Below are 69,430 nucleotides of genomic sequence, written 5' to 3'. Positions count from 1 at the left end.
GAACTATTCCTTTAATAAGATGACAACGTGTGTGGTAATGTAAACACATGAAACAGCTTTCCTTTATCAGTGTTTGGTCATAAACGGTGTGAGAATAAAGCGATCTACATGACCTCAATTTGCATTGCATGTGAACACTTTTACCGGCGTTCTTCAACGTTTGAAATCAAAAGCAGAGAATAACTAGATTATTTGAAATCTCATGTAAACACTAGTTTTTTACTTTGTATGATTTTCTTTAATTAAGCTGATTATTAGGAGTTCTCAGCGTATTGGTGTGCATGGAAACAGGCTCAATGTATCAGTTAGTAAATTTGTTGTGTATGATCCATGCACATTGGGTTATGATCATATGAGCACAGTAGACTACAGTGGAAGAGTTCATTGAATTGATCTATTACTGATGCTATGTATGCATCAGACCGAGATATGAAAAGATGTGGAATTATAGAGAGCACTATAAATTCTACCTTGAATATCTAAAGTTATGTCTCCCAAAATCAGAAGATGTGTCCTTGGAGATTATGGATTGGACACAAGTGTTTTCTGAGTAGAGGTTTGAGGTCCCTGTGAAGCTCTTTGATGACACTTTCAAAGCCCTTTCCAGCTTTAATAAATATTCCTGCCACATACTTGCAGTGTATAATCTAGGCCACATGGAGAGGAAAAAGGTATAACATCAACGGAAACAATGTTTTGTTTGACTGTGTTTGGTTAGTATAGATAATGTAATCAGAAAAGGCAAATTATCAAACTGTTCTGTCATATGAGGACCCTTTCTCATAAATTACAATGGTGTCTTAAAGGGATAGTTCACCCACAAATGAAATTCTGTAATAATTTACTCATCCTCATGATGTTCCAAACTTACTTGAGTCCATGGATCACAAAAGATGTTAGGAGGCAGAACATTTGAAAATGTTAGCCTCAGTCACCATTCACTTTCATTGCATTTTTTTTCCATACAATGAAAGTGAATGGTCACTAAAACGTAACATTCTTTCAAACATCTTTTGTGTTTCATGGAAAAAAGAAAGTAATTCAGGTTCGAAACAATATATGGGTAAATGATGACAGAATTGTAATTTTTGTGTCAGTTATCCCTTTAATAGCGTGAATACCTTCTTCAGACATTTTATAAACAGACAGTGCTGGGTTGTTATGGACTACATGTGTTCTGAATTACATAATCAGATTACAAAATAAAGTACTTGTAATGACATTTTATTTGTTGTTTGATTTAATAAGTGTAAATTGGTACTTAATGAATATAATTAAATTATCATCAATACATGCAATAAGTCATCCTGAAATAATCCAAAAATAATCAAAGATTAGATCACCTAATAATTGTAATCTAATTATGTTACTGATTACAATTTTAGTTTACATTTCAGAAGTAATCTACCCAACACTGATAATGAATGTCTTTTCTAAAGGCACATTTTTTTTTTGTAAAATACAATGTAAAAAAAAAATTTATAGACTACTATATATATATATATATACAATTGACGTCCACATGACGTCCACATACAATATACAATTATGTAATACATGTGCAATATTACAGTTTGTCTCATCTTTTTGCTCTCTTTTAACAGGCATCTTGTCAACCACTGGAAATGGCTATGTCATATACATGACAGCCAAACGGAAGAGCAAGTTAAAGCCGGCAGAATTTATGACACTGAATCTAGCTATATTCGACTTTGGCATATCAGGTGAGCTCGTGAGTTTAATGTCCTCATGAAATAAGCATGCCATTAAAGCATCTGTCAGTTGTGCTCATTCAAGTTCTATTAAAATTAATTCATATTTGTAAAATGTAATAACCAGAATACAAGTGAGATTAGGTACAGTGACAGGGAAAAGTATGTGAACCCTTTGATATACCTGGATTTCTGTAGAAATTGGTCATTCAATTTTATCTGTTCTTCAACTAAGGAGGACGAACAGCTTATAATGCACAAACAATTCAGGTTAAAAAGCTAACTGGATACAGCAGTCAGTAACCTTGAATCCAGTCAATCAGATGAGATTGGAGGTGTTGGTCAAGCCGCTCTGCCTTATAAAACACTCAAAAACCTGAAATCCAGGTAAATATAAAGTTTTGTCATACTTTTCCATCTATCCTTTTTCCAGGACTCATCCAATGTCTGTAGGATTTCATTAAAAGCTCCTTTGGGTTTTCATTGAAGACATACAGCTTTCACTCTGCACTATATTGGCCCCCTGAGCCTTGGGCATTATGTTTTGAACAGACAGTGTGGCTGTAAATCAGCCAAGGTTATTCAGCCTGGCCTCTTTTATGACTCTGGTCATTTCATCCCTCTGGCTGATCTGTTTTATATACTACTTGATTTCAGAATAACCAAAAGGTTTCAAAGATGGATTAAATATCAAATTCCTTTCATGATTGACTATGTGCATTTAATCACTCATGACACACCATCTTTTCTCTGTTCCTCCTTTTGTTCACCAGAAAACTGTTCAGTCACTATTGTACTCCATTATGAATGCAGTCTCCTGTGTACTGTACATGTTATTGTATCGAATTATTGAAATAAGTGCTCTTGAGGAGAGGGAAGAATAAAGGATTTATGTAGTTTATGTAAACACACTTGAATTAATTTGTTTCTCATGATCTTAAACAAATTTTGTGATCAAAAGGCTTATGCTTAAATGCTTGAAATTAGTTTTAGAATTTGTTAAATTAATGAGTTTTGTCCAACAAGTATCCTACAAGATTACAGAGCTGTTATCTAGACAAATTTTGGTTATGTTGAAAAAGCTCAAATATTGGATTGTTTTGATTCGTTTTACATTTTTTGTTCACTACATAATTGACAAACTTGAAAAAGTGTTATATCATTCATACACACACACACACACACACACACACACACACACACATGTTGTGTTTCCATGTTTTATGGGGACTTTCCATAGACATAATGGTTTTTATACTGTACAAACTTTATATTCTATCCCCTAAACCTAACCCTACCCCTAAACCTAACCCTCACAGAAAACTTTCTGCATTTTTACATTTTCAAAAAACATAATTTAGTATGATTTATAAGCTGTTTTCCTCATGGGGACCGACAAAATGTCCCCACAAGGTCAAAAATTTCGGGTTTTACTATCCTTATGGGGACATTTGGTCCCCACAAAGTGATAAATACAAGCTCACACTCACACACACACACACACACACACACACACACACACACACACACACACACATGTTGTGTTTCCATGTTTTATGGGGACTTTCCATAGACATAATGGTTTTTATACTGTACAAACTTTATATTCTATCCCCTAAACCTAACCCTACCCCTAAACCTAACCCTCACAGAAAACTTTCTGCATTTTTACATTTTCAAAAAACATAATTTAGTATGATTTATAAGCTGTTTTCCTCATGGGGACCGACAAAATGTCCCCACAAGGTCAAAAATTTCGGGTTTTACTATCCTTATGGGGACATTTGGTCCCCACAAAGCGATAAATACACGCTCACACATACACACACACACACACACACACACACACACACACACACACACACACACATATAGATACATTTACAAATGATAACTAATAATAAAGACCAAGTGGGTGTGTCCAAATAGTGGAGAGTAGCTGCATAACAAAAATATACTTGCTATCCACTAGTTTTTCATTCATACTTGTACTCTAGTCCCATCTAGTGGACATCTGTATTTTTTCACAGCCTCAGAGGAGCAGTGATAGTTTGCTGAGGACTCTGTGTGTGGTAATAAAATCAGCATTCCTTATTACCTGCTGCTTACAGACTTCAATTTTAATTGGAACTTTTTATGGTTTGTTTAATAATCTGTAAGAACTTGCTTTCTAAGATTTACAGAACAAATGACCTCCTTTGCTGGGGTGTAGTGAAAGAAATGTTACTGCCATGTGGCTCATTACAGATGGATAGTGGAACCATTTGTCCTTGTGAAAAATGGACAGAGAGCATACGTTTTTGCACTAATATTACATAAAAAAAAGACCTCGTCTTTTCCTCATGAAGTTTATTTTAATAACAAATTTTAAGTGTGTAATTTCCACACCACCTAACGAAACTGCATAAAACAAACAGAGGAATTTTTCAGCACCACAGAGACACATTTATTACTCTTTGTAAAAAAACAAAAAACAAATGTACCTACAATTTTATTTTAGTTGTCCTGGGATAGGATGACTGAAACTGAAACACTGAAATAGTTACACACTTAAAGTAATTTCTGCACAACATACATCAACAAGTGAAATTGCTAAAATAATGACTGTTTTCAATCAGGTTTACCAAACACTCCCTCAATCTTCAATGGTTGGACAAAAAGATAGTCCCACCCCCCAATCTCACGTCATTGGTTGAGCCACTGTTCCTTTGTTGGGCTGGTTGCATTTCTCAAACAAACAGAGAAATGTTTTGATAGTTCTAGAGCCACAGTGTTTAAACATTTTGGGGATAAAATCAATTTATGAGTGGCTTACTTATAGCAGTTTTTGCATGTTAATCCAGGGAAAAAATATTATTATTAACACACATTTTATTTTAACACACAATTCACCTTTAAGCAAGGTTTTGAGGACTTGACATAACACGAAGATCACAACTAATGGGGAAGCTATATCAGATATGATTTTATCATTTTAAATGCCTGAGAACTGCCCTTGTCAGTCAGCCTGTCAAACTTCAGCATTAATACCAATAGCAATTTGGGTATGAATTAAGTTTTGTTTTAGTTAGAATAAAGATGGCCTTTATAATTAGCTGCCTGACATCACAATATTCCAGAATAATGCAGCTTTTGTTTCCTAAGAGTCATGAGAGTTTCCTGAGAGTACATGGCATACTGATTTAGTGCGTCACATTTGTGCAGATTTGGGATTAGTGTATTCTTTTTACCTCTGGCAACCCTTCCCATGCAGTTTTCTATGAAACAGATATATAGTTCACATGTACAGTAGGCGTTTAGAGGTTTCATGGGAATCTCCAATAATGATGTCACACTACTGTGACAGGAGTTGGACAGAACTGTAACACTTCTTGAGGGATGATGCATGGTCCATGTTACTTTGTTGGATGTATTGCTGGGAATAGATCTAAATAGGATATGCTACTTTTGTGTGTGACAATTATACTGATTATTAAAGGAATATTCTGGGTTAAATACAACTTTTTAACACAAAAATAGATAGCACCAAAATGTTACACTTTTCAGGGGAATTAATCTACGAATGGCTTAGACTTACACGCTTACATTGATGAGCCAAAATATTATGATCACTCACAGGTGAAGCAAATAATGTTAATCATCTCCTAACAAGGCCACATTTCATGGTCTGTATAGATTAGATGGTAAGTACACAATCAGTTCTCGTAGTCAGCGTGTTGAATGCTGTAGAAATGGGCAGGAGTAAAGATCTGAGCGACTTTGACAAGGGCCAAATTGTTATGGCTAGATGACTGGGTCAGAGAATCTCTGAAATGACAAGGATTGTGGGGTGCTCCAGGGGTCAGCAGTGGTGAGTACCTACCAACAGTAGTCGGAGGAGGGACAAACCACAAACTGGTGAGAGGGTGTTGGGCACCCAAGACTCATCGATGCGCGAGGGCAATGAAGGCTATCCTGTCTGATCCGAACCGACAGAAGGTCGGTCACAAGTCACAGAAAATGTTAATGATGGTTACGGGAGGATTGTGTCATAACACACAGTGCCTTGCACCCTGCTGCGTATGGGGCTGCAAAGCTGCAGACCAGTCGGAGTGCCCATGATGTCCCCTGCCCAGCGTCGAAAGTGCCTACATTGAGCACGTGAGCGTCGGAAATAGACCTTGGAGCATTGCAAGAAGGTCGCCTGATCTGATGAGTCATGTTTTCTATTACATCACATGGACGGCCTTGTACTTGTGCACATTTACCTTGGGAAGTGATGGCACGAGGATGCACTTTGGGAAGATGACAAGCAGGTGGAGGGAGTGTGATGACCTGGGCAATGTTCTGCTGGTCCGGCCATTCATGTGGACGTCAATTTGACATGTGCCACCTACCTAAACATCGTTGCAGACCAGGTACACCCCTTCATGGCAATGGTATTCCCTGATGGTAGTGTCCACTTTCAGCAGGATAATGTTCCCTGCCACACTGCACACATTGTTCAGGAATGATTTGAAGAACATGATGAAGAGTTCAAGGTGTTGCCCTGGCCTCCAAATTCCTTGGATCTCAATCTGATTGAGCATCTGTGGGATATGCTGGACCAACAAGTCTGAACCATGGCAGCTCCACCTTGCAACTTGCAGGAGTTGAAGGATCTCCTGCTGTAGGATACCAAAGAACACCTTCATGGGTCTTGTAGAGTCCATGCCTCAGTGGGTCAGCGCTGTTTTGGAGGTAGGCGGAAGACCAACTGCATATTAGACAGGTGGTCATAATGTTTTTGCTCATTGGTGTATTTCAACATAGAAATGACCTTTCTTAAGCTCTCTGGTAAAATTTCCCAAAAGACTTCCAATGTAAGTGCATTACTGCACACAGACGTTTTCTTTGTTTTTACATAATAAGACAAAACAATTTGAGAATTGAGAACTGGTTTAAAGTTACTTTTACTTACAAGCCCTTTGAGTGGCATAATCACCACCCTTTAATTAAAAGCTTTGCACAGGAACACAATAGTTAATATATTCATCATCTCATAAAGCATGCAAAAATACTGCACTGCTGCGCTCTCTCATATGCAAATAGCTGCCAGTCTCTCATTAATCTCCAAAAAATCTTTCAGTTTGCTGACTCTGTTCTTTTTAATATGCATAGTTTATTTAAGGCCATAGTGCTGTATATAATACAGCACAGCACTAATTCATATATATATGAATTATCCTCTGAGAGCACACTTCAACAATTTTTTTGTTCATCATTTCTATTGGTTTTGCAATGTGTAGTAATTCTGGCAGTGTTATTTGCAGTGGGATATTTGGCTTTTGTGACATGAATTTCTTCCTGTTTTGTTTGTGTTGTCAGTTACTGGAAAGCCATTCTTTGTGGTGTCTTGTTTTGCCCATCGCTGGCTCTTTGGCTGGGAGGGTTGCTGGTTCTATGGCTGGGCCGGCTTTTTCTTTGGATGTGGCAGTCTCATTACTATGACAATCGTTAGCTTAGACCGCTACTTGAAAATCTGTCACTTAAGATATGGTAAGAGATCCTGTCGATACATCCATCCATATATGATTATTTCCAGGTTTAAATAGGATTTTGCATGTGTGACCCACTTGTATCTATCTAGCTTGACTAACATGAAGTTACTCTCCCATTAGGTACATGGTTCAAACGGCACCATGCTCTTCTCTGTGTGGTTTTCATTTGGTTCTATGCTGCTTTCTGGGCCACTATGCCACTGGTGGGCTGGGGCAGCTACGCACCTGAGCCGTTTGGCACCTCCTGCACACTGGACTGGTGGCTGGCCCAGGCCTCAGTGGCTGGCCAGAGCTTTGTTATGTCCATCCTCTTCTTCTGCCTTGTCCTCCCCACCGGTGTTATTGTCTTCTCCTATGTCATGATTATCTTTAAGGTGAAGTCCTCAGCCAAAGAAGTCTCTCATTTCGACACATGGAATAAGAACAGCCACAACCTAGAGATGAAGTTGACTAAGGTTGGCCTGTTAAAATATTCAGTCATTTCTTGTCATTTTTATTCATGACCATGGTCTGAATTACAATGTGGGATTTGGGGCAAACTAATTAAAAGGATAGTTCACCGTTAAGTGAACATTTTGTCATCATTTACTCTTGCATGTTTTTCCAATCTCTTATGTCTTTCTTTCTATAGTGGAACACAAAGGGAGATGTTAATTTTAATGTTAGGGACTGACAGCCTCAGTCATCTATTGTATGGGAAAAAGATGAGTGACAGAATTAGAATTAGTCTTTGACACAAAAGTTGATGTTTGACTGTGCTTGGGGTGCCAAAAAAAGATTGCAACATGAAATAATACTGAAATTTCTCTGAAACAGTTGCCCTTCTGAGAGTCATTGTATAATTCGAACAATGTTCATGAGAGCCATTTATTCATATTTTTGAAACCCGTATTATGTGGAGATGCCATGTAATGTTTTATGCTGTTGTGCTTGCGTCCTCCAGGTGGCGATGTTGATCTGTGCAGGGTTTTTAATAGCTTGGATCCCTTATGCTGTGGTCTCGGTGGTGTCTGCTTTTGGGGAGCCTGATTCAGTGCCTATTCCAGTCTCTGTTGTACCGACTTTGCTGGCCAAGTCCTCTGCCATGTACAATCCAATCATATATCAAGTAATTGATTGCAAGACGAACTGTGCAAACTCTTTCTGCTTTCAAGCTTGGATTAAAAGGAAACATTACAAAACATCACGGTAGGTGTACCTCTTTAAATTAAACTGGAATAGGGATAAACTAGCTTTAAATCAAACCTCCTTATGTTTGTTTATCTATGGTCATTAAGTTCCTCATATCATAATATTATTATGGATCAAGCTCATCAAATGCCACTTTCACAATGTCTGTCCTTATGAAATAGTTATAATATATGGAATGGTAAGCTGTCTGCATTTATATATTTATTAGAATCTTGCATCAAAGGTAGTTTACACTACGTCTTTGTTTTTTAAATGTTTATTGGTACATAAAACCAAGCATGACTTCATTAGGCTGAGCATAACAAACAACAGTTTATTGACTGAAGCCTATTGATTTCAGCTGTCTTATTTTCCCAGGTTCTTCTCCATCTCTGCCTCCCTGAAATAGAGACCAGCCAATGAAGTTCAAATTGAGATATGAACAAATGGCAAGAACACACAATGGACATGTAACTGAACACTGGGCACTTTCCTAATTATTGTGCAATTTAGACATAAACAATTCACCCTTGCCGAACTTTGCTGGTGTATTGTACTACTGTCCACATCACAAACGTTTTGAAAACATCTTTTAATTTCACCAGTTTGTGTATAGAAGAATTAAGTGGTAAAGATGATATGTATTTTTATATTTTTTATGTTAATGTTTTTTTTTATATTGCTGTACCTGTGACATACCTACAGACCCAAAACATGCACATCTGAATTGTCCCTAAAGCACTATGTATATGCACAGTACAACAGCGTTTGATAGCTAATGTGATGTCACATTTTAACAAATACTATTCTGTGTCAGGTATATTGTTTCTCATTTAGGTTTTGGACACTGAGTGAACATTAATGAAACTGGTTGCATACAATGATATCATGTTTATATATATATATATATATATATATATATATATATATATAAACAATAATTAAATAATGGTTAGATAAAAACAACATACAGTTGAAGTCAGAAGTTTTCATACAGCTAAATACATTTAAACTCCTGACATTCAATGGTAAAAAACATTCCCTGTCTTGGGTCAGTTAGAATCACTACTTTATTTTAAGATTTTGAAATGCCAATAATAGTAGAGAGAATTATTTATTTCAGCTATTATTTCTTTCATCACATTCCCAGTGGGTCAGAAGTTTACATACACTTTGTTAGCATTGCCTGTTTAACTTCAGTCAAACATTTTGAGTAGCCTTCCACAAGCTTACAATAAGTTGCTGGAATTTTGTCCCATTCCTCCAGACAGAACTGGTGTAAATGAGTCAAGTTTGTAGTCCTCCTTGCTCACACTTGCTTTTTTAGTTCTGCCCACACATTTTCTATCAGATTGAAAGGTATGCTTGGGGTCATTGTCTATTTGGAAGACCCATTTGTGACAGAGCTTTAACTTCCTGGCTGATGTCTTGAGATGTTCCTTCAGTATATCCACTTAATTTTGCTTCCTCATGATGCCATCTATTTTGTGAAGTGCACCAGTCCATCATGCAGCAAAGAACCCCACAACATGATTCTGCAACCCCCAAGCTTCACAGTTGGGATGGTGTTCTTCGGCTTGCAAGCCTCACCCTTTTTCCTCCAAACATTATGATGGTCATTATGGCCTAGCAGTTCAATTTTTTATTAATTAGTCCAGAGGACATTTCTCAAAAAAGTAAGATCTTTGTCCCCATGTGCACTTGCAAACTGTAGTCTGGCTTTTTATGGCAATTTTGTAGCAGTGACTTCTTCCTTGCTGAGCAGCCTTTCAGGTTATGTTTTACTTTGGATATACATACTTGTCTACTTGTTTCCTCCAGAAACTCCACAAGGTCCTTTTGTGTTGTTCTGGGATTCATTTGCACTTTTCGCACCAAATTACGTTCATCTTTAAGAGACCGAATGCATCTTCTTCCTGAGCGGTATGATGGCTGCATGGTACCATGGTGTTTATACTTGCATACCATTGTTTGTACAGATATACCTGGTACCTTCAGGCATTTCGAAATTGCTCCCAAGGCTGAACCAGACTTGTGGAGGTCGTGGCTGATTTCTTTAGATTTTCCGATGATGTCAAGCAAAGAGGCACTGAGTTTGAAGGTAGGCATTAAAATACATCCACATGTACACTTTCAATTCAGTACCCACCCTATCAGAAGCTAATTGTCTAAAGGCTTGACTTAAATTTCCAAGCTGCTTAAAGGCACAGTTAACTTAGTGTATGTAAACTTCTGACACACTGGAATTGTGATATAGTCAATTAAAAGTGAAACAATCTGTCAGTAAACACTTGTTGGAAAAATTACTCGTGTCATGCACAAAGTAGATATCCTAAACAACTTGCCAAGACTATAGTTTGCTCATTTAATCTGTGGAGTGGTTAAAACTTGTTTTAATGACTTAAACCTAAGTAAAATTCTGACTTCAACTATAAGTGGTAACTTAAGTGGTAACCTTGCTGCCCCCCCAATCTAATTGTATAGACACTGCTGCACTGATTAAGACTTTATATTGAATATAGTATAACACAGACAGAGCATGGTAGCTTTATATTATAGAAATGTTATATTTAAATGTCTCCCAAAGAGTCTGTGGTTTTGTGATTTTTATTTTTTATGTTTAATGCAGCATTTAAAATATTTAGCACTTTTTAAAACATTTAAAAAACTTAAACAAATCATATTATTTTTAAACCTTTTGTTTCATATATAATAGCCTTTTGCATGTTACCTATCCCCATAAAAGAAGGCAGTCCCTGTACTTTAAAAGGTTAAAGCAAAATTTGTAAAGTTGGTACAGATAAGTATTTCTCATTACAAGTTCTATTCGAAGGTCCAATTAGTTCTTAATTTAAAGTGAGACAGATGCCTAGAATGACCATTTATTTTGAAATAACTGAAGGACTAACTTCTCTGGGATTATATTGAACATACAGTGAGGAAAATAAGTATTTGAACACCCTGCTATTTTGCAAGTTCTCCCACTTAGAAATCACAGAGGGGTCTGAAATTGTCATCGTAGGTGCATGTCCACTGTGAGAGACATAATCTAAAAAAAAAAAATCCAGAAATCACAATGTATGATTTTTTAACTATTTATTTGTATGATACAGCTGCAAATAAGTATTTGAACACCTGAGAAAATCAATGTTAATATTTGGTACAGTAGCCTTTGTTTGCAATTACAGAGGTCAAACGTTTCCTGTAGTTTTTCACCAGGTTTGCTCACACTGCAGGAGGGATTTTGGCCCACTCCTCAACACAGATCTTCTCTAGATCAGTAAGGTTTCTGGGCTGTCGCTGAGAAACACAGAGTTTGAGCTCCCTCCAAAGATTCTCTATTGGGTTTAGGTCTGGAGACTGGCTAGGCCACGCCAGAACCTTGATATGCTGCTTACAGAGCCACTCCTTGGTTATCCTGGCTGTGTGCTTCGGGTCATTGTCATGTTGGAAGACCCAGCCTCGACCCATCTTCAATGCTCTAACTGAGGGAAGGAGGTTGTTCCCCAAAATCTCGCAATACATGGCCCCGGTCATCCTCTCCTTAATACAGTGCAGTCGCCCTGTCCCATGTGCAGAAAAACACCCCCAAAGCATGATGCTACCACCCCCATGCTTCACAGTAGGGATGGTGTTCTTGGGATGGTACTCATCATTCTTCTTCCTCCAAACACGGTTAGTGGAATTATGACCAAAAAGTTCTATTTTGGTCTCATCTGACCACATGACTTTCTCTCATGACTCCTCTGGACCATCCAAATGGTCATTGGCAAACTTAAGACGGGCCTTGACATGTGCTGGTTTAAGCAGGGGAACCTTCCGTGCCATGCATGATTTCAAAGCATGACGTCTTAGTGTATTACCAACAGTAACCTTGGAAACGGTGGTCCCAGCTCTTTTCAGGTCATTGACCAGCTCCTCCCGTGTAGTTCTGGGCTGATTTCTCACCTTTCTTAGGATCATTGAGATCCCACAAGGTGGGATCTTGCATGGAGCCCCAGTCCGAGGGAGATTGACAGTCATGTTTAGCTTCTTCCATTTTCTAATGATTGCTCCAACAGTGGACCTTTTTTCACCAAGCTGCTTGGCAATTTCCCCGTAGCACTTTCCAGCCTTGTGGAGGTGTACAATTTTGTCTCTAGTGTCTTTGAACAGCTCTTTGGTCTTGGCCATGTTAGTAGTTGGATTCTTACTGATTGTATGGGGTGGACAGGTGTCTTTATGCAGCTAACGACCTTAAACAGGTGCATCTAATTTAGGATAATAAATGGAGTGGAGGTGGACATTTTAAAGGCAGACTAACAGGTCTTTGAGGGTCAGAATTCTAGCTGATAGACAGGTGTTCAAATATTTATTTGCAGCTGTATCATACAAATAAATAGTTAAAAAAATCATATATTGTGATTTCTGGATTTTTTTTTATAGATTATGTCTCTCACAGTGTACATGCACCTACGATGACAATTTCAGATCCCTCCATGATTTCCAAGTGGGAGAACTTGCAAAATAGCAGGGTGTTCAAATACTTATTTTCCTCACTGTATACTGTATCAACTCTAAAGAAACACTAAAGGAAATTTTATAGAAACAATGTCTGCATAGCTGTTTTCCACACAATTAAAATTATTTATGTTAAAAAAAGAAGAAGCAGTCTTTAGACTTGTATGCTGTATTCCTATATTAGTGTTATATAAGTCTTCTCAACCCATTCGATAGTTTTGAGTATGAAATGGACCCAAATTTAATTTATTATTCACTGATAATCTTCCTCTCTACCGTTGCTCTTAAATATGCTCCCAAATGTTTTGTAACAGGTTGTGTGATATGCTAGAATCAATTGCATTACGTCTTGATGTCAAACATGGTGCGGTGTTGCTAAATATTTTTAGAGCAACTGAAGATTATCAGTGAATAATGACTTAAAATCATATCTGATCTTCACACAAAGCTATTGATAAACTTCAGAAGACTTTATCAGAAGAATATATTGCACAAGTTATATTGACCACTTTTATGATACATTGTTATTTGGAAAAGAGCTGCTCTAAGATCTCATTGTGTTTCACAGAAGAAAGAAAATTATATTGCGTTATATTGGAACAACACGGGTAAATGAAGTAAACAATGACAATTTTTTGGTGAAATACATCCACGGATGAAAACATATGTAAGCAAATGTTTTTTTAAAAATGGTCACAGAGAGCACTTAAAAGCAAACGAATCGGTTACTAACGTAACCTCGGTTCTCTCTAGATGAGGGAACGAGTATTGCGTAAGCTAGCTTACGCTACGGGAAAGATTCATCTTTTCTGAGATATTGAAGCCAAAAAATTATCCTTAATTTTGTATCCATTGTCAACGCAGTGCGGCAGCTGCAGACCTTGAGCGGGCTAGCTAGCGAGCTCATTGGTTGCTCTGCGGCAACTGCTGCAGCCTATAGACGAGCTTGGGCGAACTCGCATCCAATGAGAGGCGTCCGCGCGCTCACTGCATCAAAGCCCGCCAAAAAGGGCGTGACTAGAGTGCATATAAGCGTAGTTCGTAGGCTGGAACCCTGGTTTTCATTGAATGAAGCGAAAAATCGCTCGTGGCGCGAGCACGGCCGGTTACGCAATACTCGTTCCCTCATCTAGAGAGAACCGAGGTTACGTTTGTAACCGATTCGTTCTCTTACGAGAGGTTCTCTCGTATTGCGTAAGCTAGCTTACGCTACGGGAACCCTTTGTCAACGCCGTGTGCGCCAAGCATCCACTGCATGAGCCCCAGGGAATTAAGGGGGACCCAGGGGAGCCCTTGTGAGTGGGGAATTAATATTTGGCCGGCAAGAGTGCGGGCCAGTGTGTGTGTAGTACATAAGCACATAGACAGAGCGGCGGTGCCGGTCTGTGTGGACTGTGTCCCATTAATGCAGCTCACCAGGGGAGCTGTAGCGTATTAAACCGCTAGCAGTTTAGCCTGCAGGGCGGGTACTTCCAGATTGTAGAATCTGACAAAGGTGGAGGGGGAAGCCCAGCCCGCTGCCACACATATGTCGTGAATGGAAATCCCGCTGGACCATGCCCACGAGGAGGCCATGCCTCTAGTGGAGTGAGCCTTAATGCCTAGCGGGCATGATAGTTCTTTTGACGCGTACGCGGCAGCAATAGCGTCCACTATCCATCTGGACAGTGTCTGTTTCGAGGCGGCGAGACCTTTGGTGCGCCCTCCGAACGAAACGAAAAGCTGCTCGGAGCTTCTGAAAGATGCGGAGCGCGCAGTATACAATCTCAGTTCTCTGACTGGGCAAAGGAGATTGACGTCGCATTCGCTATCAGATGCTGGTAGCGCCGACAAGGAAATGATCTGTGCTCTGAAAGGAGTACCGACCACCTTAGGGCCGTAGCCGTGTCTAGGCTTTAAAATGATCTTGGAGTCACTTGGTCCAAACTCAAGACATGCAGCGCTGACAGATAGCGCGTGAAGGTCTCCCACCCGTTTAACTGATGAAAGGGCAGTTAGAAAAACGGTTTTAAGTGAGAGGTGTTTCACATCCACGGATTGAAGCGGTTCGAAAGGGGGGCTTTCATAGCTTCGAGAACTATAGAAAGGTCCCAGATAGGAACCGATGGGGGGCGCGGAGGGTTCATCCTTCTAGCTCCCCTGAGGAAGCGGATGACCAGCTCGTTTTTACCCAGTGACTGGCCGTGCAGGGGTTCAGCGAACGGCGCGACGGCCACCACGTACACTTTGAGCGTGGATGGGGATCTGCCCTTATCCAGCAGCTCTTGTAAAAACATGAGCAGCGGCGACACCCCACATGTCCGTGGGTCCAGGTCTCTGTCGGTGCACCATTTTGAAAACACAGACCATTTGGACGCATAGAGTCTTCTCGTGGAGGGGGCTCTAGCGTGTATGATGGTGTTTATTACTCCTTCTTGCAAAGCGACGGGTAGTCGTTGATCACCCACGCGTGTAGCGCCCAGCGCTCTGGGTGGGGATGCCAGATCGTTCCGTGAGCTTGCGAGAGGAGATCTGCTCTCACTGGGATGGGCCACGGCGCTGTCAGTGACAGCTGCGTAAGCTCCGGGAACCATGTTTGATTCTCCCAGCGCGGGGCTATGAGGAGCACCGAGTGGCGCTGCTTCCTGATCCTCTGCATTACCTGTGGCAATAGCGAGACGGGAGGGAAGGCGTAAAGCGGGCGGTTGGGCCAGTCCTGGGCCAGCGCGTCCTCGCTTTTCGAGAAAAATATTGGGCAGTGAGAGTTCTCTTCTGACGCAAAGAGGTCTATCTCTGCTCTGCCGAATATGCGCCATAATGTCTGGACTGTTTGAGTGTGCAGTGTGCGAATCTCAAGAATGGCCTGTGACGGGGATTTATCTGAATCTGAAAGTATGCATCTTTCAGATCGAGAGAAATAAACCAGTCCCCCTGGCGCACATGCGCGAGGAGTTTGCTGGTTGTAAGCATTTTGAACTGTCTTTTTGCAAGCGCTTTGTTCAAAACCCTGAGATCTAATATTGGTCTGAGGCCGCCGTCTTTCTTGGGGACAAGAAAATAACGGCTGTAAAACCCCAACTTGCTCAGGGGAGGCGGCACTCTCTCTATGGCCCTTTTGCACAGAAGGTTTGCTATTTCTGAACGAAGCATGCACGCTGCTTCCGTGTTCACAGTAGTTTCGAGCCGCGCTCTGAAGCGAGGAGGACGGCGATCGAACTGTAGCAAATAGCCCTGTTTTATTGTGCTTAACACCCATTCGGATATCCCTGGAATATCTTCCCACGCTTTGAAGCATAATGTTAGAGGGTGAATGGCCAAATCGCTCTGATTGCCGCACACAGCCGCTGAACAGAATGTGTGAGCCGCTTACTGTGCTTATGCTGGACTGCTCGCAGGCAGCATGGACAGGCTGTTCTGTGAGTGACTTCCGATTGAGGTGAATGGGGAAAGAGTCACGCCTGTTAAGTGATGCGCAAGCATAGTCACGGGCACGGGACTTACATACAGAGAAGTGTTTGCTGGCCGTGGTGACAGAGCCGGCAGAGAATGGGCGCCACGACGTATTCGTGAGCGCATTTATTGACTCTAACACTCGAGTGGTTCGTGAACCGCTTTTGAGTGTTCTCTGATGGGGACACGGAACGTGTAATGCTTGTGTGTAGAGGTGAACACTGGATTGTGGGCACATTTTCTACACATAAGGCTGGTCGTGTGACAGAGTGGCCAGAGAATGGGCGCGCGACGGATTCGTGGGTGCGTTTATTAACCCTAACACTCGAGCGGTTCAGTAACCGCTTTATGTGAGTGTGCCGTGATAGGGCCACGGATGTGTAATGCTTGTGTGTAGGGGTGAACACTGGATTGTGGGCACATTTTCTACACATAAGACATGTTTGCTCTCTGGTATGGACACGGGCTGTGTAATGCTTGTGTGTAGAGGTGAACACTGGATTGTGGGCACATTTTCTACACATATGGCATGCTTGCTCTTTACCAGATTTATTTGGGTCGCCGTGAAAACGGCGTTTGAGTGCAGGCAAGCGGGCGTTAACACTGGCTTGTTGGCTGCTGAATCTACCACTGTAGTAGCCTGAAGGAAGGGGACTGACAGGGGGCGAAGCTTTGACGGTGGTCCGGCCGCAGCAGGACTGATCCGTCGTTTTGTCAACAAAGCTAGGAGGACTTCGGTTGTTCAGGTTTCAGCGCAATTCTAGTCCGAGGCCCGTGGGGAGGGGCAGTGGTCTGCGGCGGCTGTCTGAGCGCGATCGAGGGCGGCCGCCCTGTCGATGCTGAGAAGTCTGGCTTTGTTGAGCTGGGCGCTGTGAAGAGGCTCGTGCAGGAGGCTCACGTGGGCGGCCTGCAGAGGAGCTAGCACGACGAGGCAGAAAGAGATTCATGGCTTGTGTGGCTTTTTGGACCTCTGAAAACCGGTCAATGATACCACTCACCGCGGAGCCGAAGAGACCGGATGGAGAGAGCGGTGCGCTGAGGAACGTAGAGCCTCTGCTTCTCCCATGTCGGCTAGCGCTAGCCACAGATGTCTCTCGGTCACAGCCAGCCGCCATGCACTTCCCTATAGCTTGGGCTGCAGCTTTGGTAGCTGGAGGGCGAGGTCCGTAGCACTCGTGATGTCTGCAACCGCCTCTGGATGCCTGCTTTCTCATCCCACTCCCGCAGAAGGTCCGCTTGGAGGATCTGTAGGACGGCCATAGAGTGCAGAGCAGATGCAGCTTGGCCGGGCGGCGGAATAGGTGCGCCAACACAGGCGGAAGTTGTTCTGCATGCCTTAGACGGGAGCACTGGTTTATACCGCCATCTCGCGGAGGGCGGGCAAAGGTGTGCTGCTACCGCATCCTCGACCGGAGGGATGGAAGCGTAGCTCTTCTCAGTGGCGCCGCCCACCGAAGCAAGAGAGGTGGAGACGTGGATCGGACCCTGGCCGAGAAAGGCGCTTCCGTGATTTGGAAAGCTCGGCGTGGAGTTCCGCAGGAAGGGAGCGGCCCAGGTAGCGGTGCTGCGCGGCGGCGCTCTGTAGAAAGCAGCCGCCAAGTCTGTTGGGTGCCTGCTCAAGGGCGGTGACCACTCGAGCCCGAGGCAGTCGACGGCCTGTGTGAGGAGGCGTGTTAGTTCCCCTTCGACCCGGCGCTGGTCCTGCTGGATTCCTGGGCCGAGGAGGAGGCGCGTGAGCCTGACCACTCGCTGTCCGAAGCCATGATGGAACAGCCCTTATCCTCCGCTCTTCGTCCGAGATGGCAGCAGAGCAGCCGCCGGCGGCAACTGCGCGGCCCGGTGGGCGGGAGGGTGAAGGCGGGAGGGTGAAGGCGATGCTCGAGGGATGGGCTCCGGCGAGGCAATCGCTTCTACCACTGTTTCCGCAGCCTTTGAGAGTGGCGCTTTTTCTGCGCGGCTGAACGGAAGGCGCGCGGCGGCTTTGGTCTTGAGCGCTCGAAGTCGAGCCCGCAGGGTCGACATCGGCAGCTCCTCGCAGAGATCGCGATCCGCCGGGCGAGGGCGAGCTCTGCATGCCCCAGTCCCAGGCAGAGAGCGCAGATGATGTGGCGGTCTCCGGTGCTGAGAGGAGCGCGGCATGAGGCGCAAGTGGAGCGAGGCATATTAAAAAAGACGCTTGTACTCTTTTGTGAAGTTCTTTAAGAACTAGCTTGCTTTTAAAACGGATACGTCGCCGGATGGCGTAGCTCGCAGGACGGCTGAAGGTGGCGAAGACGGCCGGCTTCTTCGAGCGCTGTCCACGCTTGCTTGATGCCCCGAAAAACGGCGACGCGGCTTCCGGTTCAGTGATGCGAAGAGCTTCGCTGAAGAGATGAAAATCAGGGTTCCAGCCTACGAACTACGCTTATATGCACTCTAGTCACGCCCTTTTTGGCGGGCTTTGATGCAGTGAGCGCGCGGACGCCTCTCATTGGATGCGAGTTCGCACAAACTCGTCTATAGGCTGCAGCAGTTGCCGCAGAGCAACCAATGTGCTTGCTAGCTAGCCCGCTCAAGGTCTGCAGCTGCCGCACTGCGTTGACAATGGATACAAAATTAAGGATAATTTTTTGGCTTCAATATCTCAGAAAAGATGAATCTTTCCCGTAGCGTAAGCTAGCTTATGCAATACGAGAGAACCTCTCGTAAGAGAACAGCTAGTATATATTTTACATATACTGTTTTATGGTTTCACTATTGCAATAAATGCTTTAACCATAACTTAAAGCAACATAACTTATCTTTTATGGTGTATTCAGCTTCAGATTTTCATTACATTAATCTGCATTTTTTTCTTTGTAAAAAGAACCTTGATTCAATGAAATTAAATCTAAAGAAATTAACAAAATAACCATTAATGATCTTACAATATGCACTGCATGTAGACTGAAATAATCAAATCCATAATGGCAGATTATAGCAAGAAAAAATGTCATTATTGTTGTAGTCAAAACTAATGCATTATTTAGAATCGTCATGCTCTTCTTAACATCAATATTAACCTCAATAGTTTTATTTTATGGTAATTATGTGTGAAGCACATTGAAATTGCTGATACTACTTGTCCATATTAAGAATCAGGTCTGGTTTTCTATCATATCTGCATATTTATGACATTTTCCATTAGCATGATGGTAAACAAGGTTTTGCTTAGTTTTTCAAATAATAGGTTGAAACGTTTTGATTTCACATTTTTAACCTCTATGTCCCATAGAGTATTCAATGTTACCAAATAAAATTAGTTTCATGCTAAAAGAAACATGTTTTACATGTTAAATGTAAAGCTACACCTGGGACAAACAACTAAACGTCAAGCATGAAATGTTTTTGAAACAAATCTCAAACTCAAATGTATCTAGATCGATCTGGCAAAAATGTTCTGGCTATTTTTTGGGTTGTGTCTATACAAGCAAAAACAAAAGCGCAGGTAATCACAGGTGAGATGTAGAAAAAACCAGACCTGGAGACATTACACACCCTTACAAAAATCGAGAGTTCATGGCAAATTGGCTGCAAACTTGTCGCAAACTTTTGTCGAAACTAATTTTCACATGCAAATGAGATTTGCGCCAAACTTGTGGCAAATTGTACATTGTTGCCAAATGTTTGCCGAAGGTTAACCACTACCGGCGAAGAGCTGCAAACTTCTGCCAAACATTTGTGGTGAATCAAAAGCTCATTTGCATGTGAAAATAATTTCTGAAAATACAGTATGTGGCAAGTTTGGGGCTAGTTCCAATTTTTTGTAAGGGCAGTAGTACTGAGCCTCACTCATAGCTACTAATCGAAAGCAAAATTCTTGAGTGCTGAGGTACATTGAACAAACAAGTTGTTCACTAAGAACAGTGAACGAGGAGGAAGAGTGCCTTCAATTTTACCAGAACACTGTTCTATAGAAGGAGAACTTGAGTTGACAACCTTCTGGCAGTCAGCAGTAATTTTCTTGACACAGAGAGGCTTGAGCAAAAAGCCTGAACCCTTTGCGATCAATAGAAGAGCTGACAATATCCACCACTTGAGATAAAACAGACAATTTGTTTTTCAAAATTAACTTATTGGCGGGCTAGCTAACTGACTGGCAGTTGCCGTTAGAGCAGTACGTGGAGCTATAAAATACCTGGAGAGAGCTATCTGTTAGCATCCCCATTCATCTCTATGACTGTGCTCAGCTTGTGCACGGTTCCCAGAAATGGAGGCCGCCATCTTTGCTCATGGGCACTCAGTTGCAGGAAAGGGTGTCACGTGACTGATCACTCATCAATGGGAATAGATAGGGAAAATATAAATACATTTCATGCTTTTAAGAGCCCTTCAAAAACAATCTGTCTCCGAATGACGATGTGCTATAATGTAATTAAATAATTTAAATCGAAATGGTTCTTGGAAATTTTTTATTTGTCATAAAACATGGCTACTTTTGAATGGCTGTCTATGGAGAAACATGCTTTTTGCCATCAGGTGGTGTAGTTCCAGCATCTACCAATAGGTCCTAACTGGGACTGGCTAACCAGCCAATTCCTGACCCCCTGGAGCATTACAGCGGCAGTATCAAGCACACCCATGGGCGGGGCTATGGGTGGGATTCAGGGCCTTAAGACCTGAAAGTTTTTATCTTGTTATGTTGTCAAAAGTACCAATGATTCGGTGTCAAATTGATACCAAATATGAATGTTTTATTAATAAGTAATATACAGTAGCCTACAGTATATGTAGTATACGTTAATGATACAGACCTTTCTTCAGTACTGTTAAAACCAAAAACAGACTAAAATCAGTACCTACTCGCTGTCTTGTTGGCGGTTGGTTTCCAGCACTCATGTAAATGCAAGAAGAGCGCTCAATACTCAGGATTGCAGCTGTGTGTGAAATGTCAAAATGGCAGTCTGGGAAAGAAATTGGAAACTGTGTTGAGTTGAGTTGGTCCATCCAGATGCAGTAAGAACCAAATATTTTGATATCTAACCCTGAAAACAAAGAGTAATACAGATGTGCTAGACAAATTTGCAAATTTAAAACACAAGCCAAAACATTAGCAAAACTCGATGCCTTGAACCTTGCAAATGTTGTCAAATCTATCAACAATTTTGTTTTATCATAAGCTAATATTTTAGCTTATTTATCAAATCAAATACAAATTTAAACTCACTAATTTGGACATTTTCACCTAGGGGTGCACTCACTTTTGTTGCCAGCGATTTAGACATTAATGGCTGTGTGTTGAGTTATTTTGAGGGGACAGCAAATTTACACTGTTATACAAGCTGTACCTTCACTACTTTACATTTGTAGCAAAGTGTAATTTTTTCAGTGTTGTCACATGAAATATATAATATAATCAGATATTTACAAAAATGTGAGAGGTGTACTCAGTTTTGTGAGATACTGTGTGTGTGTGTGTGTATGTGTATATATATATATATATATATATATATATATATATATATATATATATATATATATGCATTAAGGTTGTATAGTGTTGTATTGACACTCAGGCTGTTGTGAAGCTCACCTCTGATGATGTGTCTGGCAGTTCACACTACCCTTTGCAGGGCTTTGCGGTTGAGGGCAGAGCTGTTGCTGTACCAGGCAGTGATGCAGCCAGTCAGGATGCTCTCTACAGTGCTGGTGTAGAACCGTGTGTGGATTCGGTGGTTCATTCAAAATTTCTCAGTCATCTCAGGAAGAAGAGGCACTGATGAGCTTTCTTCACAACGGCCTCTGTGTGGACGGACCATGTGGGTTCCTCATTGATGTGGACACCGAGGAACTTGAAGCTGCTGACCCTCTCCAACTATTAGGCTATTAAACTGTCAATTGGAAAGCTGAATTTGACAAAAATATTGTTTTTAAATCAAGTTTTGAAGTACATAATGTTAAAAGTGCTCAACTTCTGATTTCTGAGAATATCTGAGGCTGAGAAAAAGGAAATGGGACATTTTATGTTAAGTTTTTATATTTAAAGATTTACAAAAGTATATAAATGACACCCCACCGATGAAACGTGAACTTTTATTATAAATTGTATTATATTTCGATATTTCATCAAAGGATGGCCCCATACATATTCACAGATGTCTGGGCTGAGCCCTGAATATCCATTGACCCTGAGTACACCTTAATGATGTCAAAGATCGATAACATAAATAGTTTATAAAAATATATATATATAAAACATTTTTTGGATATTGATTATTTCAATGGTGGGTAACTACACATTTGACCATTTGTTGACCAATTGTTAATCCAAAAATACCAATTCCACCATTGTATACTCACCCTTATGTTGTTCCAAATGTATATGATTTTCTTCATTGAAACACAAAGAGTGAATATGTGAGTCTTGTACCTTCGACTTTTTGCCCTAATGTTTTTTTTTTTTTTTTTTTTTTTATACTTTTTTGCTTCAGCACACATAGCCTTACGCTGACACCTCGGGGCATGGATGCAGCATCTTTCAAAGCCAATAGTTTTCAGTTACAGATGCCATTGCAGAAATGTAGTATTCACAGTCAGTCATGGTTATTTAATCAATGAGTGAAAGTGTCAAATAACAGTGCGGTTACTGAGATTTTGCAAATAGTATTTGGCTAGTCATGTGATCCTAACATGACAGCCCCCATGAGAGGACCCTCTCCATGTAGAATAAAATAACTATTATAAGGTTACTGATAAGACTGGAGTCTTCATATCTGGGGAGTTCTCATGATTTTAATAATATAAGTGCACCTTTAAACATGGGCATGGGGAGATTCCCTGTGGAATTTGAAAAACATTCCCTGTTATATGACAAAGCCCTCAAGTTTCGAAAGAGGATGTTTTTGCATCCATCAGCATTATTTTTCTTTGTGAACATGCGCTAGACGGACGTCTTCGACCATTGTGCAGGAGCACTGTTTTTTTTAGATGCCGTGCCAAGTTTAAAAGAAAATAAATGTCTAATAAAAAAGCCTCTAGCTTTCTGTAGTGCAAGGAAGTTTTTGGTGTGAATGGCCCCTTACAGTGCATTCAAGGTAATAAAAAAAAAAAAGAAATATCTGTTTTTTGTTGTTTAAGAAAATCAACCAAAAAGGATCAAGTGATATTACTCTATATTAATATAAATCTTATTAGAGATCATGCCTAACTAATCAAATCTTAAAGCTAACTGCTGCATTAGGGATGACACTAACACTGATTCAACACTGATGATAAACACTAAGATTCTCATTCATCATTCTGATGTCATCAGAGTAGAAAGATGCTAATATTGTGCTAGAGAAAAGACATCTGAGATGCCGGTCCACCCACGGGAAAACATGTACAGAGGGTTCCCAGTCATAATGCCATGAAGTTTCATAGACAAAGGTTTTAATGAAAAATCTATTTTCCATGTTTCTGTATAAAAATGCACATCAGCATAATATTTAAAACTTCAACATAGCAGGCAGTAAAAACGTATTTACAATGAAAATATTCAGAGCATTCAAATGCAAACCTCTTATAAATCAGACTTAAAGACATTCCTTTAAATGGTTTACTAATGATTTCTATTTTTGGCTGATCAGTTTAGTTCATGTTTCTCACTACCTTGCAGGGAAGCACTGAAATCTAAAATGTTCATACTTGATGGCCATTAAACTGTAATGAAACATTGTTCTGGAAATCTGCTGCATGTTAAAAATGTAACATCATATTAATGGAAACATTATTATGTCATTTAATGCTGTGTTGTGTGCTCTGTAAAATGGTATCAAAATAGGAGTTCTAAAAACTTTATATTTTTGTCTGACATATCCACTTCACAGTGAATGCAAAACGTTCAATACAAGTGTACCACTGCACAAACAGATTCATATCATCATGTAACAACAAATTTGCTGTTCAGTAACACTGTTTATTCACTCATCTTTTTCTTTCTTTCTTTGATTCTTTCTCTCTTGCATGAAAAACTTGCAGGAGGGCCTGTTTGCAGGGTTATCGACTCTGAACAAAGTACAGACGTAATCAGGTAATAATACAGAATCACTGCAGATAGTTTATGTAACCTGTTTGCAACAGTTCATTGAATTAAGCACTGGAGCTGCTGAGTGCAAAGCAGTGAGAAATAAGAAAAGAGGCAATGGGGTACATGAACACACATTCAGATTCACACAAGCAAACACAGACTAAGAATTACGTAACAAGGTTGATTAGCCCACAAAACCAGGACATTGTCTAGCTCTAAGCTATTGTAAGCATCACAGTTTCACTTACATTTTTCTGATGTGTTTTGTTATTAATAAATGGTTTACCCCTATCATTTGGTTCAAAATCAAACGTGCCCATTTACATTTTACACCAATAGCTTCACTCCCTTTCTAACGCAAGCATGTCCAAAAAATTAACTTCATAAGAGTATGAGCATCACAGTGTTATGCATAAGCATAGGAACTTAATAAATAAAACACATATGAAAGCATCTTTGCATACATACTACTATCTTAACCATAATTTCCCATGGCGGCAAATGATATAAAGCAGTTGTATTCAGTGCCGTTTTGAAATATTTCACGCTACACTGCAGTATCTTTTCATTGATTTGACCCTAAGGAATTGTGAAACGCAATATAGAGTTCACTATTAATAACATTTAAGCAATATATCCTTACCATTACACACTCCTAAAATGCTGCACATATTTTGGACATAATTTGAACAAATGCATTAAATCTGTGCTAATTATGTCAACAGAGCTGGCCTAAAGATTCACTTTTTGTTTTTGAGGAATACAACATGTGAATTTACTTGTTTCTGTTTTAAATTTCTTTACACAAAGATGCTGAATAGACACTAGTAGAATAAGTTTCCTAGATTGTCATCTAAAAGATTACCTGTCTAAAATTATTTAATATTAGGTAGTTTCATATTGTATTATTGTTATTTTCTGTGAGCTTGTACTGTGAGTATTAATTGCATGAGATGAATCACTGAACATTAACATGAACACATTTTCTGTTCTGTAAGCTGCTTAAAAAATTCACCTTCAAAAAAGTTGTCATAAGTGGACACAATAAAATATATTTAGTACTTTGGAACTCATTTATATTTTATGATCCTGTGGGTCTCTGATTGTAACATTTTAAAAGCTTTGATGCAACACTATCCGTGACAATCTGTATTTTGCCTTATCATCTATGTTTTAACACAACGGATGAGCACTTACATACCATTTACCAAGATAATTACCATTAGCCTAAAATGGAAAACAAATGAATGCCACCAAAATCACCAAACTTTGAACATTATCTATAAACGTCACTTACTTAAAACTCTGTCTGCATTGTCAAGTATCATTGTCTAAATACCAAAATACTGAAAATAAGCCACTACTAATTAGCCACAACTTTCGGTTTTCCAGCTTTTTGCCAGTTCTTTCATCCCTTGCTTCCCATTTATTGTTATTATGCTGGATGACACATTGATTGACGACTACGAGTTCACAAGACACACACAATGCACAGCTGTCTAATCATTGTTGGCTTGTACACCAAAATACTTCATTGTTTTTGGACTCGTTATGTGAATTGAGCTTACCAATTATGTAACCTCTGATATATGCATGCTCTTAAAGGTACAGTTCATACAAAAATGAAAATTCTCTCTTCTGTTGAACTCAAACTTAGATTTTTAGAAGAATATCTCAGCTCTATAGGAATATACAAGACAAGTCTGGATGGTGGTCTGAAGTTTAAAGGCCCAAAAATAAGCACATAAAGGTAGCTCAAAAGTAATCTATGACTCCTGTAGTTAAATACATGTCTTCAGAAGCCATATGATAGGTGTGGGTGAGAAACAGATCAAAATTTAAGTCATTTTATTCTATAATTCCCCACTTTCAATTTCATCTCCTTTTGCTTTTGTCGATTGACATTCTTCAAGCATATCGCCACCAACTAGGCAGGGGGAGAATTTATAGTAAAAAATTACATAAATATTGATCTGTTTCTCACCCACACCTATCATATATCTTCTGAAGATATAGATTTAACCACTGGAGTCATATAGAGTACTTTTATGCTGCCTTTTTGAGCTTTTTGGCCACAATTCGCATTGTGAGGACCTACAGAGCTTTGGTTTTGGTTCAGCAACAGAAAAAAAGTCATACACATCTGGGATGGCATGAGGGTGAGTAAATATTCTAGAATTCACAAGGGTGAGTACATCTTGTACTAGATGTACTAGAAGAGTTACTAGTCAGTTCTTAACTTAAGACTTAAAACAGGACGTTTCTATAATATGGCCCCAGGTGTCAAAGTCAACAGATTTATACTTGCTTGGTAGTTTTAGGTTTTTTGTATAACTTTAACTTAACAAGAACCTGGTTTGAAAAGCAGAGATGCATAAATCCTAGATATCATTTTCATTGTCATGGCTAAAAAGTCCTAGCGGAAAAGACTTGCAAAAACACTTACATTTGAGGTATGCCTAAGGGGGAAAATATTTACATTATTGCTCTGTATGGGTGACCTGATTATGTAAAAGACTACTTCATATCAACCTTAAATTCAGAATATCCTCCAACAGAGGTTTTGTTTAACACATTTCCATCTGTTTATAGCAGTGACATTGTCCTTGGCAATGCATTTGGTTAAAAATACAGTTTTTACGTTTACGTGACAAAATGTTCAAATCAAATGTACCAATTATATTGATAAATTCACTGTTTTCTGCATTAATACTCAATTTACTGTAGTGCTTAGCGAAAAAATGGCAGTTATTAAAAATACTCATAAATATGTTTTATGGTCTATAATTTGCCCAACATTCAGATGTTTACATCTCAGTGGTGTGTTTCTCATACAACGACGTGGTAACAATGTCGTTCGAGCCACGTTGGTTCAACAACATTAATGACATTACGCAGGGGGTGGAGTAATAATTTTTGTGGAGATGGATGTCAAATTATAGCAAGTTTACATGGACACCACAAAAGCCGTTTATAGCAAGAAAGCTGCTTAAGACAGTACAGCGGTGTCTGTGTTTGTATACACTGTGTAATCTGTGTTCTCTTTACCCCCTTATACTATACATGTGGCTTGGTACGTTTCCCAGTTGTTTGCAGAAGGTAACATCCTAAGTCTTGCAAAAGTCTCGTTTGCTGTTACTAAGGTTAGTGTGACGAGGAGGAGGGCGTGGCCGGGCCGTGCACCATGCCGGTGCAGAATCAGCTGATCAGTAGGATAGTGAGATAAAGGGGCGCCGGAGGTGCCAGTTAGAGAGAGCGAGAGAGAGAGAGACGGAAGTGGCCACGTTGCATGTGAGTCCTTATGTTTAGGTTTGTTTTATGTATTAGTCAGACCGGTGGCAACCCGGCCTGATTCAGGCGGGATAGGAGTGTGATGAGGAGGAGGATGTGGCTGGGTCGTCTGATCAGCGGGAGAGCAAGATAAAGGGGAGCCGGAGGTGCCAGTTCGGTTTAGTGTTATATGTAGTGGTAGATGTAGAGTTTCTGTAGGACTCGAAATAAACACAATAAACACAGTGCGAGAATGTGGCATAGAGCTCTTGCAAGACTTTAGGCAACTGGGAGGTTAATGATGAGGTCAAATGATGTCGACACCATAAACAAACAAGAACCTATACACTCACCTAAAGGATTATTAGGAACACCTGTTCAATTTCTCATTAATGCAATTATCTAATCAACCAATCACATGGCAGTTGCTTCAATGCATTTAGGTGTGTGGTCCTGGTCAAGACAATCTCCTGAACTCCAAACTGAATGTCAGAATGGGAAAGAAAGGTGATTTAAGCAATTTTGAGCGTGGCATGGTTGTTGGTGCCAGACGGGCCGGTCTGAGTATTTCACAATCTGCTCAGTTACTGGGATTTTCATGCACAACCATTTCTAGGGTTTACAAAGAATGGTGTGAAAAGGGAAAAACATCCAGTATGCGGCAGTCCTGTGGGCAAAAATGCCTTGTTGATGCTAGAGGTCAGAGGAGAATGGGCCGACTGATTCAAGCTGATAGAAGAGCAACTTTGCCTGAAATAACCACTCGTTACAACCGAGGTATGCAGCAAAGCATTTGTGAAGCCACAACACGCACAACCTTGAGGCGGATGGGCTACAACAGCAGAAGACCCCACCAGGTACCACTCATCTCCACTACAAATAGGAAAAAGAGGCTACAATTTGCAAGAGCTCACCAAAATTGGACAGATGTAGACTGGAAAAATGTTGCCTGGTCTGATGAGTCTCGATTTCTGTTGAGACATTCAGATGGTAGAGTCAGAATTTGGCGTAAACAGAATGAGAACATGGATCCATCATGCCTTGTTACCACTGTACAGGCTGGTGGTGGTGGTGTAATGGTGTGGGGGATGTTTTCCTGGCACACTTTAGGCCCCTTAGTGCCGATTGGGCATCGTTTAAATGCCACGGCCTACCTGAGCATTGTTTCTGACCATGTCCATCCCTTTATGGCCACCATGTACCCATCCTCTGATGGCTACTTCCAGCAGGATAATGCACCATGTCACAAAGCTCGAATCATTTCAAATTGGTTTCTTGAACAGGACAATGAGTTCAATGTACTAAAATGGCCCCCACATTCACCAGATCTCAACCCAATAGAGCATCTTTGGGATGTGGTGGAACGGGAGCTTCGTGCCCTGGATGTGCATCCCACAAATCTCCATCAACTGCAAGATGCTATCCTATCAATATGGGCCAACATTTCTAAAGAATGCTTTCAGCACCTTGTTGAATCAATGCCACATAGAATTAAGGCAGTTCTGAAGGCGAAAGGGGGTCAAACACAGTATTAGTATGGTGTTCCTAATAATACTTTAGGTGAGTGTACTTCTAACCACAGGTGGAGAGGTGCAGTTCCAACCACACAACAATAAGATGCTGTTTGTGAATGTTTGTAAGAACTATGGTTTTGGGAAACACCAAATCGTTGAAATACAGTATGTTGGTAACAATGGAACTTGCAACTATAGTTTGCTAATGATAAAGCTTTTGGGAAACACACCTCTGGACATTTATTCTTTGATTTGCTATATAGTGCGAGTATCACTTTCATGATTTCGTGTCAAAGTATAATGTTATTAATGCTTATTTGTTTTTACAAAATGCTTTCTACCCCTTTGACTTCATACATTATATCTCCTGAGTAAATAATTACAAGTTGATCTGAAAGTTTTTAAGTTTCAAATTAGATTTTAAATACAATATAAGAAAACTTGATAATCAGATTGGCGTATTTTCATGCTATTCTTAATTCAGGGCCCACAGAGCAGTGTAAGGTCACATTTACACTAATCTGTTTTCGTTTGAAAACTCAGTTTTCAGTTTCCTAACATCATTGCTTTCCAAAGTATGCGGTAATGGAGAGTGTGGAGGTGACTTTATGCTGACTTTGATTTGTGGGCCACTTTTAAGGCAAACAAAGCAGATAATAGGAATGTCGACAGAGTGATTTATGGCCTGATCAAAAAACATGCATCACAACAAAAAAAGAGCAGTATGCCGATTTTTATCTATACAGCTTTAACTTTAAAGACATGACCAACAGTTTAGCAGACGTAATATACACAAACTGTTATGTTACATAATTCTAACTTAATTAAAGTGTCCTGAATTGTCAACATAGTTATTTGGCATTTTAACAGCTTTATCAGTTCAGCAGATTTCTTACATATGTTCTATACCTATGACTATATTGCATTATAATTAAGATTTCTAATTAAGATTAAATTTGTGGCATGTACAAAGATATGGATTTGAAATGTGCGAAAGCTGCACAGTAGGGAGATATGTCTCCTGCTAAATTACATTGTAATGGTTTTCAAATAGGCTACAAGATACATTTTAAAAAGCTGGGAAACATTTAACATACTGCTGTAGTGAGAAACAAATACTGGAACTCATTTCCCAAAAGCATCATAAGCCTAAGTAGATCGTACATCTTTCGAATCATCTTAGTTCTCTATCTGTCACTCACTCAAAGTTGTGTCAATGTAGTGATATTAGGGGTCGGACTTGGGAGCTCCAATCACCTCTGATATTTGAGAAAAGGCCAATAGAATTGGCGAGTGAAATTTGCATGCCACTCCCCCGGACATACGGGTATAAATGGAGACGGCTTGCATACACTCATTCAGATTTGTTGTTCGGAGCCGATCAGTGTAGAGCATTCTACTGGCTTACCATTCACCTCATAGTATTTAAAGCTGTTGGATATATGGTGCATTCACAGTGGGTTCTCTCTCCTTGCACAGATAAGTGCAGAGAACGCCTTTGGGCGCTTCAGCAGCCACACTAAAAGAGTAGTTTTCTCTAAAAGAGTGAAGCACTGATGGAGAGCGTCTTTTTAAAGATGCCTTTCCGTCTATGTGCAGTTCCCCGTTACGGTCGGTATCTCTCTTCCTCTGATGGCCATGATCGCAGTCTCATGTGTTTGGGTCGTAGTCACGCAGAGGCAGCGCTCATGGATGGTTCATGTTCCCATGGCAACGTTGCGATCATGGCTTTCTTCCTTTAATAGAGGGAAAGCCACTCCAGCTGCTCACCATCCTGGTCCTTCTGTGTGTGCACAAGGCCACGCCGGCTAGCGGTGGGGCCGATTTGGGGGCTTCAATTGGAGCATTTCCGCTGGGCAAATCCCCACGGACCTCCACTTCCCTAGAACACTTGTTTCCACCGGTCGAGTTCATGGATGAGTCAGACGGCTCACCCCAGGCCGGGCATAATGTCTCATTCAGGGCTTGAGATGAGGATGAAGTATCGATCACAGCATCGGAGAGCGGACTTTTGCAATCTGACGGCGATGACCATCTGGTGCGGTCGCCCAGTCAGAGGCCGACGCGGAGCTGACCGCCATGCTTTCCCGTGCTGTCGCAAGTGTCAGGCTGGAGTGGAACCCTCCACCCTGCCCTGAGCGTTCACAGCTGGACAGTTGGTTCCTGGGCTCAGAGTGCCGCACACAGCCACACTCTACCCTAGTTCCTTTCTAACCAGAGGTGCATGAGGAGCTTACGAAGTCGTGGCGGGCACCTTTTACTGCCCGGTCCGGTTTCGTGAGTTCTTCCGCTCTTGCTACCCTCGGCGGCCAGGGGGTACATGGCGGTTGCTCGGGTGGAGCAGGCTATTGCGGTGCACCTGTGCCCGCAAAACGTCGCCACCTGGTGGAATCGTCCTAGGCTTCAGTCCAGGGCCAGTAAGTTCACTTGTCCTTGACGGCCAAGGCTTACAGTGCTGCTGGACAGGTCACCTCCGCCATGCATGCCATTGCCATCCTGCAGGTCCACCAGGCCAAGGCTCTGAAAGAGCTGCACGAGGGTAGTCCTGATCTGGGATTGTTGCAGGAGCTGTGCTCGGCAACCGACTTCACCCTGTGGGTGATGAAGGTAACGGCGTGGGCTTTCGGGCAGATGATGTCCACGATGGTGGTCCAGGGGCGCCTGTGGTCCAGGAGCACCTGTGGCTTAACCTGGCAGAGATGAGGGACGCCGACAAGGTTCGCATTCTTGATGCCCCCATCTCTCAAGGTGGCCTGTTCGGTGACACTGTTGAGGACATTGCCCAGCAGTTCTCAGCAGTCAAGAAGAAGACAGAGGCGATCCAGCACATCCTGCAGGATCGTCTGGACGATCCAACTCGACTATGCAAATCAGTTCGGCAGGCGCCCGCCCTGGTTCAATGATGTCCGTTTTACCTTAGTAGCATTCAAGGATGCCACTATTCCGCACGCAGAAATCGCGGTCCTTCTAGAGAAGGATGTGATAAAGCCTGTCCCTCCAGCCAAGATGAATAAGAGGTCTTACAGCCCGTACTTCATCTTACCGAAAAAAGGCGGAGGGTTGCGGCCAATCGGTGCAAATATATCTTGGTCCCAGCTAAGTGAATTTTCAAAAGGAAAGGAAAAAAGAGAAAAGGTCAAAACAGCTGATGCAAACTTTTTCCGTTGTAAGTACTTCTTGCCCCCAAACCACGCAACTTATATGGGGCATTGGTAAAGTTATGATGGGACTGTGTGCACTTGTCTCTAGGCACATGGTAGCCTGCCTGCATCTGCACCGCCGATCCACGTAACACAGTTCAGCTGGTTCTACCATTTTGTATAGGGACCCCTAGTGTCCCTACATCGACACAACGTAGAGTGAGTGAAAGATAGGGAACGTCTTGGTTACTGTTGTAACCTCCGTTCCCTGATGGAGGGAACAAGACATTGTGTCCATCCTGCCACTACAATGAACTACCCGCTGAAATGGCCGGGACACTGTCTCGACTCCTCAGCACAAACCTGAATGAGTGTATGCAATCCGTCTCCTTTTATACCCATATGTCCAAGGGAGTGGCATGCAAATTCCACTCGCCAATTCTCATTGGCTTTTTCTCAAATATCAGAGGTGAAGTTCAACCCATAGTGTTACTACATTGACACAACTTCTTGTTCCCTTCATCAGGGAATGACGGTTACGACAGTAACTATGATGTTTTATGGCATGTTTTCCAAAAGCATCGTAACTAAGTAGTACTTGAAGGGCTCTGGAGTAATCGTACACCGCTAAGAGCATCATAAGGAAACAGACTTATCAAACACCTGCAGGACAAATGCAAAAGTATACCTGATACAATTTAAATACCAATAGCTACATTTTATGCTAAAACTTTAATATCAGGTTACCTATGTTTTATTTATTTTTATTTTATCAGACAAGTATAATAATAATAATAATAATTGCATAATTGCGAAATGCATAAAATAGATACTCTATATAATTGGATGAATAGATTAATTAGTAAACAAATGAAGTTATTTGTGTGGACTAGCTGGTAACAGCAAAGTGGTGGCATGATTGATGCAACTATAAATTAAAATCAGAGAGAGAAAAAAAATCCAATAACTGCAAGAAAATCATCCGAATACTGTATATAGCCTCATCATCCTTGTCTCCTCTTCCTCTCTGACACCCAAAGGCTCTCTAGCCAGCACTACAAGTTGTGTTGCACCGCACATGCAGCATTGTTGTCACCATTATCAATTTTTGTTGTAAACAGCAGACCTCCACTTTATTAGTGCATGTGCATCTTCTAAACGTCTCCGTCCTTTGCACTGTGTGATAAAACGGTGAACCTCCTAATATAAATGATTGTAAAGTTACGCACAAATATAATGAAGTTACAATGCCGAGCAGCACTATATGGCCACATTTCAACACTTCATATTGGACAGCGACTCTCATAAATAGCACATAAAGCACGTCCTCTTTGAGTCCGGTTGCAACTCACTCTCACAGCGAAATCGTCAGGATTGCAGTTTTAGGGAACGCACAGAAAAAATAATGAACATTCATAGAATCGCTCATAGAAAACTCTCTTAACCGCTAAGATCAATCGTTATAGGGAAACAAGGCCCAGGCCCTGATCTGTTAATGCATATAACATTCCCATATATTATTATTGGCCTAGTGAGTTTAGAATATATTTATTTTATAATTATTTTCTGTTTTTTTTTTTATTGCTTTTTTAATAATATGACCTGATATTATTGAATGTTATGTTTTCATTTCTCATTTCTTAAAAAAAAATATATATATATAAAATAGAAAATCCTATACATTTATTTTACAATTCATTATTTTTCCTACTGGCTTAAAGCACAACAGAAATAAAAATCAGTAAAACATAAATTTCTAAACATGGTATCAAGTATGCATTAAAACACAGTGTCCACTCTAGCAACTACAGCTCTCAAAAAGACAGAAAATAAAATAAATTCAACAAATAACACAATAAAAAAATACATGCACACATTTAATACATCCATACACAGTAATTTTGGGAAGTATATGATTTTCATCATTTTCAATATCCATCTAATTTTCATACCCTCTTTCAACACATATAGCATTTGGCTCTAACAAAATATGGGGATGCCATCAGTGTTAGACACGGATTGCACAAACTTTTCATTGAATAATATATATGAAACCTGCTGGGTTTGGAATGTTGTATCTAACTAGTTGGCCATTTACTTGAGGTACGCAATGCTTGTTACATTTTGTCTTTAAACAGTCTATAAACGTTACATCATCAATGTACATAGTCTTCCCAACTGGTAATGAACCATTTTGCAGTAGTAGGTAATGGACTCCATAATTATCCCCATGCTATTCTGATCTTCAAGTCTACAGCAAACTTTTGGTCCATGTCTCTCAACCAAGTAAACTCCACACTAAACTTCTACACTGAGAGGCCCTCTACCTTTGGAATGACTCTGCAATGAACCCATTTATTTTACTGGATAAGTCTCTGGCTACCAACCACATGCATCATACCTTTCGCAAACAAGAGTTTTGCACATTCCAATGATTATGAAATGTGTACAATGTAGACACCAGAACAAAACCTAGCATTATTTCAACATTGTGTTAAAAATAATAGATTTTTGGGACTAGAATTCCACGTTTTTTGGCAGACAAAACACTCTGAATGGAGCAATGAAAACACGACAAGCACAAGAACAGTTGTGCTACATGTTTGATATGGCACATGGTACGGATATCATTATTTTGATTACATCTTTACACTGCTGATTTCTATGTGTTAATTAGGACAATCAAGAGATTGATCAAATATTTATAGAAAATATTTTTAATCTGTGATTACCAGAACATTAAACAACAGGCATACAGCGGGTGTGGGGAACTAGTCTGGCAAAAATTTTTAGGAATATTTCTGGGTCAGCATTTGTGGCATTATGTTGATAACCACAAAAATAAAAAAAACAAAGCAGAAACCATCTCAGTTACAGTAAGGCGCTTACAATGGAAGTGACTGAGGCAAGTCCATATATGCTACAATACACACCATTTCAAAAGTAAAGCCTCTGTTAACATAATTTTAGTGTGATAAAATTACTTACTAATCTTATCTGTGTAAAGTTATATCCAATACTGAGATTACAAGGTTTTGTTGTTATGACAACAAAGTTGTAATACTGGATATATTTTTATACAGATAAAGTTAGTAAGCTATTTTATCATACCAAAATCATGTTAACACTTAAAATGTTTACATGTTGTAGCTTTACTTTAGAAACAAAGTGTATTTTAGCATTTATGGACTTGCCACATTTACTTCCAAGTGCCTTACTGTAATATTGAAATTTTTTTTTTTTGTTGTTGTAATCTACATTGTCACAATTGCTGCTCATTGAGCTTAATTTATAATGAATCCTTTAAAAGTATAGTTTACACAAAGATGAAAATTCTGTCTTCATTTCACTTTATAACTCATTTAGCTGTGCAAGTTTATTCAAGACATTTTCAACATTTCCTTTTGAGTTCTATTTCTTTAGAGAAATGGTTTTGAGTGGTGCTATATGTCCAATTGCTGCATTAACAGAGCTACTTTTCAGAGTATTTGTGACGTAAAATAACCAATACAGTATATCAGAACTGCGTACATTGGCTATTATGCTAAAACACAACATTACGTATTGTGATGTCATGACACTTGGTATTAAAATGCTCTTCATCTTTAGATAGTATCTGCATAGTCTTTAGTTATCCACTCCAATCACTGAAAGTATTTATTAGTGTAAAGGTAGCCTATTATGCCTGTGAATGTTTTTAACATTTTCATACAGACAGACTCTTTCCACCAGATTGTACCTTGACAGTAACACCTTTATACTGATTAGTGCAAAATATTTCTTCATCGTGAACACAGTGTATATCATCTGCACTACTTATCCCTGCAAACGCACACAAATACAGACAAAACACATGCTACATTAAAAAAAAAATAATCTACTCATATGATGAATACCTATATTGTTAGACACCAGCCTTAAGTGAATATGCATTTTTCCTTACTGTGCAAAATAACAAAACAATCATATAAAAAGCGACACTTTTTAGTTGTTTTACCATCTCACTACATAACCAGGGTTGATTTTGTAACAAACAAACAAACATACAAGCAAGTGAACAAACAAACTAAAAAAAACATACCAATGCAGCGTTAAAACATGCTTCAAGCCTCTTTTCTCATGAATAGGAAGCTCGGGTATTTTAGAAAATCTTTTAAAATGGGATATCCTGTTTAACATTGTATGCAAAACAACTTTATTATTTTCATATCAGTGGTCTCTACACAAAAAGTACCTCTTTTCAGCTCAACATTATTAGTTCTCCCTGAAGAGAAAACTAAAATTAAAGTCTCAATATTAGCAAAATATCAGATTTGATAAATGTACGTTCAATAAACATTTAAAGGAGAAAACAGCCTTTCAAATTCGTAATAACTCAATTAATGATTTGCTTGTTGGAGAATATGTTCCAGGTATAAGGTTTTTAATTTGAGTCATTTAATCTATTTTTCAGCAATTGCTACAAGAGAAATTCCAAATGTCCCATTAGATTTGATACAGGACATTTGTATTCAATGCATTCCAGCTATTATTTGTGAGAGTGTTGCATAATATGATGCATAAATTGCTACTTCCATTTGTTACTATTCTTCAAATAGTAATTTTTAAACAGAATTTGTCTTCATTAATTATGTAAGCGCAGGGCTTGGGGAATGTGAGATGCAGAACACTTAAAAAAAAACATGAACAGAACAAAAGGAGTCGTGTTGGTGCTGAACGAGGGCAAAAGTACTTCTGGTTGTGATATTCTGCTCTTAAAAAATATGTAGTATGAAAACCCTTGGGAATACCGCTAGAGCTATGCATACCACACTTGCATTTCAAAAACGCATCTAAATCTAGAAATAAGAATTTCTTGATTCATGTGGGAAACAACCCGCTTAGAGTCATGCTAAAGTTAACGTTTTTGGAGGGAAAAACCTTAACATAGGTCTTCATTTTATGTATTTTGAAGTAGTTTAATATGTAGACAACCTTCTGTGGAAAGGTTAAGTTAGCAGCTGCAGATGTTATACACTGTTCTGGATGAAGGGTGCACAAGAGACAAGTGAGAAGGTTTGTTACTCTGGACAGCACTGCTGTTGATTACTGGGGCTGAGAGTGTCATCCCAGTGGAGAGAGTGCCTCATCTTGGACACTTCTGGACCTGTGAAGTGCTGCATCAGTCGTCGCCTAGTGGACAGGACCTGCTTTCTTATCACCTACGTGCACACACATGCCTTTCAAACATTGGTCACGTGGTCAGGGTTTTCCCTGACTTCGATGCACTCGATTTCCTCTCTCTCCCTCTCCCTTTCCCTCTCCCTTTCCCGCTCTTTCCGCTTGGCCCGTTTCTTTTTCTTGTGCCGCTTTTTAGAGGGTGGGAAGAAAGTCAAAAACACTGGTAGGATGACAAAACAGTGTAGCACTGTGCATCCGGCAGTGAGAAGAGAGCACTTGAACAGTGTATAGGTCAAGTTTGAAGGCACAAAGAGAAGGGGCATTATCCCAATTACAAAACATGAGGTGTTCTGCAGAATGGCGGCCCCATGCTCCTCCAATGAGATCTTGATGCACTGAGTCCGCGTGTGCTCAGTGGCCAGTACGAAAGTGTAGAGATGGGGGGCACAGTGATCCATGGCAAAATTGAGAGTATAAATAAGGCACAGGATAGAGATACTGTCCATGTCTACATTCCAGAGCGTCATGAGACCCAGGACGCCCAGCTCCACGGAGGTGACGGTCAAAATCAACCAGAAGTTCCCCAGTGGTTTAATAACGAGAAAGAAGGTGAGAATGAGAATTGTCAATATGCTAAAGCCTGATGTCAGGATAGGGGAGATGATGGAGGAACTGTAGCGATCCATGAACACAAAAGTTGGGTTGAAAACAATGAACTTGATACTGTTGATGAGGGAGAGAGGTCGAAGTCTTTCTAGAAGCTCTACAACTTCCTCCCTGGTTTTCTCAGTTGTTCTAGCTACCAAGTACATCTTGGATGCAATAATGTCATACTCATCTCCATTCTTGGAGAAAATAATGTCATCGACAAAGTGTTGGTACTCTGGGCTCCTAAGAAAAGAAGTCTTTAGAATGTTAATGAAATCACTTTTTGTTGACGCGCTGATATTCACGACTCTCAAATAGTGAAAGTAATTATCAATCCATGAAATCTTATTAAAGCCATGCCCAAGCGTCTTGAGGTGCTCCTGAACTGTCGAGTTCCAATATTCAATGGGTTCGTAGATGTAAAATCCAATCACTGGACTGTAGTTGCTGAAGTACTTCTGTTGGGTCAGGGCGAACGACACGCTTGGCGAATTACTAGCTAGCAGATTAATTATATTGGATCCATCTCTGATTTGTAAACATCCCATGAAAGAAAAGGAGGCGTAAATCAGGTAGAGGATCACCACAAAAGGCTTGACGTAGGTGTTGGTAATCCATTCGGTGTAATGCTCCCTCAGAAAGTGCTGAATGAAGTGGTTCTGGTATGGAGCACTTTCGTGGTGCGTAGAGAGGTCATGGCCGTCGCTCATCATGGTCTTAAACCAAGTGGGCTGGCGGTCGAGATACTCCACTGAGGGTATCTTGCAGCAGAAGACGCTGTGATAGCGGTTTTGCTCTAGCTGCCCAGCAAACACCAGACAGGAGCCGTAGAATGAGAACACATAGAAATAGTTCACCAGGATTGCTACACACATGCTCTGGCAAAAGACCTTCACTGATTCGATATTGGTGAAGGGGCTGGCACCCATGCCGAAAGTGATGATATAGAGGGAGCTGGTCATGGTGTAGCATACCATCACATCTGCAAATGCATCTGCTACTCGTTCTTTGAAGGGTAAACTCTCTCTGGTTCTTCTCCAGCCTGCCAGAAGCTCGAACACACCCTTTGTTCCATGTCCTGAAAAGATAGATTACACAGCATGAACAAAGTCAGCATGAATACAATCTAGTATAATTCACGTCAGAAAGTCAGAAAGTGCAATTGTTACTTTATGGAGCTATTTCACAGCATCATCAAAGAAATACATAATCATTGTCATTTGCAGGGTCTACAAACAGTTGTTGATGTATTTGTTAACTACACGTATATAAGAAAGTTCAGACTGTCTTGTTTTCATGTGAACGTTTTTACGTGGGAGGTGTAAATAGTCATTTAATTCTACTGTGGACCTCAGAAAGATACATCTGTGTAAAAAAAGGTGCTATAATACACACACACATACCATATTTGGTACATACTGGTCTATTAATGATACATCAATATGATTGTTTTGACTAATATAAATCATGCTCACAGGACAAATAAAGAAATAAGTGTATCAACTGTGACCAGTTGAAAACACATTTTTGAACAGGCTACTGCTTGACACCTTTATAAAATTGCAGATTTAAAAGTATTGTTACAAAAAATTAAATAAAGTAAAATTCAAAAGAAATATGCAATTATTCTTGGTTTATCATTTCCATCCACCCCAACCCACACACACAAAATTGCAACTTAGTAAAACCATATTAAATTATGTTACTTTATTGTTTGCAATTTCCTATTGGGTCTCATTAAGAAAAGTGCAAAATTTGACAGTAGTTTCCCACCAGTTATAACTGTGACTAAGAAAAAAGCATATACTTTAACTGACTTACAAAAAATAGAAAAGGTATTTATGGCTTGTTTTATTGGGCTGTCTAGAGTAAAATACATGTCTTAATTTAGCTGGAAATAAATGGGCTCATAATAATAATAATATTAACAACAACAACAACAATAATAATTCTTATTATTATTATTTTTGAAGCACCTTTCATACATCAAGTGTAGCTCAAAACAATTCACACACAAATAAAAGTATTAAAACATATACTAAATTAAAAATACTGTATATATTGAATGAAAAATTAAAACAACAGCAATAAAGAGTAAAACTTCACACAAACATTTAAGTGTAAAAAAGTGCATTTAATTTCAGAAATTTTGTGTAAATCCCATCAGCCATCATTTAATTGTTTTATACTACCTGTATATCAGCATTATATTGCCACTCTGCTTACTATACATTGGTATTGAAACACTTGAAAAGAACATTTGTGAGTCGATCATTAAGCATTAGTTAACAGTTGTAATCTAAACTGCAATTCAGATTACTCTTCTACCATCAACCTAAAGCATATTCTGTGCACTCAAGCAGATATAATAGATCCAGTGTGGGTGCACACTTTTGACTTTGAACATATTACATTTTACATTCATCCATCTACTAAATATTTTACCCGGCATCAAGGACATCATCGTGGCTCATCTCTACACACCCTCTCCCACTGTCAAGAATGTCACAAAAGCTACTCCCTTACCTCTTTCTACAAAATCATACATTTACATTGACCTGACAGAGACAGAGAAAAACCTAATTAACCACAAAGGATTACACCAATGTAATGAGTTAGATGGACTGGCTCTCCCTGCTTTTAGCTTTATGAAAAGGCAGAACAAGTCCATTAGCCTGTGTGAATTCATCTGCAAGATGAAGATGGTACGTGGTGGACCGGTGTTAACCCAGTGGCTGAAAGTCTAACCAGCTAAAACAAAGATAGAATGCTCAAACCCAGATACTTAGCAGAGAGGTACTGACATCACAATCTTGCTTTTTTATCATCAAGTACACTAAGCTAGGCACTTAGTCCCAGGTTGCTCTGAAAGCGCTGTTCCTGATATTACACGAAGCTGACCTGAATAAACATCAGCAGCTAAATGGCAATTAAAACCAAAACAACAATTTACTAAATTTAGCACAAACAAAATATTCAGGAAAATTGCACAAAACGTGAACATGGGTCACTACTTTCGATAAATAGATCAACATAACATTTTTACTAAACAATTACATTTGTGATAAGTAACTGACCCTGCAATCTCAAGAATAACACTCTCACTGCTTGAGCAATTCTTAAATCCATAATGTGAGTGCCATTTGTTGTTTGCACAATCTGCACAGAATATTAAGTGTGCTTCTGTTGTAATGATACAGAAAAACTCAGCCCATTAATTTTTCTTTCTCTCACAATCAGTTACAAGGAAGATATAAAAGTTAGGTGGGAACCTGTGAAGGGAGGAGTGGTAATATGGAGTGAAAGCTATGCGGCAGGTGTGTGACGTCATGACCCGGCACCCAGAGAAGAGGCCACGAGTGGTATGGTAATCAAAGTTTCACTTTATTTAATCTGCATTGGCTAAATGGACATGGAATCAGACTGTTTATTCACTCCAAGCAATATTTACTCAGCTGACAGAAGCCAATTAATCTAATTGACCATCAGATTGTCCAGAGATGCAGCTAATGCCTCAAGATCCTTTTGGGCTCAGTTTCAAAGATCTCATCCATTGAGAGCTGGTGCACATTACCTCGTGCAATGAATTGCTAATTTCCACAACCAGCCAAGACTACAATATTATCCTATTAGGCTTGTTCATAACATTCTTCATAAAGTAAATTATTTGGTAAATATTTGATGATAGTTTTATTTAATTGCTCAACTATTGTCTCTTTGAGCATTGCATTTGGCTGTTTTTGATGTTATCACCATCCAGGTGCTAAAATAAAACTAAAGTGAGCAGTTTTGTTCAATGCTAAAACACGTTTTCCTAATCCGTTTATTATGCAGAGACAACTATAACTATAAGCTATAAGCTATTTGTATTTTTATTTTGTGTTCCCTTAAAAGTGTAAACACTCTGGCTCTATCAGAACATGAGCATCCATACTAGCTCGACGTAAAAACATTGGCTCCATGTGGTGGGACAATCTTTTTGTCCAATCTGTGGCAGACGGGGGGCTGTTCATCATTATTATTTCAATGAATCAGAATTTACACACTTCATCTTTAACATAGCATTCATTAAACTAAGATAGAAGAGGTATTACCTTGTTTTGGAGATATGAGAGATACTAGAATGGTAGTTTTGAATTGAATATATTTAACTCAAATCCTTTTAAGAATGACATGCCAATTTCTTCAGTGTGGGCAGAGAATAAATCACTGCTATAACACGTCAGAGCACTGGTCAAGAGCACAAGAAAATTTGCTCAATTCTAAAGTTCTCTAATGAAACAGGACTGAGAGAGGAGAAATTAATAAACTACTGCACAACAAGCTAACTTTGCTTTGCCAAACATATATATATATACAAATTAAGTTACTTTTGTGGAATACTTGTTAACAACAAAGTGGTGGCATGATTGATGCAGACAACTGTATTTGTAGTATTCATTTTCTCACTGTAAAATATTAAATCCTGTTAGATAAAATTACAGAATTAGTTAAGATGATATCAACATTTCAAAAGGTGTTTAATTTACAGTTCATTTTCATGTCAGGGTTTCTGTTTTAACTGTTAATATCAATGCTAATGTAATACAAACATGGTTTGAAATTTTGTAAAAACATTATTTATATATTAAATAACCATATTGTAAAGCCAATGTTTGGATAATACAGGAAGTGAATTAAATGCCAATATTTAACTTGGTAATAAATCATTACCATAATGCAAAATTTTACATTATGCCACATTTCATGCTGGACCTATTTTTCCATAAGCATTGTAAGCCTAAGTAGATGGTAGAATCCAATTTACGATTAATCTTAGTTTTGCAGCCCGTTTCCCAAAAGCAATGTAACTTAAGTATTTCTTGAAAATGCTGGTAGATTTCGAGTTCTCTGGAGTAATCGTACAGTGCTAAGAGCATCGTTAGCACATACAGTAGACTTATCAATCGGGAATCAATAATCTGTAAATTACACTTCATAAAATTGAAATACAAATAGGTACACTTTATGCTGATACTTTAATATCAGGATATATGTGTTTTATTAATATTTATTTTAACAGACAAGTCTAATAATAATAATAATAATGAAATGCATAATATAGATATTAATTAGTAAACAAATAAATTTTCTTGTGTGGAATATTTGGTAACAACAAAGTGGTGGCATGATTGATGCACACCTGATTGTGGAAGCATATTGAGTAAAATAAATAGATTGTTCTACACAAAATTATTGTAAAACAATATGTATATATGTAGTTAATTAGGTCAAATATTTAAGAAAGTATTTTAAAACAAATTTTAACTAGGTAAATTACAAATGATTGTAAAATTCCGCACAAATATAACAAAGCTACAATGTCGAATAGCACTATACAGTCTTATTTCAGCACTTAACATTGGAAAACAATCTTAATTAGCACTGAAAGCACGTCCTCGCACGTTCATGTTAAGTGCAGTTTTGGGAAACACACATAAAATATAACGAACCTTCGTAAAATGTACTCGTAGATAACGCTCTTAACAGCTAAGATTGATAGTTATTGTGAAACGGGGCCCAGATATGTAGTTGACCATTATTATTATTTTAAACTTTCTTCAAGAAATTCAAGATCTTCCCAAAGAAAATAATAAGCAACATTAGTTTAGCCTATAAAAAAATTACATTCAACTCTTACACTTAAATATCAAATAATTATAAACCATTCTTGTAAAAACATACATGACCGAAATAATGCGGAGAACTTCTTTTGGCTTTTTATACTTTTGCGCGCTTAATTTGATGTCAAGATGTCAAACTTGTTTTAATAGCAAGCTCTGCTTCTTTTTCTGTTTTCCCTGGGTCAAAAATGATTAGCGCGAGTGATCCAGCTCTAGCTTTCCTGTAAATCTGAATGAAGCCTGCTGAACTCACCCGCACTTGCGTGCTCCAGAGGAAGCGCACGCAACACTCACATGAAACACAGTTTGTCAGAAAAGAAGCATATTATTGATATCGCTCACGATTACCTAGACATAACCTCACGATTTTTGTTATTTTAATATTTCTTTGGCAACGAAAGGACATGTGTCAAATTTAGCTTACTTTTTTTATTATAATTTTAATTAGATGCTAATTCCATAACAGCGGTTTTTCTTTTTTAAATAATGTTTACCATTCATTTTGTGTCATTATTATCACATACTTATGCATAGACCATCGCGTTACAGTGCAAAATAAACACAGAAATGAGATGACTAGATTTTTTTCCAATTTGTCCAGCAAACTTTGTAATTCCCGGACACATTGGCCAGCACCAAAATATTTTAGCGGAAACTCTGGTACATGCGCCAAGGAGACATCAAGACTTATAGTGAAAAAGGAGATACTTTTTGGTATGCTCCTCTCCCCAAACTGATCGAATGGCTTCAGAAATCATGGATTAAACCACTCGAGTCGTAAGGTTTACCTTTATGCTAAGTTTGAAAGTTTTGGACACCATTGACTAGCATTGTATTAGGGATGTCACGATGTGAATTTTTGATGGTACGATTATTGTCTCATAAAAAAATCACGATATCACGGTTTTTACGATTATCTGCAAATGTACCTATTATGTAACAATAAAACCCTCCACAAAAATATAACAACTTAAGTTTTATTGCAGCATTCGTTAGGACATTCAGTTAACATACATATTCCTTCCTCTAAGTTGAAAACAAGTAGGTAATGTCCTTGTATTTAAGTAGGTGCAATTTTCTCTATCTGCCCTCTGACACCAAAACATACTGTACCTTTTCACTATAAAGTATGTATACCCTATCAATAAATACAAATTAAATTAAATCTAAATAACAAAAAAATAAAAAATAACTATAAATTAAACCATAGGTTTAAAATAAAACTGTGTCAGGCTTTTTTGGTAAAGTGTTTAACTTTACCAAAAGGTAAGTATAACACTACATATAATATTTGCTGTGAATATTTTTGTAAAATTATTGCCTTCATCTGGGCATGAATCTCTGGATGGTGATCCCTCAGGTGCTGAAACATATTAGATGTGTTCACCGCTTTTGTTGACACTTTTCGTCTGCACGTTTCGCATACTGGATATCCGTCTTCAACAACTCATTTTTTAGATGGCCAAAATGCTCCCAAATAGCTGATTTAATTCGCTTCTTCACGGATACAACTCCGGGAGATCGCGTTGTTCCGCCATGTTTTCATTTTGAGAGTTTTCACGTGCGTTGAATGTTCACTTTTTGCACGCGCCCCGCCTTACCTAGACAACACCTTGTGAACTCCGTTACCATAGTAACAGCCTCACAGACCAGTCAGGCAGATGACAGGACACACGCGCGGCGCAAGCAGTTAGACCCACACTGAAAGACAAATTTTCGGTACATTTTATTAAAGAGACAACATGGTTGCTTTTTCCGGTTTTTACCTATAGCTTCCAAATCCTTACGGCTTAATAACCGTGACCATTTTAATCGCAGTTAATTGTGAAATCGGGTAATCGCGACATCGTTACATTGTATGGTTAAACATCATACTTTTCTGCAGAAGAATGAAAGTCATTCAAGTTTGAGACAGCAGAAGGGTGAGAAAATAATCATATTTGGGTGAACTTGTCCTTTAAAAACAATTTTTTAATTAATTTGTTGACACCCTCATGTTAGCTATCTTTAAATCCCTCACTGAACAATGGCTAATTTTACTTTATTTCCATCCTTTTGGTTCCATCTTGTTAGGCATTCTGTTCATTTTCTTTTCCTTGTGTAAATAATCAAGTGATGATTAAAAATGTTTAAGTGCCTGAGCTTAATCAGAACATATTTCTATAAAACAAAACTATCTTCATGTTTTAAAAGCTCAAAAGGAGTTTGTATGGTACTGTATAAAAGGAATGATAATATTATAAATTCCTCATAATTCCATTTATTAATATTCTCTATTATTTTTACTTTCTGTTACCCCTTTGAAGAATATTTTAATTCCCAAATGATCATTTTTGTGAAAAGATATATTTTTGCCAATCCTAAAGTAAGCTTTATATTAAAATGGTATGTAATGTATGATTGTTTTTCAAACATGCTCTGACAAAAGGGTTTCATCCATTCCAGAGTGTAAATTAAACCAGGACCATTGGAGGAGTGCATGTTTTTATTAATGCAAGAAAACTGACATCTTGAAACAAGATGTCATGTTCTGTAGCTGCAGTGGGAAATGTTAAAGAGTTCAGCAGCAAACAGAGTGCATTTAAACTGAAAGCACAAAGCCGAGAGCTGGCACAAGGGAGGCCTCCTCCTGGCGGTTATAAATCAAAGGCTAGGACAGAGATTATTGAGGCATTAAAAATAAACCCCCTTCAACAACATCTAAGATCATTTTACTGGAGCAGACGTTTGTTTATGGGGCCGCAGGGACTATGCAGGGGTTGACTCATGGCCGACCCTTGACCCATACTAAAGGGGGAGGACAAAAGTCCAGTGTATACATTATCGGAATGAATTATAACTATGAGAACGTCAAGAGTATTTTTCAGAATTTTCTTTGGTTAACTGAAAGCAACCAAATTGTCCCGTTCAGACAACAGCTTGAACAATGTCTGTTGAACGAATAAATGAAGTCAAGCCCCTTTTCTATTTCTGTGATATCCATAAATAATGATAGTGACAGCGAAAAAATTAAGTAAATATAAAAGATGCTACCTTCCATAATACCAAAAAGTCACATTTGACACAATGTTATGTAATAAACAAGTCCAATCAAGGTGCATACTGTACATATTCATCAAATTTTAATTAACTGACAGTGGCTTCAATATTTTATGTTTAGAGCCTCATGTTTTTCTTACCCCATTGGCAATTTGTTTTTTTCTTTTTTTAGATTTCTCTGAAAACAATATTTAAAACATTATGTCCTTTCACTCCTTAAAGGGATAGTTCACCCAAAAATAAAAATTCTCTCATAAATTACTCATACTTATGCTTTGTTCTTTTGAAGAACACTCAAGAATATTTTTTGAGAGATGTACAGTATGATGTGTTTCTGTCTATGCAATGTAAGTAAATGGGCTGCAAAACTTTCAAGCTCCAAAAAGGAAATAAAAGCAGCATAAAAGTAATCCATACAGCTTGAGTGGTTTAATTCATGTCTTCTGAAGAAATACGATCACTTTTAATATGATACGATCACCAAACTGTAAATCCTTTTTCCATATGAATCTTGGCATCTGGCCTGACTGGAATAATTATATGCAAATGTGCAGGCTTCAAGACGGTGATGCTTTGGCGCTTGCACATGGTCGCCAGATATTCAATCCCGGTATAATTACACATCAATAACATGTTGCATTTTCATTTTTTTGTTTTTATCATTAACCTTTTGGCAACTGTTGTACATTTTTTAAGTATCACAAAAACCTAAACTTGAGACTCTATTGTTTTAACTTACATCTGCATCTTCTAAAATACTCTCTCTGCGCATGCGTTAAGCGCTCAAGGTTATCTCATGAACACGCCAAGGAGACTGCAGATGTCAAGATTTAAAACTTTCTGGTCTTTTTCACACACAACGCAATATATCTCTTCAGAAGACATGGATTAAACCACTCAAGTATTGATTACATTTATGCCTATTGTATGTCCTTTTTGGAGCTTAAATGTTTTGTAGCCCATTGACTTACATTGTATTGACAAAAACACATACAGTACATACGTCCTTGAAAATATCAGCATTTGAGTTCTGCAGAAGAAAGAAAGTCATACGAGTTTGAGACGGCATGAGTAAATAATGAGAATTATAATTTTTTTATGAACTATCCCTTTAAATGTGTCTTGTTATAAGAATGTTTACAGAAAAATAAAACAATTATTCTAATTAAGAAAAAGATGCAATGTAGCACTTTTAAACAGGACTGACATTTATATTCTACTGCTGTGTGAATTTAGCCTTTGTAGGAACTCTCCCAGGGAACTGAACAGCAATGTGTCCTGCAAGTCTCTCAAGAGGCTAAGGCAGCAAATAAAGGGCAGTACCTAATGTCTCTGGGAGCTGACGGACAGGTACAACACTCCAGATAGCTTAAGAGGGCAGTTTTTCACAGGCCTCCAGTGGAAAGTTCCAGCCGGCCCCGACTGGAGGAAAGCTACAGTGAGGACGTGGCTTCAATATAGAGCACTGCATCACCTCTCTCGCTGCAGTGCAGTGAGTCATTAAACAATATTACTGCTTTAAAACTTCAGTAGCATGCAGCTGCAAACCCATCCATCACCTGCAGGAAAACACCCTGTGGACAGACCCTGCATACACCTCTCATAAAGCACGTCCAGTTGTGACAGAAGATCGGAAAATATTACCTACATTTCTGTGTTGTGTAAATCTTTCTGTGCTGCTTTGATAAGACGCATACAAAATAAAATCTCTGAACTATTACTTATTTAAAAAGTGATTTTGATTTAACATGACAAAGTACCATGGTATTACCATGGCAATATCAAGGCTTTTAGACATGTACCATGCTAATACTTTGAAATACATTTTTAACTTTACTTATATAGCAACTTTCAGCAATATAGCACAAAATGCTCCACAAAGCAAAACACACTCATTAAAACAAGCATAAAGTGCTTCACAAAACAAAATCAAAACACTCAGTTGGGTTAAAAGTCATGGGTTAAAAAAGGTAACACTTTACAATAAGGTTCCATTTGTTAACATTAGTAAATCATTATAGTTATCATGAATCAACAGTTAACAATATATTTTTTTACAGCATTTATTAATCTTTGTTAATATTAATTAATAAAAATATTATTGTTCATTGTTAGTTCATGTTAGTTCATAGTGTTAACTAATAACTAGATAACTAATGTTATCTAATACAACTTTGCTTTAAAAAATGTATTAGTATATGTTGAAATGTTTTGTTAAAATGTAACTGCAGAAAATATGTTGCATCCAATTAGTTTATATCTACTGTACACTCTTGAAGAACATTTAAATTAGTTAGATCATTGGGATTCAATGACAAATATAACTGTAGGCCATCTGCATAGCAATGCAAATTAATGTTGATTTTTTTTAATCACAGAACCAAGAGGTAACATATAAAGAGGAAATAGAATTGGCCTTAACAAGGAACCTTGCGGAACACCACAATTTATAGCTGAAGAGGAGGACATTTCATCTCCAACAGACACTACAAATATCTTATTTGACAAATAGCAAACAAACCAGTATAAAGCCACCCCAGATATTCCCACCCATCTTTTTAATGTATCAATTAAGACTGATCAAACGCTGCTGTTAAATCAAGCAACACTAAAATGGAGAACTCTCCAGCATCCTCCGACCATCAGTAAGTCATTGGCAACCCTAAGGGCAATTTCTTTACTGTGAAATATATGAAAATCATTCAGCAGGGGGTCTGTGGCAATATTGCAGGGTGTCTGCCCATTATTGTTTGATCATAAACACATTTGTGTGAAGAAATGTAAGTATCAATTTTATTATTATTTCAATGTACAGTAGTAATTGAGTAACTTGAGTTTTATACAGTGTGAAACAGGGGGTCTCTGCTCCGTCTCTTTATCCACAAAGCGGTCCTTGACTCATAAAAGATTGAAGACGCATGCCATGGTACTTGAGTACAGTAATCTTTTAGTACCATCATATGGTATTTTCATCTAATACCATCACTGTAACATGGCAACACCACATTTATTTTTAATTTATACATAATCATTTAAGAAACCATACTTTTCAGAATAGTACATTTTTTAACATATGCCTTCATTTTGTTGCATGGCATTACAAGCATTACGTGAGGCAGGACTGCTCATTTAGAGAGTTAGAGAGAGAGAGAGAGAGAGAGAGAAATTCACTGCAGTTACAAAAGTGCCTAAATTTAGCATCTTCTTTTACAGTGAACATACCCTTATCTTAACACGCACACATCACAACACACCATTAATCCCACTGCAAAGGATTAGGCGTGCAATGTGCATAAAACTCCGCACAACACATCTGTGCATATGCAGAAAGCTGAATGCTTTACAGACCCAGTCAAATTATGGGTGTCAGAAGATGGAGAGAGGTGTGACACTTCTGGTGTCGTGTGAATCATCGTATTGAATGGCTGCTGCTTCATGTGGCACCCCACATCTGCTGCATCTGCAAGTGTTATTGAAAAAGCTCCTGCAAAAGCACCGTATGTAAATCTATTCTCAGTGGAGGCTTGTAGAGAGGTTTAGATTATTAATGGCATATGTCAACTGTCTTTTTCAAATTTCAAGAAACTTAATTATGGCAATCAGATTAATAATCAGAAAATTCAACATTTCTGATTAATATACAGTAAGGTTACATTCATTAACATTAGTTAATGCATTATGTATCATGAACAAACAATTGAAATACATTGTTTACAGAATTTATTAATTTTTGTTAATGTTAGTTAGTAAAAAACAGATGTTATTAAACACAACATTCGATTTTAAAAATGTATTAGTATAGGAGGAAATTAACATTAACTAAGATTAATAAATGCTGTAAAATATTGTTCATTGTTAGTTCATGTTAACTAATGTTGCTAGCAAACGTTAACAAATGGAAACTTATTGTAAAATTTTACAGAATATTCTTATGCATATAAACACAGACAGTGGGGGGGGGGGGAACCAAACCAACAAAAAATATTCTGTTAACTATAAGTGAGCTGTCTTATTCAAATTTCAAGTAACTTAATTAAGGCAATCAGGTTAACATGTTTATATGACACATAATCAGAAGATGATCAAATTCTGATTCATATAGGAATATTCTAATGCATGTGAAGGCAGACAGTGAATATTGTACATATTTTGTTAATTATAAGGGAACTTTTTATTTATGCCAGCTGTCTTAAATTTCAAGAAATGTAAGCGCAGTGTAGTTCTAGCGGGAAGACTAGCAGCTGTACATCATCGCACCATTAGCAGGGTAATTCCCAGCCAATCACATGTAAGCCATTGCTTTATAAGTCTGCTCACAATCTATCACATTGCTGTTTCAGTGTGCTAACACAGCAACCTCCACCACCCCACCTCCACCAGTTGAGTCCCATCCTGCACGGGGATAGGCTCCTCACCCCTGCCTCCCAATCTCCGGCAGGATATGGCGGTTCTGAGTACAACTTCTTCGGACCGACAGACAGATCCTACGCCAAAGAGAGACATTACTTTTCTGTTTTATATTCAACAAATAAATGTCATCTTAAATCCCACTCAAGTCTGCAAGTCTTCCTGATAGAAATGTAATTATGGCAATCAGGTTAACATGTTTTAAGACATACATAATCAGAAGATGGCAAAATTCTGATTAATATAGGAATATTCTTATGGATGTAAACAAAAATGGCATATTCTGTTTATTATAATAGAAATGTTCATTTATAATGTCATGAGAAAAACTATTATAGGACATAATCAAAACACCTATAAATAGATGTCTTAAATGTATTAAAATCATCTTTTATCCTTGGGTGTTTTTAAAGCCTATTCAACATAAAGAACAAATCTAAAAAATAGTCAGGAGGAAGTAAAAACTATTCACAAATGAAAAAGGCAGTCCATTAAAGTAGACTAATAAAAGAGCCTAAGCTTTCAGTCTGTCTCAAATGAAAAGTTAAAACATTCAGATCTTTCTTTTGACCTACTTTTCTGAGACGCTAAAAATGGGTTGAACAAAATATCCTGCATTCACTGTGCCATGGGCCACATGGTTAAGTCTGTAAACGGCACTCTGTGCATTCAAGACTTCCAGACCTCAAACCCACTTGGAGTAAAATTGGACTATTTATTATCAAAATCGCTGCAGAATAAAGAGGATATTTCGATAACACGTTTTTCAATTCAATGTAATTGAATTCAATATTTAATCTAATATCAAGGTAACAATATATCAGTCTAAAATGGAAATCAGCATGTCAGAAGTGGCTGAATAGCTCTCGATCACCATTTTCCATCACTCATTTTCTATATGCTGTGGCTTCAGTCACATAAACACATGGGAGAATATACTTTACAACCAACGACAGAGTTTAATGTCAGTGTAAAACATGCCACTGTCAGCATATGACAGTGACTTCAAGGCCTTCACAGGAAGATCTATTTCTCCAACAATTGTACTGCTGGCAAACTAAAAAACGGCAATTTTCCTTTTTGTGGTCGAGCAGCATTTCAAAGAGCCTTAATCCAAAATGCAAAAAGTGTTCCACTTAAAACAAACCATTAAATTATAATTTCCAACCTTGCATCATTTTCAATAAAAAAAAAACCTGTGAAACATACATCACAAAACTGAAGGACAAAAGGACTGGAAAATTAATAACTAAAGAATGAAGAATGGCTGTATGTCTGTTGCTATTCTATCCATTCAAGCACTGTTTCAGTGCACTCTCACCATGCCTAACCAATCTATGCAAATGAAATATATCCCTTGGCTTATGATGTCCAACACACCACTTGAAACCTTTCTCTCCCTGATTCTTCCTCCTGACAATGGCAAATTGTCCAGCTACAGGCTTAATGGCATGTAATATGTGATGCTTGAAGACATTTGTGATAAGTAGTTCATTGGTAAGACACCTAATCTCTTTCTCTGGACTACATTTAGCCTTCTAGCACAGAGGCACAGAGGCAAATCAATGCATTCAACATGCCCAGTATTCAATCTCCAATCAACCCATCATCTACAGTATATTTTCAGGTGGGAGACCGCTAAGGTTGTTGGGTCTACTGTAAATGCTGGTTTGTTTGTTTGTGGAATGGTGATTGAGACAGGATCTGGCTTCCCAGGCACTGCAAATGTGCTAGCCCTGACCAGGCACAGTCATGCTTGCGTGGAGAGAATTGCAATCCGGTTCCCAAGGCACATGCTGTTCCACAGTCTGTGGCCATAAATGAGAACAATCAATAGGGCTGATGTGCTGGGGAGTGACTGCGCCACTACGCACACACATACACTTATTCTTTGGCTCACAACAGATATCAACGATACAAAGATGTTTATTAGCTCATGGGTCCCAGTGGTTTCTTGGAATGAAATCACTGCCATAACAATTTAGAAATATTCTTAATATAGCAACTAAAATATTATTGAAGGAATATTCCAGGTTCAATACAAGTTAAGCTCAATCGACAGCATGTGTAGCATAATACTGATTACCACATTAAGTTATTGCCCCTTCTTTTCTTTAAAAAAGCTTGAATCTGGTTACAGTGAGGCACTTACAATGTAAGTTAATGGGGCCAATCCGTAAACATTAAAATACTCACAATTTCAAAAGTATAGCCACAAGACAAACAATATGCTTGGTAACATTATTTTTGTGTCATAAAAGTTATAGCCAATTTGACAACTTTTATGCCATAACGAAGTATTTTCAACAAACCCTAAAACGACTGTAGAAATGTCAATTTAAACAACATTACAGAGTTTTAACAGAAGAATTCATGCAAGAATATTATAAAATTACAAGCTTCACATTTCTGCCTTTAAACCCTCCATAAATTGGTCCCATTCACTTCCATTATGTTTCTCACTGTAACCTCGATTTTTGTTTTTTTAAAGTAAAGTACAGACGAGTCCTTTTGTGGTAATCAACATGATGCCAAAATGCTGCCATTTGAGCTTAACTTGAATATTCTATTAAATAATTAAATAATTTCAATAAACATATAACTCAAAAAGATCATATCAGGCATATGTACAATTATTTTAATGTGTGCCTTCCCTTACAAAAAAATCTAAACTAGCTGCCAACATGCTGCAAATTCAGCACTGATAATTTTGACATGCAAAAGAGCTTTGCAGCAAACTTGTGTCAAATTGTCCACTACAGGCTAAAAGCTGCAAACTTCTCGCAAACATTTGCACTGAATCAAAAGCTCATTTGCATGTGAAAATAATGAGCTGCCAATTTGCTGCAAATTTGGGGCTAGTGTGCAGCTAGTTTAGATTTTTTATAAGAGTTACCAGATGAGGGTGGACTCACCCAGCTGAGCCTGTAGTCACTCTCAGGATTTTTCTCCCTCCAATACTCAAACATCTTAGGGAGTTTTATTATGTCATATTTTGCTTGCTAACTTGAGGCATAACTAGTTTTCTGTAAAGCTGCTTGGAAACAATACACATACAAATATAATTTGACTTGACTTCTTGGTCTAGTTTCTCCTAATGGACAGTGGCAAATTCAATAAGAATGAATTGTAGCCACTGATGTTTTGCAAATCATGTAATGGTGCAAACACCCCCCAAAAATGTATTGAATGCAATTTGCACAGCGCAATTCCCATTCTTGCAGGTCATTTATGTGTGCTGCTGTACAGTATACTGTGAAGAATGCAGCGGACTACCATGATCGTTCCATCCCTGTGATCCAAGTAGCTGAATGGTTTCTTTAAAATGCGTAAAGTGTGCTCGACTACACAGCAGGGCTATATATATATATATATATATATATATATATATATATATATATATATATATATATATATATACTCAATATTAACATTATTTTCATTTGATGAATTGCTGCTTTCATGATCACTAGAAAAATTACACAAACATGTCTTTATATAAAATTATCTTTACCGGCTGCTGTGAATCTATTTCAAGCCTAATTTACATAAGAACTTGTGATTTGTGAGAAATAAAAGTAATTGTTGTTGTAGCACATCTAGTGTTATTTTCACCTTGAAACTGCCATGAACAAGCCATGTAAAAAACATTTACCAACAATGTAGGTATATACGGGACCAGGTTAGATATATTTTTGGTGTTTTTCTTGTCCTTTTCGGAGCTTGAAAAACATGGTCTTGTCAGATTATGAACAGTTATTGTATGAAAAAGAGCTGTGTGAATATTCTTCAAAATTTCTACTTTTGTATTCCACAGAAGGGTTTGGAATGACATGTGGCTGTGTAAATAACGATAAATGTTTTCATTTTGTAATAAACTCTTCTGTTAACATTAAAATGGTAACACTTTACAATAAGATTCCATTAGTTAACAATATTAGTTAACATGAACTAACAATGAACAATGCTTTCACAGCATTTATTATTCTTGGTTAATGTTACATTCAGTATAGTAATACATTTTTAAAATCAAAAGTTGTGTTTGTTAACATTAGTTAATGTACTATGAACTAACATGAACTAACAATGAACAATTGTATTTGTATTAAATAATATTCACAAAGATTAATAAATGCTGTAAAAATCTATTGTTCATTAGTTCTAGGGATACCAATTTTTCTCTTCCGGTCTGATTACAATATTGGAAATCTCAGTGTTGGCCAATACTGATCCCGATCTGATACCAGTGTTTTTTTTTTGCATAATCAGTTTAGAATATCTTTACAATATTGTGTGGAACTAATTGGGTGTGCTCTTTAACATGTAAAGAAACACAAACCTCAAACTACACATTATTTCAATATAAATGTATAGCTTATAGGGAAAAACTTTATTATTAACTAGTATACTGGATAATGTAGCAGCAAAATTAACAGTAATTCCAGAATAAGTCATCATTCTTTTTTTTTTCAAATTGTTTTTTTCAACTTGTATCTGGACTTTTAAGGATTCAGATCTCTTTTTTGTTCAATTTAATTGTAAGAAATCAGCTCACTTTTCATTCACACAGTTATTTTTTGGAACTCACTCAACTTAAATAATATTATCATTTGTAAACAAATAATAATATATTATAAAAGTAATATATCTCAATCATGCACCTTTAACTTTTAAACCCTCACGCTTTTATTGTGACATTCTGAACTCTCCAGGAAGCCTGTAAGTGTGTCTGTTTGTAGGCAAGTTCACAGAAGTTTAATTTGCTTCTTATTCAAATTCTGGTAAAATGCACCTTCAGTGCCATTCTAAATGTAAGTGAACTGAACAATTCGAACAATACATCTGAGATGTTGTTTGTGAGTAGCGCTCAAAAATTGCGCAACGTTTGAAGGCTAAAAATAGCCGCACGTTTGTGTGTAAACTGAGCAGCGCCATTCACTGACGCTCTGGTGCAGCACGTGCATTTTATATATTTAACACAGCCTTTTGTTATTCACAAAACTTTGACACATCTTCAAGTGTATTTGAATAACATGCACAAGTCATAAGAACAACTTTAATTGTGTTTTTATGGTTCTTTTATGTCATTTTTGGAGCTTGACATAGTATCGGATTTGGATTGGCCTCGTCGGACTGATACCCGATCCATCTAAAAGCTTCAGTATCTGAGCCGATACGATCCAGGTATTGGATCGGTGCATCCCTAGTTAGTTCATGATATCTAATGCATTAACAAATGTTAAAGAATGTAACCTTATTGTAAAGTGTTACCATTAAAATGTAAAATGTCTAAAACAACTGTGATAGAATGAGTGTTAGCCTTATAATCTCCACAGATTTTATGAACAGTGCTCATCATAAGTAAAACAGCTTTATGCACACTGGGATCTGGAGGTGAGTGGTTAATCTGACAATGATTTCTTATCCTATCATTTGTCCCAGAAGTACAAAACATTTGCCGTTATGCTGCTAAAATGTGCTGCAGGAGTCAAGTCTTTCTATAAATAGGCCATGTGCTTTAAGCATTGGCATAAAAATAACATCAAAACTTTAATTGAAGGTTTAGCCTGCTCTCCATTCATTGCCTCAGACAAGTGTGCCAAATCTGTTAACAAGGCCAGGATTAGTCATTATTTTCTACAGAAATCTACAGTACTTAATATTCACACAGTCTATCTGATATAAAGTGTAAGTATTTGAACGACTAAGACACACCAGAGATTATTTTGCAGAGAAGAACTTGGAATTGGAACGCCCAACGGCAGCCAATGGTCAATGAATGTAGAAAAGAAGTCCCGCCTTACAGGCAAAAGAGCCAATCATCTTTTAGATACAGTCATCGCCTGTCAATCAACTACACAAAGCGCATGAGCATTAGCTACAAAAGCCGGGAAAATTGCTATTTTTTGCATAATCTGAGGTAAAGTAGCACAGTTCATGATTCCAGTGTTGTCAGATTTTACTGGAGCTGGGGTGGAGGTGGGTTTCAGACAGGGCTGGACTGGTAATCTGGCATATTGGGCATTTTCCCGGTGGTCCGACGCACTTTGGGGCTGATCAGGGGCAGACTGGCCATCAGGAGAACCGAGCGGGCTGGTGGGTCGGCTGCAAAATGTACCGAATGGACCGCGATAAGATAAAATGTAACGCCGCGTTATGCAGAGCGGACAACAAAACGGTGCTGCAATATGCAGTAAAGGACAGCGAACCACCCCCCACCCCACCCCGCTCAACAAGTTTTGGGCCAGTTGCCATGTCAAATCCCGGGCCGATTTATCTTCCCAGTCCTGCCCTGCTTTCAGAGAAACACTCGAAGCATGCTGTAGTGAAACTGCCTTTCCTGCAAAACTGAGCAATTTAAATGTTAAACAAAGAGAAAGACTCAAGTTAACTACCAAATTACATGTCAAACGACCAATTAGTTTACACCATGCAAGACGATTTTTTTAACATGTCACATGTGAGCGAGCCAATTGGCTAGTAGATAAGCTTCCTGTCTGAAATTTGTTCATTTGATCAAATTAACTATGTTCCACTAAGTTTAACAACCAGAAAGTGTTCAAATACATTTTAATTTTGAACAGCAAACATAATTCAAACAAAATGTAAAACCTAACATATTTCTTTCTGTGAAATAATTTACTTGAAAACTGTATTGTCTTTCTTGAAAAGTAAATGCCACTTGGTTTGGTATTTCATTATCTAATTCAGTGGAACTCATACAGTCCATTATAAAGTGTAGCTTACAGTAGGTGTCCAAATACTTTTTGGGGTCACTGTGCAAATACATCTTTAGTGTTGGTTGAATAACTTAATTACTTCCAAGTGTTTATGCTAATTCCATCAATCCATGTTCACTTTTACAAAAAGCCTTCTGCAGTTCTCCAGTAACTTGAGTCCCATGTCAATTCGCCAAACTAACAAAACCACCCTGTGTCCCCAGGGCCACCTCAGCACATTGTGATATGCAGTGTAGAGTGTCACCATTCATCTTCGCTGGAGGGACAAAATCTATTTCTCCAGATTGTCCTTCCTGTGCAGTTCAAATGCAAAGCAAAGTAAATCATACATCCTCTGGTTCTACTAAGGGCTCAAAATCCACTGGTCAGAGAGCAATTAATCTTTCATGCTGGGCTAGCCGTGCAATAAGACTGAGGATCCGTAGGGTCTAGATCATTAGGGACACCATAAATGACTGTCTGAAGAGGTGACTATACCCTGGCAAGCATTATTACCTTTGATCCACAGGCTCCACAAGGACATTCACAACCATAAAATCCTTAAGTAACGTCACTATCTTCTCTTTACTGACAATATTACTGTCTTCTTAAATTGGAAGCTATATGGAATTATTGGCTGCGATGGACTGGCGACCTGTCCAGGGTGTCCCCCGCCTTTCGCCCAATGTTAGCTGGGATAGGCTCCAGCCCCCCGCGACCCTGTACACAGGATAAGCGGTTGACGATGGATGGATGGATGGATGGAATTATTGGTTGATTGTTCTATTGCACTGCTGACACTTTCCATGAATAAAGCCACAAACCAACATTTATTCCCAAACTACCGTATCCTACTATTTAAAAAACACACAAATTATGGTTTGAACCTAGATTTCGATTTTTATTAAATGAATAAAAAAAAATGAAATTATTGCAAAATACAAATTGCAAACGTCATGTAAAATATGTTTACATAACAGCCAGTATATTAAAACAGCTCAAATAGTATTTTCCTGAGGTTGACAATGAACATTTTCTGAAGGTAAAGCACCTCCTTTCACTGACCATTTGTAAAAAAAGAAAAACGAAAGAAAAAAAAGCCTGTTTTGTTCCCTGCTTCAATAACCAATCTTAGGAACATTGCAGTGACTAACTGAGAATAAGTCTACTTTGTGCAGTTATTAATTGCAGGTTGTAATTATGTTTATGCACCCTGTAAATCCTTATTTCGAGAAAATCATAAATATACCTTCACAGGAGCAAACAAAATTAGGTGCTTTGAATTTGAGGCTAATTAGTTTCACTCAGTTGAAGTTTGTGACAGTCATCACCTAAGAGCATCTAATGCAACCTAGAGAGGTGTAAAATCTAAGGGAGTTTTTCACACCTGCGAGATGTGCTAAATCAGATTTAGTTAAATTTCAGAGTTTGTTTTAGCTTGCAAGATTCTGTATACCCAGGGGTCCACAAAAATTACAAGCTAGAAAGAACACAGCACTGTCGGAAATTAATGAATGTTCCTCATTATTCCACCAAAATGCATGCACAATAGAAAGAGAACTAATTCTTATAAAAATACCAAATTAATAGTCTAAAATATTCCATCACATTGTGTGCCAGTTTTACACTATAATTATTGGTGCAATGACTGGTGTTTTCTATTTAAAATCACTCTTTGGGTTTCCACATGACATGTTGGTTTGGACTGAGTTGAGAAACAGAACAGAGACAAGACTCCAGTCAACTAGACACTACAATTGAAGAAACAAGCGAGCACTTAACTCATTGTTAGATTTACTGTTATGACAGGTTGTTGGTGGACATCTGCTACATCCTGAACAATTTACACACATTTTCCCACTACACCATAATAGTATTCTATGTAAAACCAAAGGCCCAACAAGTTACTCAGGCAGTCATTGGTTCATCCCAAGCAATGCCTTAGAGGAATCTTCCCGGTTCAATCCAAGTTAAGCTCAATTGACAGCATTTGTGGCATAATATTTACTATCAAAAAAATTTAAGTATTCCATTTTCTTAAAAAAAAAAAAAAAATCATTAAATCTGGGTTACAGTGACACAAGAGAAGTGAATGGAACCAACCCGTAAACGTTAAAATGCTCACTCAAAAGTATAGCCAAATTACAGTATGTGTGTTGCGTGTTTACATGATTTTAGTGTAATACAACTGCTTGCTACCCTTTCTGTGTAAAGTTATAACCCAATTTTTCAACTGTGTTGCCATGAAGACGTAAACCCTGTTATTCCACCAAAAACAGATAATATAACACACAAGGAATTAACAGAGGAATTAATGTAAGCGCTACTATAAAACTATATGCTTCGCATTTCTGCCTTTAATCCCTCCAGCAATTGGCCCCATTTACATCTATTGTAAAGCCACCTTATCACTGTCTCCAACATTCGATACAACTGTCGTATTTCTCCACCTAATGGTCATGATGGATTGTCATTTTGCTCGCAATGGATTTTGTACATTGAAGGAAAAGCTAGCAAAAGTTTTCCTCAGAATGACAATACTGACTGTATGATTTTGTTGAGCAGATGAATTAATTCAATAAAATTCAGGATTAATATTCACTCAGTATTTATTATCAACAGTATTATTTATCATTATGACTATTTTTATAGTTAATATTTGATAATAAATATCAACAACAACCCTAATTCACCAAATATGAATCATGAATTCATGGATGTGATTTTAAATATGTAGGTTTTGCATGTGCAGAAATAAATGACACATGTGCACATTTAATCACAAGTTTAATGCAGCTTTTTGTGATATTTGCAACATAATAAAACATATCTGACTTCTACATTATTAATTGTCCAAAATACAGAAGTAGCAGGTGTTTAGAAAAAAAGTTAGGACAAAATTTATTGATTTATTAAGAAAAGGAAGAATGAGTCTAAATTACTTTTTGTGGGATTATGCCACAAATGCTATCAACTGAGCTTGACTTGTATTGAATCTGGAATATACCTTTAATTGCATGCCATCAATCAGTTCTGCTGATCATGTTTATGCTACGGCAATTTATATATTTGTCATATATTTTTGTATTGTATTACAAAAATGTTTGCCTCTAATTAACTTCCATTTCTATTTGTAGTCTCACAGATTCTTTTTCACCCCATGATGAAATCCATTGTCGCACATGCACTAACCCCGAAGAAAAAAATTACCCCCTTTTTAAGGAGTCACACAGCAATTATCGTTATCCTCCATACAATCACCCACAGTCTCCATGTGAACAAACTAGCACTTACCCATGGCGAAAAAAGGGATCCCAAGCAGTGTAGAATTGAACTTCCCATCAGAGATAAAAAAAATCCCAGCTGCCGTCACGTTGGCGATGCAGATGGTGAGGATGCCCAACAGGCCCAGGAAGGGCTTTCCTCGCAAGCAGTCCCGCATGGAGCTGGAGATAGTGGCTGCCAGGAGCACCAGCACCAAGCTGACCAGCACTTCGCTCTTGGCCAGCAGGCCAGTCTTGTGGAAGTCCCGCCATAAGCTGAAGGATGTAAGTGACTGGATTTCCAGCTCTTGGCTGTCTGTGGCCAGCTGGTGTACCATCTTACAGAATTCACTCTCCCACTTCTCAGCAATGATGTCCTGCACCACTGGGCCAAGGTTGCGGAGGTAGTAGGTGATTTGGATGGCGCGGGCAAACTTGACATGTTGATCGCGGCTATTTGCCAAGAAGGCTACGCCACCCAGCTGATGGCCAATAAAGGACACACGACCATCCTAGAGGCAAAACAGACTAGTTACTCATTTGCTCCGTTCATATAGAAAACTGCTATGATTGAAATTGTATTCAACAGAACGTAATCTGACAAGTGTACTTTGCAAACAGGGAAAATCAACTGCCATCTGAAAATATGTTAAATAATCAGTATATTTAGAAAATCTGAATAATATTGAAAAATATTAAAGTTGACTGTTGAAATAGATGTCGGTCTATAAAAACTATGCACCAACGAACAGTTTAAAACAAATAGCTCAAATTTCTGTACTATTATAGCTATAAAATCATCAATCTTATAAAATCAAGTATTTGGACATTAAATACTCAAATGCACAGGCTTCAGAAGAGGCCTATAAATTTGTAAACAACACAGTTTGGAGATTTGTTTGTGGGAAACTAATACAATGCTCCACTGTTGTGGATACCTGACAGTATTTGAATATTAACACATTTCATTAATGCATTAAAATGTTCATCCATAAAAATATAAATACAAAAAAGGCTTCTCAGACAATAGGCTAAATTTGAGGATGCTCCAGGTAAGGAAATGGTGTGTACTTAGTATCATTACTCTAAATGTCAGACAAGCAAAACACAAGAAAAGAACAGAAGCTGATATCAAACCACAGCATGAAGCTTGAAAAATGTGTTTTATTTGTAAGTATTTTTTCAGAAATGGAGGCCTCTCTATATTGCAGGGGCATCCAATAATGAGCTGGACCATGCATCGCTGATCTGAGGGAGAGATGCAGCCTTGAATGCAGCAATACAGCCCCAAGATGTTCTGAAAACGGACTGGCACAATATGAATGAGCTCTGACTGATTTTGTAGAGGCCACACTGAGAGCCTCACTCACACACATCTCCCTCCTTATTGACTGGTGTAGGCTTGGTTTACTGCTATATTTAGTCTTTTCTGTTTGTTATTATTGCAGCATTTTGATAAAGACTGTGTTACAGGTCTTATACAAGATACTGTATATGCAGAGACAGTCAGTCCTTCTTTGTGTAGCAGACACTTGAAGTTCAACAATTATGCAATAGACCACCCACAAGGTACAGTGTGTCCTCAGAATCATTTATAAGTGATAGTGGTAGGGTAAATGTTTCTATTGAATAGGTTTACATTGCATCACCAGTACTATATGCAGCTGATTCAAGACCTGCACTGACCTACTATACAAAATACAGCAGAGCTGGTGTCTATTCATAATTATGAGGGCTTACCCGGTACGGGCGTCATACGCCGCGATGCGACCTCACAGCTATTGACGGGGGATTGTCGTAATATACTTAGATCCTTTTGCAGTTTCATCGTTGCAACGTTCTCTTTAAGGCTCCATCACACACAATGGGTCTCATTCGAACGCCTATAATGGCCCAAATATGCTGTCTTGTTAGGCAGCTCACTAGGTTTCGAAACACAGCCGCTGTGCTCCAGCAGCAGCCACTGTATATAAAGGCAACATATGTGCATAATAATGCCTCTTACCTTTAATGTTGTATTCGGATAGCTGACAGGGACCTTGGAAAAAGTGCTATTAGAGAGAACAGCTAACCTAATGTCTTCAAATATTGTGATGATATCATCCAGAAGGCACCTCTTGTCTCGGTGGCTCAGGACACAGAGATGCGCGAAAGTGTAATTGAAGCCTTTATAATTGACACGCATGTCCAAGACCTTCTTGTGCACCTGCAGCACCTGCTCGGCCAGTTCCAGGATGTTTCCCCCGGATTTGGCCAGCAGAATGAGCCTGCCATATCTGCTGGGGGTGTGCAGGTCCGAGTACAGTTTATGTTTGGACTGGTCGATGGGGAAGAGGCTATTGGCAAGACTCCGCTCGATCTTTGCGAGGCTGTGCGTCGGCGCGACCAGGATCTCCAGGTCCGTTTCGGGCTTAAACCTGCTCAGCACCGTGGATCCGAAAATGATGGTGAGGACCGCGGGGACGGTGAGGAAGAAAACCGGATGCCTGCTCACGAACAAACCCAGCCAGTAGAAAGAACCTTTCAGCCCTCTGTGTATCACTTGCCGCAGCATCCTCCTCCAGATCCAGCTTGCAGCAGATGATGCCCCGTTTCTTCCCACGAAGCACATGTGACATGTGGCATGTGGCTCCCGTTCAGTCAATCCGTATGAGAATAGTCGAGTCTACTACACCTGTGTGAAGCACTGCGGCGATTTGCAACAAGACAGTCAGACATTGATCACTATACAACCTTTTTTTGTTTAATCTCGAGCCGTTCATCCCTCCCCCCCTTTTAAAGCACTGATTTCGCTCGCGTCTTCTTCTGCTGCAACAGCAGCCAGCCCCGATCTGATGTGCACGTGTACTTAATTCTGACTATTCGATCGGAGGCGCCTGATTTATGGGCTTAGGCTAAGTGTAACCATGTGCTGCTGTGTGGATGGAAATAGGTACGACGGGGAAATGCTGGGAGGGTGGGGGCTCGTTTGAAGACCATGCGCGATTTTGCCTTTCCAAACACTTAACGGCAGTTTACGCCGAACGCGTGTTTGCGTCCGTCCGCGCACTGTTTTTTTTTTTAATTAGTTGTTTTATGTAAATATTTAGTGCACGATTGCCGCGTTTTTTAGACGCTGTGTCAAGTTATATATAACTTTAGCTGTTAAAGACGCGTCTCAAAACCTTTTTTTTTTTTTTTTTTAAACACAAGTACGTGTTCGGCGTGAACAGCCCCTTGTCGATCGTGGACTCACTCTTGAAATTGCCACTCGATTAGGCCTACTAATGAACGAGATGTTCCCATAAAGCTATATAAGGGCTGCGAACCAGAAACGGCCAATTTGCATTGACAACGCAACCACGTTTCCAGGTGCAACTCACTGCTTAGAGGAGAGAAATAAGAGGCTCATCTAAATCTCGAAAGTTTGCTGATGAATTGATTTGAGTTTGCACCCCTGGAGGATCAAGTGCTGCTAATTCAAGAAAGAGCTGTGAGTGTTTCACCAGATCCTTTCCATACACTACTCAACTCTGAAATGTATCTATCCATTTAAATTTGCCAAATGGAAGTTTACCTAGTCCATTTGGGTTGGGACTACATTAATACATTTTGTGGCATTAATATAGCACTGGGCAGGGGATTTGTACTTCACATCATGCTTTCTGTGGGAATGGATGTGGAGAGTAAGTGTTATTTTATGTGTTTTTGTACAAGATGTATATAAAGAGTTACTTTAGTGTTTAATGTTTTGTTAGGTTGAGATTTAGAAGAGTTTCTGTTATGTTGGAGTTTTGGGGGTTACCAAGTTACCATTGTGTTGAAGAGTGGAGCTTGAGCTAACGATGTTGATATGGACAGGTGGATTTTGCAAATTAAATTGATCGCTCGCTTCATTGATCTGTAGCATAGTCACTCTTTAGTACATAAACAAATAAAATAGATTTATTTGAGTAACACTGACATGTCCAATTTTGTTGGGTTTACCCAATTCAACTAGGTTCTTTCTACACAAAGTGTTTGTGTTGAGAATAGTAAATTTAAGTTAAGAAAGCGAATTTTAAACACGTACAACCACTGTCCATTTTTTTTATCAAGTTAAGCCAAATATCTATTTTTTTTTTAAGTGTGCATAACATTAGAAGATGATGTAATATTTCCAAAAGTATCAGTATGTTGGTGTCAGCTTCTAACCTATATTGCTTCAATTTGATCCAGTTCTTTATTTGCTAATGATTCAAAGAGAACGCTAACTCTTAATAAAGCTTAATCTAAAGTTTTAAATAATTTCATACTGCCTGCCATTTAAAGGCACAGTATCAGGTTTCTCTTTGTGGAGCTGAAATGTTATGAATGTGACTCTTTTATAGGCTCCTTGTTGAGCACAGTGTTGTACTCTTGCAAAGAAGACATACAAACCCAAAAATAGAGACAGTAACATCTGAAATAGATATTACCTACACTTTTCACTGACAAGGTTATTCTGTAAGATTTACTGTACAGGTCAAATTAAAATATCCTGTTGTAATCAGAGGTTATGCTTATTTTGTAATGTAGATTCATGAGTATGGAAATGTGCTTAGTTGAGAAATTGTGGTTCTGAGACATCTCTGACTTGCATCAGAAAGGCCTCTTATTTAATATGATTTAGAATATAATTTCCAGATTCAAGCTTGAAATACAACCTGTACGAAAACACGAGGCCATAAGACTGCATATTTAGCATTTGGTACATTGCTTTGACCGAAGCCCCTCATAAATAAATTTTCTGCACCGCTGATCTACATTGATGACTGGTTTGGTTACAGCCTTCTTAATTACTTATTTAAGGTGATATGTTTACAACCAGTTAGTGGACATTAACATCAACACACAACATAATGACTCTCTTGTTGCTTTTTTGATGCCTTAAAAATACCACTGTACCTTTGAGCATAACTGAAACATAACAGATTTGTCGCAAATGCAATACTTTTTACAAGAAAATAAAATGTATGTATATGTTTTATGTGCTCTGTATCAAACAGATTACTGCACAATGGTACACTCATTGATGGAACACATTTAGAAATATGAATGGTGCAGACCACGCCTCCCTGCTCCCTCTCTACTGTATGTTAAGGTTACATGGCAGAAAACAGCATGCTGCCCCATAATGAGAATACAGTGACTGATTAATATGACTTGTCTTAATTTATTCCCCAGACCATTACCAAACGAGTTCTCTCCTTTTCCTGGTAAAACCCTTAATTGAGAGTCATTAATTCACAATCTGCTCAGTTTCCTTTTCTAACACTTGAGATTGTCTCTGCACTGCAGTTATCAATATAAATTAGTGCATACAGTAGCACTCTTTACAGGTACATGTCCAGAAGTATGTGGACACCTAAGTTCTTGTTTGTTGAGCATTTAATTACAAAAACTATGGGCATTACAGGATTATTTCTGGTTTCATTTGACAGCATTTGTGGTATAATAGTGATAACTGCAAAAAAATAATTAGGACTCTTTTTTACTTAAAAAAAAAAAAAAGGCAGAAAATTTTGGAGGGTTTAAAGGCAGAAATGTGAAGCTTATAATTTATACAAGTACTTACATTAATTCTTCTGTTAAAACTCATGCGTTATTTGAGCTGTAACTTTTGTATAAATCATAGTTTGTACATTGTTATGTCCTCATGGCAACAAAGTTTAAAATTGGTTATAACTTTGCACAGAAAAGTTTAGTAAGTAATTTTATCACACTAAAATAATGTGGCTATACTTTTGAAACAGTGAGAATATTAACATTGGATTGGCCCCATTCACTTCCATTGTAAGTGCCTCAGTGTAAACATTGAAAACATTTTGAAATGTATTTCTGTGGTAATCAACATTATGCCACAACTCCTGTCAATTGAGCTAAGCTTGTATTTAACCTTGAATATTCATTTAATTAGTCCTCTCTAAAAGTTTCCACCAATCCTGGAAGATTGTCCACTAAATATTGGAACATGATGCTTTATTGGGTTTCAGGTCTGGGATTTGTGCAGGTCTGTCAAGTTGTTCCACACAAGATTCATTAAACCATTGCTTGATTATGGACCTTGCTTTGTGAAAATAGGCATTGTCATAAAAAAAGTGCCCTCCTCAAACTGTTACTACAAATCTGGAAGAACTCTATCCTCTAGAATGGCACTGAATGCATAGAATTAAGAATTGACTTCACTGGAATTAAGGACCCTAGATTTTAACAATGTAGTGTATCAGCAAAAGCTTCAATGTCACTTCCATTCTATTTTAGCACTGAAGAACGTGAATTTAGGCTCTGCCAATACAGAATAAGGAGAATGGAAAGGCTAAAAAAATGATAAGAAAGAAAGCTGGAGTTGGAGATGAAATTGGTTGAAAGTCTGACAGGGTGTGGTTTAGAAGGATGTTTGCTGTCTCAGTTGGATATGAGCTTGCTGTCAAAGCTTAATGCACACTTCCTGCCAGCCACAGTTGCCAGGTGGTAGGCTCGTGAAAGAGTAGTAGGCATACACACACACATGTCTGTCAAACCTAAGCAGAGATCTGTAAAATAAATCAGCCTATGGTATTGACCCTAAAATTATTTATGTTGGACCATGGCCTTAATTTGAACATATACATTTAGCAGTTAGATCGGTCACAATATATACCTGAAGGCTACTCAATTTTGTTTACTTTGTGACATATTTAGCGTAATTCAGCCCTATGAACTCATCTTCTATAACTGCTAGTTTGACATGAAATGAGCTGAACAGACTCATTTCCATTTGACGTCTGTTTTTCTTCCAAGGGTTATGACCAGCAAAATAGAGCTGATAAAATAAGCTCATTACTATTCCTATGTGTTTGGCTCACAGCTTTCTTTCATTTACAAATATCCTGTCTGCAAAGCTTGACAATTGATGAGAGCAGCCACTAACATTTAAAAGTTGACACAGGGCTCACGTTAGCATCCAAAAGAAAATAAATGACCCAGCTTAATTAAAACTGCCTCTTCCTTGCCATTAGACAGAGGAGTCCTTATGTTACTGACTGCCATCAATACATCCAATTCATGAGAATAAGTAATCCTATGCATTATAAATAGCTCACTGGCTTAATGCAGTTTTTTAAAAAAAGCCCAGAGGGCCTTGCTAGATTGGTAGAGCTAACAATGGTAAGTTCAAGGGTTCAATTGCCAGGGAACACATAGACTGATAAAATGGACACCTTGAATGCACTATAAGACACTTTTGGATAAAATCCTTACCCCGCTGGGGGGGAAAAAAGCATCTTAAACCAGCCTAAAGTGATTTCTGGTCTTAGCTGGTCTCCAAGCTTGATAAGTACCAGCAAACCAGACCAGGCTGGGAGACCAGCTAAGTACAGCAAGCAAACATTTCAACAAAGCTTACATATGTTACTCAGTAATAAACAAGTCACAACTGTGTCTGCCATCATGATAACATCTACAATGTTAGTTGCTTAAAGAATCTAATTAATGTCCTTAGCTAAAGATTTCCTTCATATCCTGTGATAACACCGATCTGATGAACACTAGACCATCTACAAACCGATAATACCAGTATCATACTGCTGTTGACATCACAGAGTGTGAAGTCCCTTTCTGGCACTGCTGTTCAAGTTGTGTGCTCTGATAAATTAATTAAGTCTTGAATGATTACTGAAAGAAACAGGGCTTCTCTATAAGGTGACAGTGTGCTTTTCTATTGTTGTCAGTATTATGAATGGCCCTCATATGGTCCTGCTACAGAATGCGCCTCATGCCCAGCAGAGTACATGCAACATCGAGTCATGGATCCCACTCAAGAAAACAGGAAGCACCACCTGCTGTTAAATCTGATGTTAATTTCCCTGAGTAAGATTTCACTGAGGAGGAGCGGTGGTAACTGGCTCTAATAGTGAAAGACAATATGGGTGTCCTTTATGTCACTGCTGTTCTGTGTTAAATGCAGGATTACCACTGCATTAAAATCTTATACACAGGCTAAAAAAGGACTATTTGAAGAGTGGAGAGAAAATAACTTGTGGAATTAAGAGAGTATATTGTACCATACTATACTACACTGTAATATCTTTTACTATACTTTATTTTACTATACTTATTCTATGCTATACTGTACCAAACCATGCCATACTACCTTAAGAGTATTTTAACTCTACTCTACACTGCTATATCATACCCATATTATACAATACTGTACTATGCTACTGTACTGTATTATACTATGCAACAAGATGCTATCATATATACAGTACTA

At 38.5% G+C, this 69,430-nt stretch overlaps 2 protein-coding genes across 2 annotated transcripts in view; one reads left to right on the top strand and one right to left on the bottom strand.

The window, feature by feature from the left end:
• The window catches only part of LOC127622377 (opsin-5-like), an 18,219-nt gene extending 8,950 nt beyond the window's left edge, over positions 1-9,269 (top strand). The window contains exons 3-7 of the mRNA XM_052096466.1: positions 1,605-1,724; positions 7,059-7,229; positions 7,352-7,686; positions 8,175-8,419; positions 8,780-9,269. Coding sequence (XP_051952426.1) covers positions 1,605-1,724; positions 7,059-7,229; positions 7,352-7,686; positions 8,175-8,419; positions 8,780-8,810 — 902 coding nt within the window. The 3' untranslated portion in view covers positions 8,811-9,269. The remainder of the gene's footprint in view (positions 1-1,604; positions 1,725-7,058; positions 7,230-7,351; positions 7,687-8,174; positions 8,420-8,779) is intronic.
• Positions 9,270-37,502: 28,233 nt separating this feature from the next.
• ptchd4 (patched domain containing 4) lies at positions 37,503-63,790 on the bottom strand. The gene is made up of 3 exons (XM_052095374.1): positions 63,359-63,790; positions 61,211-61,691; positions 37,503-39,166 (listed from the first exon to the last, which is right to left on the bottom strand). Exons 1-3 carry the CDS (start codon positions 63,788-63,790, stop codon positions 37,503-37,505), a joined length of 2,577 nt encoding a protein of 858 aa, XP_051951334.1.
• Positions 63,791-69,430: the final 5,640 nt, after the last annotated feature.

This window comes from Xyrauchen texanus, chromosome 28, assembly GCF_025860055.1.
Source record: "Xyrauchen texanus isolate HMW12.3.18 chromosome 28, RBS_HiC_50CHRs, whole genome shotgun sequence".
In the NCBI taxonomy this organism is placed as follows: Eukaryota; Metazoa; Chordata; class Actinopteri; order Cypriniformes; family Catostomidae; genus Xyrauchen; species Xyrauchen texanus.
Note: the sequence above shows the minus strand (reverse complement) of the source record. Positions and strands in the feature narration are given on the sequence as shown.

What these genes read in the sequence shown, in the direction of transcription:
- ptchd4 (XM_052095374.1), bottom strand. Translation starts at nt 63,790, where the DNA reads ATGTGCTTCGTGGGAAGAAACGGGGCATCATCTGCTGCAAGCTGGATC. An exon ending in AGAAGGTCTTGGACATGCGT is followed by an intron (nt 61,692 to 63,358) that starts GTCAATTATAAA and finishes TTTTGCCTCTAG; the next exon opens with GATGGTCGTGTGTCCTTTAT. An exon ending in GATCCCTTTTTTCGCCATGG is followed by an intron (nt 39,167 to 61,210) that starts GTAAGTGCTAGT and finishes CTATCTTTTCAG; the next exon opens with GACATGGAACAAAGGGTGTG.